The sequence below is a fragment of the Notothenia rossii genome, assembly GCF_949606895.1.
Source record: "Notothenia rossii genome assembly, chromosome: 3".
In the NCBI taxonomy this organism is placed as follows: Eukaryota; Metazoa; Chordata; class Actinopteri; order Perciformes; family Nototheniidae; genus Notothenia; species Notothenia rossii.
This window is the reverse complement of record NC_136901.1, coordinates 37,330,598-37,382,656: the sequence shown is the minus strand read 5'-3', so window position 1 is coordinate 37,382,656 and position 52,059 is coordinate 37,330,598. Positions and strand designations below refer to the sequence as shown.

The 52,059-nt window shown below is 40.6% G+C and overlaps 4 protein-coding genes across 6 annotated transcripts; 2 read left to right on the top strand and 2 right to left on the bottom strand.

Annotated features, from left to right (window-relative positions):
* The first annotated feature begins 5,247 nt into the window (after window positions 1-5,247).
* LOC307034202 (L-selectin-like) lies at window positions 5,248-11,758 on the top strand. 3 transcript variants are annotated; one of them, XM_079672974.1, is made up of 5 exons: window positions 5,248-5,325; window positions 9,127-9,510; window positions 9,633-9,965; window positions 10,562-10,644; window positions 10,795-11,758. In XM_079672974.1, exons 2-5 carry the CDS (start codon window positions 9,264-9,266, stop codon window positions 10,864-10,866), a joined length of 735 nt encoding a protein of 244 aa, XP_079529100.1. In that variant the 5' UTR covers window positions 5,248-5,325; window positions 9,127-9,263; the 3' UTR covers window positions 10,867-11,758. The 3 variants fall into 3 exon arrangements, with proteins under 3 accessions (XP_079529100.1, XP_079529099.1, XP_079529098.1); XM_079672973.1 differs by lacking the exon at window positions 5,248-5,325 and adding an exon at window positions 7,989-8,524; XM_079672972.1 differs by lacking the exon at window positions 5,248-5,325 and adding an exon at window positions 8,672-8,927.
* Window positions 11,759-18,557: 6,799 nt separating this feature from the next.
* LOC307034187 (uncharacterized protein) lies at window positions 18,558-21,731 on the top strand. The gene is made up of 5 exons (XM_079672956.1): window positions 18,558-18,893; window positions 19,749-20,081; window positions 20,811-20,902; window positions 20,976-21,076; window positions 21,425-21,731. The coding sequence occupies exons 1-4, from the start codon at window positions 18,617-18,619 to the stop codon at window positions 21,072-21,074; spliced, it is 801 nt and encodes a 266-aa protein (XP_079529082.1). The 5' UTR covers window positions 18,558-18,616; the 3' UTR covers window positions 21,075-21,076; window positions 21,425-21,731.
* Window positions 21,732-30,278: 8,547 nt separating this feature from the next.
* LOC307032884 (trace amine-associated receptor 13c-like) lies at window positions 30,279-31,370 on the bottom strand (the record flags this gene model as incomplete). The annotated part of the gene is made up of 1 exon (XM_079671160.1): window positions 30,279-31,370. One exon carries the CDS (start codon window positions 31,368-31,370, stop codon window positions 30,279-30,281), a length of 1,092 nt encoding a protein of 363 aa, XP_079527286.1.
* Window positions 31,371-33,765: 2,395 nt separating this feature from the next.
* On the bottom strand, window positions 33,766-46,884 carry LOC307032592 (E3 SUMO-protein ligase ZBED1-like). Its single transcript, XM_079670683.1, has 2 exons — window positions 44,600-46,884; window positions 33,766-44,167 (listed from the first exon to the last, which is right to left on the bottom strand). Exons 1-2 carry the CDS (start codon window positions 44,817-44,819, stop codon window positions 42,471-42,473), a joined length of 1,917 nt encoding a protein of 638 aa, XP_079526809.1. The 5' UTR covers window positions 44,820-46,884; the 3' UTR covers window positions 33,766-42,470.
* Between the last annotated feature and the right edge of the window lie 5,175 nt (window positions 46,885-52,059).

Here is a 52,059-nt window from a genome sequence, read left to right as displayed (position 1 = left end):
AGTCTGTGAGTTGGTTATGGCTAGAAAGGATCCGTCTTGTGTAAAACTCTCGCGAGAGTTTGCGAGTCACATGGCTGAATGTTTACGTTTGACAGGCAGCCTTTCAGTTACGATCGTTAACATCAGTGGGCCACAGCAAATGATGGAGAGAAGCTAAACTATCTATTAATTATGTCAATTACAGGGAGTGTGATTGTAACTGTGTGTGTGACTAGCTGGATGCAAACAGGTAAACGCTGTCTTTTGTTTCCCATGCTTGCTCTTCAAACAGCCGTTTGGTGTTCTGCAGTTTGTGTGGGCCTACTGTACTGTTGCACAGTTTACTGTAGAAACTATGTCCAGGACAAGGTGTTTGGAAGTTTTGGAAGATTCATAGCTAACCACACTGAAGATTATGGAGGTATTGATCAGTCTTCTCATATCTCTAACATCACCAGAAGTCATAATTTAAGGGGTCATTTCTCAAAATGTTCCCCGTGTGGTTTATTCACCATTACAATAGCCCCGCCTAAAATAATTTCCACCAGCCGCTACTGCAAAACATGTCTCTGAAGTGTTTGGCTCCAAACACCAAACAGATCATTGCAGCATTACCCATAATCCCCTCTGTTTCAGCCCTGTTTCCAAAGTGCTGATTCTCTGTCTGTTACTTTAGATGAAAACAAGGAGCCACTCCCCACGCCCCTCGGAGAGATATTTGGTTAAAAAGAACACAATGGTGCTCTAGGAGGAGATTCAGGTGATAAGGTGGGGGGGTTAATGGTTACACAAGAGAAAAAAACGTTATGACCAAAATCTGATCAGCTAATTTTCAGACAGATTTTTAAATAAATGGATCAGGACAACAGCAACTCTTTTTTCCTGAAACTTTCAGAATCTCTTTACACAGAGGGGACACATGTTGATGTATCAAAGACATGAAAAAGTGGAATTTGCATAATGGGTGACCTTTAATACCTACCATTCTCCCCTTTAACTTCCTTCTTCTTTCAGGTGTGCCATCATCTCCGTTTCAGAGGGAGAGCAGAAATACAACTACCAATGTGGAACAATGGAAGGACGCTTCGTACATGTTTACCTTCCTGGTCTACAGAAGACTTTGACTGTTTGTGAAGTAGAGGTGTACGGTACTCTGCTTGGTAAGCTCCAAATGATAATGGCTGTTTAGACTTCTCCTTAATCTCTAGACTGCATTGTTTACTTGACATTAAACAGAAGCCTTTGTTATATTTGTTCCTGTAAAGAATGCTTTTCTTGGTTCTGTTCTACCCTCACTAGAAAACGTGGCTTTGAGAGGACTGGCTTTTCATTCTTCCTCAAGTCTGGAAAACAGTGTAGCCAGCAAAGTCATTGATGGCGATCAGTCTTCCACCTGCAGCGTAGCCAATGACATGACAGGTCCGTGGGTAACAGTGGATCTACTGGTTCCTTACAGTGTGACTGCAGTCCAACTCGCCTACAGCTCCGACTGCTGCTTCAGTTACGATGTCCGTGTAGACGACACAAGGTAATATATAGTTGGACAATGTTGGACGAATGCATAGCTCGACCATTTTTTCATAATTTGTCTCGTGGGTAGAGCATTCTTTGATATTATATATATGAAGTTAAAGGTAAATCAAGCAGAGTTTCATATACTTCTTCTCCTTTATCTTTTTCAGCTGTGAGGTCATCCCATTCTCCAGTACTTCATATTCTTTGGTGACCCTAGATTGCGGTGGGATTGTGGGTCGCTATGTGACTGTGATCCATCATGGCGTAGCACCGCCTCTGTGCGAGGTGGAGGTCTATAGCACTTTGGAAAATCTTCAAAACAATTTCCCTCAGCTGCCCCCACCCCATGGTAAACATATAATAATAATAATAATAATGCATTTTATTTATATAGCGCTTTTCACAACTCAAAGACGCTTTACAATATGAGGGAGGGTAGACAAACAAGGACAGGCAAACAAGTAAGTATAGTAAAATAAATAAAAAGGCAGTCAAGAGGAAATTGATTGAGAGGAGGGGGGCTTATGGGTAGGCAGAGTTGAAAAGATGTGTTTTGAGGTGGGACTGAAAGACTGTGAGGGACTCAGAGTCATGGAGATCTTGGGGGAGGGAATTCCAGAGCCTAGGAGCTGCCACTGAGAAGGCTCTGTCCCCAAAGCTGCAGAGTGTGGATGTGGGAATGGATAGGAGTCCAGCTGCGGTGGATCTGAGGGACCGTGGGGGTTGATAAGGAGTGAGAAGGTTTGTGAGATAAGGGGGGGCCAAATGGTGGAGTGCTTTGTAGGTGAGGACCATCATTTTGTAATTGATGCGATGGGAGACAGGAAGCCAGTGGAGCTCTTTGAGGACTGGGCTGATGTGATGCCATGATTTGGTATGTGTGAGGAGACGTGCAGCTGCATTTTGAACCCGTTTGAGTCTGTTGAGGGATGTAGTGCTGATGCCGTAAAGAAGTGAGTTGCAGTAGTCAAGGCGGGAGGAAATTAAGGCATGGATTAGTCGTTCAGCTGCGGGGCAGGTGAGAGAGGGTAGGATTTTTGCAATATTGCGGAGGTGGAAAAATGAGGTTTTGACTGTTTGGCGGATGTGAGGTTCGAGGGAGAGGGTGGGGTCAAAGATTACGCCAAGGTTGCGTGCCTGATTGGAGGGGGAAACAATGGTGCCATCGATGGTGAGTGTTATGTTAGTGACCTTGCTGAGGGTGGATTTGGAGCCGATTAGGAGGAGTTCTGTTTTGTTGCTGTTCAGTTTGAGGAGGTTATGTTGCATCCAAGTTGTAATAGCTGTCAGAAAGGAATCGATGTGGGTAAGGGGTGGGTTATGGAGGGATTTGGTGCTGAGGTAGATCTGAGTGTCATCAGCATAGCAGTGGAAGTCCAGGTTGAAGTGGCGGAGTATCTGACCGAGGGGCAGGATGTAAATGATGAAGAGGAGGGGTCCAAGTACTGATCCTTGAGGAACGCCTTGGGTGACTGAAGCTGTGGCAGAGGAGTGGTTGGGGAGGGAGATGAAGTGGGATCGTTCAGTGAGGTAGGACTGGAGCCATCTGAGTGCAATACCTTCAATACCATTGTCCCTGAGTCGGGTGAGCAGGATGTTGTGGCTCACGGTATCGAAGGCTGCACTCAGGTCGAGGAGGATGAGAATATTGAGGGAACCAGTGTCAGCAGAGGTGAGGAGGTCATTGAGGACTTTGACAAGTGCAGTTTCTGTACTTTGGTGAGGACGAAATCCAGACTGAAGGGGTTCATAAAGCTGGTTGATTTGGAGATGGCAGTGAATTTCATTGGCTACAATGCGTTCAAGATTTTTTGAGAGGAATGGTAGGTTGGAGATGGGGCGGTAATTAGTGAGGGAGGAGGGATCAAGACCAGGTTTTTTGAGGATTGGAGTAACGGCAGCAGTTTTGAAGGCAGAGGGGACGGTTCCATGGGACAGCGAGGAGTTGAAAAGGTTAGCAAGATAGGGGCAGAGGACGGGGAGGCAGGACTTCAGGAGAGGAGTGGGTAGAGGGTCAAGGGAGCAGGTTGTGCGATTTGAGGAACCGATCAGATGGAGTATTTCAAGTGGGGTAACGAGGTTGAACTGGGAAAGGCGGCGCTGGGGAGGAGGAGTCAGGAGGTCAAGGGAGATGGGGGGAGAAATGGTAGCGGTGGAGGTTGGGGGAGATGCTTGTATATCAGATGGAGCTGAGAAGGAGTGGTTAATGGCGTTAATTTTGTCTGCGAAAAACTGGAGGAATGAGCTGCAAGTAGCGGAAGTAGAAGTAGGGAGGTTATCAGCACGAGGTTTGAAGAGCTTGTTAACTGTGGAGAAGAGGGTCCTGGGGTTACGGTAGGGGTCAGTGAAGATGTTGGAGAGGTAGGCAGATTTAGCGGCAATAAGAGCATCTCTGTATGCATTGAGATGGAGTTTGTAGCTTATGTAATGGACTGTGAGGGATGATTTCTTTGAAAGACGTTCAAGTTGGCGGCCTCGCTGCTTCATTTTACGCAGTGCGGGTGTGAACCAGGGTGAGGAGGTCTTGAAAGTAACAGTTTTATTTTTGAGGGGGGCTAAAGTGTTGAGGGAGGTGAGTAGGGTGGAGTTGAGGTGGTTGAGCAGATCATCAGGTGAGCTGAGGGGTGCGTCCAGGGGGAGATTAGACGATAGCAGTTCGGAGAGATGGTTATGGTCAATGGAGTGTAGATTACGGAAGGTGATGTTTCTGGGTGGGCAGGGGTTTCGGGTGGGGGAGGCAATGGTGAATTGTATGAGTTTGTGGTCGGAGAGGGGAAATGGGCAAGGGTGGAGGGCAATCACTGGGAGGTTGGTAGAGCAGACGAGATCAAGAATGTGTCCTTTCTCATGGGTGGGGAAGGTGACATGTTGGGTGATAGTGAAATTGTCCAGTAGGGTTGTGAATTTGGATGCCAGCTTGCAGGTGGGTGAGTTAATGTGAATGTTGAGGTCACCAAGTAGTAACAGACGTTGAGACAGGGATGAGGCAAGTGTGAGGAACTCAGTGAAATCGGAGAGGAAGGAGGGATGATATTTAGGAGGCCGGTAGATGAGGATGACTGTCAGTGAGGGAGGGGCTTTGAAGGCAATGAATTCAAAGGATGATACTGAGGGGAGGGTTAGTTCTGTGATCTGGATGTTCTGATTGTGGATTACAGCAAGGCCGCCACCACGGCGGGAGGGGCGGGGTTTAGTGATGTATTTAAAGCCAGGGGGGATGTTTGGTTTAGGGAGAAGAAGTCATCGGGCTGTTGCCAGGTTTCGGTGAGAAGAAGGAAATCAAGGGATTTTTCCAAGATTAGTTCATGGAGGATGAGGGCTTTCTTGTTGAGTGATCGGATGTTAAGGAGGGCAATATTAGTTGAGTGGGAGGGGCGTGGTATGGTCACAGGCTGAAGAGGTGAGAGATTGTCCAGGTTTACAGTGCGGGGAGGAATGTGAGATGGGGGGGAGGAGCGGAGAGGAGGTGGAAGGAAGTGTGTTATTATCAGTTTTTGGTGGTTGAGGGTGGTGGAATCCACTCCAGGTATTTGGGTCAGCTCTGAGCAGAGGGCAGTGGAATCCACTCCAGGTATTTGGGCCAGCTCTGAGCAGAGGGCAGTGGAATCCACTCCAGGTATTTGGGCCAGCTCTGAGCAGAGGGCAGTGGAATCCACTCCAGGTATTTGGGCCAGCTCTGAGCAGAGGGCAGTGGAATCCACTCCGGGTATTTGTGCCAGCTCTGAGCAGAGGGCAGTGGAATCCACTCCAGGTATTTGGGCCAGCTCTGAGCAGAGGGCAGTGGAATCCACTCCAGGTTTTCGGTACAGCTGGGATTGTAACGGACCAGTGGTGGGTGTATAATATGGAGTAATAAGTGCACTCAGATGACATGACAGTTGTGGGACATGGCGGTTAATCGACCAGATAGATGTTATGGATCAGGGGTGCCCAACCAGTCGATCGCGATCGACCGGTCGATCGCGGGGAGATTCCCAGTCGATCGCGATATTGTCTAAAAATAGAACAACAATATTCTGTTTTATCGTTAATGTCCTATAACATAATCTTCCTGTGCCAGAATAATGCACTTGAACACATTAAAGCTTTGTGATTGGCCGGCATGACCCCATGTGTCGGGGCCTGTCTGGTGGACAGTGGGCACTATTTTGCTAACGTTGTCCGTGTCATCAACAGGAGTGACAGTCCGCACACACACAAGACCGCAATTATGGCAGAAGCTAAAAAGCCCAAAATATATAATTTTCACTCCGAGTGGGAGGATGATTATTTTTGTATCTATTCCAATTCAAAGTCCATCTGTCTCTCATCTGCAATGCGAGCGTGACTTTATCGAAGAAGGGTAATTTAGGAGCGGCATTTCAAAACAGTGCACAAACGCTACGAGACGGAATTCCCTCCTAATTCTGCCCTACGCTCCCAAAAGGGGAGGGACCTGAAAGGAAAGCTAAATGCACAGCAGTCCATTTTCACCATGCCCAACAACAAGAGCAAGGCTGCTACCATAGCATCTTAATCGTGTCAGTCACGTTCTAGCGAAACACATGAAGTATTTCCAGGCCCGGATCCAGGATGAAATGACTGAGGGGGCTGTTCAAAAATCCTAGGGGGGGACTTTTTTTTCACAACAACGAAAAATACTGGCAATGTAAGGAATTGACACACCAAGTTTTTTTCATTCTCACTGCTCTACAATCTCTTTGCTTCTTTATTTGTATTCTGGATTGACCCCTCTCATTCTGTTCTTTTCCTCTGATCTTTAATAATAGATAGTACATTATTAGATGCCTGCACTTAGTTAGTTACGTTAACAGACTAACATTGATTTCCTCAATTTATAAATGGACAGGCTCTGTAATTATACCATAACCTTTTCTCCTCTATCCCTTAACTCGTCTTCCTATACAGATTTATTTACTTACTATCTACTCTAGTCAGGTCAGGATTAAAGAAAAAATGTATCTGGTTGATTTTTTTTATTTTTTATTGAATGTTCAAACCAAGACCTAAAACCTGGCATTCCATAAGAAAGTGATTAATATATAAAACAAATGTAATAATGGATCAAATACTACACCAAAGGGACAGACACAGATTAAAAATCCGTCACTAGATGTCACTCATTGTACCAATACGGTTTATATAATAACATATTATATTATTATAGTAAAAGGGCTCGCTTTGGCAAAAACCTGATCCATACAGGCAGCCCTAAATAATAACAGTTAAGCATCATGTGTGGTGCTATCTGTTGTTGTCTTATTTTTTGTTGATTTCATCTTGTTTTCACAGAGCTGTGGAAATGAATTTCCCCCTGGGGACAATAAATCTAATCTAAACTAATTTAATATTCAATCCCACACTTGGCGATTGAGAACATACATTCGTAATTTACCTCGTTTAAATCACTTTTGTTCTAATACTATGGATTTAGTTGACACTACTAGCAGACTTTCTTTTGTCCAATATTTTGCGGGAAGGTACATTGAATTAGAAGTAGAACAAGAAATAGAAGGAGAAGGAGGAGAAGAAGGAGAAGAAGTAGAGATAGAAGCTTCTTATTATACATCCATGGGTAGAAGAAGAAGAAGAAGTAGAGGTAGAAGGAGAAGAAGTGGAGGTAGAAGAAGTAGAGGTAGAGGTAGGAGAAGAAGTAGAGATAGAAGCTTCTTATTATACATCTATGGGTAGAAGAAGAAGAAGTAGAGGTAGAAGAAGAAGAAGTAGAAGTAGAGGTAGAAGAAGAAGAAGTATTAGAAAAAGAAATACGCTAACGCTACAAACAGGCACAACACTGTTACTGTTTTTACTGACATGTAACATTTTATTTCACCTTGCTCTATGTTTTTTAACGCACATTCCGAAAACGGGCACTTTGCCCGGAAAACAGGGGCGTTTTGGTCCCCCATCCGACTGTGTTTACAGCTAAGCACACATGCTAACATTAATTAAGACTACAAGCTCACTTGGGGTTGAGGCTTGTTTACACGTTGCTTGACTGCCTGCCCACATATCTGATCTAAACATAGTAACGTGTATTGGGGAAAATAATTATTTAAAGTTATTTAATAATTGTGACATTTATTTAACTTTTCGATGGATGAAGGATGCTCAAAGTGAGGGGGCAAATAAGACTACTTAAGGGGCAATGCCCCCTTTTGCCACCTCGTGGTGCCGGGCCCGAGTCTTTCAATGACGGCGAAGTCGTGAAAGAAGCATTCCTGGAGGCTGCCTACGCGCTTTTTGGGGACAGTAAAAATAACAGTAGCATTTCAACAGGTTTTTGATATAATAAAAACTCAAGTTAGATACCGTTATTAATCAGCTATAAGTTTTAGTTTGTTTGAACTTATTCATTATAATTATTGTACAAAATGGTATAAGATAAAGATTATAGTCTATTATCAATTCAGGTTAAGAAACTAGTGTTGCTTGCATCCTATTTTTTAAAAGGCATTTATTTTTATACTCTATTCTACTAAATGTAACAAAAAAAGGGTTTGATTCTATTAATTTTGTCTTTTTTATTGCACTTTGGCAGCAGATTCCTGTGTAGCTTCAGATCTCAGTTGTCTTATATTAGTAAGCCTAATTTATACTTTTTGTAGCAACACTACTCAGTTTTATACAAGTAGAAGTGTGTATTTACCTGGTAGTAGGCTGTCAGTAATGGCTACGCCTCTTTATTTGGACTGGTAGATCTCGGCAGACTGGCAACTTTAAAAGTAGCTCTCGGTTCAAAAAAGGTTGGGCACCCCTGTTATGGATGATTTTCCGGACTGGGAGTAAACAAATCTGCGTTTGGAACCTCTATGGACATACCTCGGTCTGCGTAGAAGCCCGAGGCAATTGATGACAGACAAGCTTTGAGGAAGCGCAGAAAAGTTATTGAGATTAAAAAGTTGGGAGACAGAGTATCGTAACATCGTAGTGCCGCGGTAGGATGCTAGCGTTAGCACAGCGCTGGCTATGGTTGTAGACCAGCGGCGCTGAAAGTGGAGATGTTGGCAGCCGTCAGACAGGATGAGAGGTCAGTTGCAGGCTGTCCTTTACAGCAGATGGGGGGACCGGCAGGAGCGGGAGGTTTAAAGAACCAGAGTCAGGGCCCACGGGGAGGGGCAGGACGAAGAATGGGGCTGGTTATTTGATGGATGGAGCAGCGTTAGCAGGTAGGTGTAGCAGGGTAGAGAACCAAAGCGTCCGTCAAAAATGGTAATCGGGTGTAACAAATATGTCCAGATCAGAACACAAAAGCCACAGAATAGTTAGAAATCTATAGCAGTAAAAGTGGTCAGAAACTCTCAGATTAACACAAAGAAAGACGAGATTTTCGGACAGAGAAGCGGCGAACAGTCAGCGCCAGCGTCCTCTCACGCCGAAGAAAAAAACGCTGTATTACAATCTATTTACAATGCAAACATCCAACCAGGATTGTAAGGCTCATACCATTTGCAGACCATACTGTACATCTTGTTAAAGGCAAAGATCGAATAATCTACTGAATGAAAATTGAAAATGTTCCTCGTTAAATTTTTACTGATTGAATCGAGCATGATAGAAGACATGTGTAACAGGCATTCATACTAGTACTTTCTGGCTACTTCATTCATGCATTTTCTATTCAAATTACAGTTAAAGATTACTGCTACGATGTGTCCTGTGGCCGAGACTACATTCTCATTCCCAATGAACCCAGAACATGGCTTGAAGCCCAGAGCTACTGCAGAGAGAAGTACACTGATCTGGCCACCATCAACGACGTTCAGGACATGTATAGGGTCATGGAAAAGATGGAGAATTATCCCAACGACTTTTGGATTGGGCTATATGAAGGCGTTGCTACCTGGAGGTGGTCTCTGTCAGGTTATTATGGAGCGAGTGAAGCTGAGTTCAGGAACTGGGGTGCTGGTGAACCCAATCTGGAGAGTGCCACCCAGGACTGTGCAGGCATACAACACACGGGAGAATGGAGAGACCTGCAATGTGACTTACTTAACTTCTTCCTATGCTTTGATGGTAATATGAAGGAAAATATTATGCACACATCAACATATACTCAAAGCTTATGTTCTTTTAATCCAGGAACGAGTAGGTTTTCGTTGTGTTTTGGTGCATCATGATTCTTTCTGTGTTCACAGGCAGACCAGGTGCACTCAAAAGCAAGATTCTCGTGGAAACAGCTACGAATTGGGCCGACGCTCAAGGCTACTGCAGGAAACACCACACAGACCTGCTCAGTGTGAGAAACCAGGCGGAGAACCAGGAAGTCCAGAGCATGGTGCCGGAAGGAAAGCAGGCCTGGATCGGCCTCTTTCAAGACTCCTGGAAGTGGTCTGACGGGAGTTACTCCTCGTTCAGATACTTGTCTCAGGAACAACCCCTTTTAGGAGAGGGTCCCAACTGCGCTCATGTTTACGACAGGAAATGGAACGTCAGGTCCTGCAACACCAAATCTATGTTTCTCTGCTACAGTAAGTGCTACAGGGGTCAAACAATAAATCAATTTGTTTTGTTGGTACTTGTGGGTTACCTGTCGCCACTTTTTAATAGCGTGTAGCTGGCTCCTCCATCAGAACAAACATTAATCCTAGGGGTTAGGGTTGTCTAGTGAGTGGGAACAAAACAAAAATAGTAGAACCAATTTTTTCAAATAAAAGGATTTGGTGCATTTCCCTCATTATAAAAATATTTATTCATTTCTGTTGATTAAAAAAATTGTTTTTTGATGAACTGATAATGAAAAATAATAACATAATTGTATCCCCACTCCCATTGTTGACATGCGTTATTTTTACCTTGAGTAGACCAGTGATTATTTATTGCATGTATACAGTATATGTGGAATTGATTGGAAGTGCCAGTTACCCTGTTTTTTGTTGACATTTTGAAAAATACAAGCTTGTTTTGTGATAAACTTGAACCAATGGCTGCCTTCGATTGATACAACTAATCTTAAAGTCACCTTATGATGATAAATGATGGTCCTGTAGTGCATTTACTAGAACAATGAACAAATGCTAGGGCTTCTAAAGTCATCAAATTAAATAACATTACCACTATTTTTCAGCGTTTAAGAAGAAGACGTTTGTGAGGATCAGTGCTGACTTTGACATGAGTGACCCAGCCGTCCAACAACAAATCGTGAGCCAGGTGAGAATAAAACATTTTGTTTCATATTTGCATTTATAACAGTTTACTCCCGTAGTTATTAACAATATATAAGAACTTTAGCGAATGAGTGGCTGGATTTCAAGTTGGGACAAATGTATATTTGTCCTGGTATTTTTGTATGTTTCTTAGCTGGAGGCAAAGATGAGAAACATGGGAATCACTGATTTCAAGATCAAATGGACGATGTCCGGACAACCATGACAACCTCCCATTGAATTAACTTGTGAAGTTGTACACTATGCTTGTTTACTTCTGTATTTGTGTATATGTTTAAGTAACCCTCTCAGAGAGACATTGGTTCAAAACTGACGTCGAACTCAAATGTAAGTTGTGTTTAAGAATATACTATATAATATAAGTCTAAATAGACATTGTCTAAGCAAGGTCTCATAACATTTTACATTTAACCTACTTTTTGATGGCAAATTAAATTGAACCTGTGAACAACATCAGGAGTTTTTAGTTAAAACTGTCAGTTTGACTTGTGCATTTAGTGTTGGTACTGATTTCTGATTTTGATCTGTTATAATTCCTTTTCGTTTTCTGTGTAAGGAGCCTTTGTGAATAGCTCAGTTTAAAAATGTGCTGCAGGAGAGTTTGTCTGGTTACTGGCTTGTAAAAACTCCAATATAAAGCCCAAACATCTTGAAGTCATCCTCAATATAATTGACCTTTACGTTTTTAGTTTTAGGGCCTTGTTTGTCAAGCCTTCTATTGACAGATAACTATGTAAACATCTGTTGCTTCACCTGGAGGAGGTGAAACATGAGTCCTGCTACCTTGAATGGACTTAAGTTGAAACAATGTGGACTAATTTGTGTTCTTGCATAAAAAAATGCAGTATTTTAAACCCATGTGACCGGAAGAAAAGCATTGTATATTAGTTGCTTTTTGCCATCTTGAATTAAGAAGTTAATTGTTACACAGTTAAAGACATAAGTCGTTTTTTGCATTTCAAAATGATGCCATGACTATGGTTAATACTTGATTGATTATTTAAGATGCATTTTGAGATCAGAAATGTGTATCCTTTGCCACTTCAAATGTTTTAATACTTATTGTGAGTACAAATAAACACATAAATTAAAATACCCATTTTGAGCACTGTGTTATTTTTTAATTTTATGTCTACATGTCATCTTTTGTTAAAATAAATCTTTACAGAGTAATGATGATTGGTTAGCTGGCTGGCTCTTTTGTGATTGGTCAACCACTCAGAGATGTCCCGCCCCTTTAGCTTAGGCAATAGAAGTGCTAGTGTTACCTACTGATTTGAATATATTACAGAAGTAAACAAAAGAGTCCAATGGAGGTGTTTGTACAGTCTTCTGTGTGTGGAAGAGAAACTTTGGGATTTTAACCTTTACAGGCGATTTACATGCATACAAAAACCTATATGACACACTACAGGAGCAGGGGCGGTTCTAGGGGGGGGGGGCAGTGCCCCTCTAACACTGCCTTTGGACCCCCCTGAAAATGAAAAAATAAATAAAAAAAGTTTATGATTAAACGATTTCTCGGCTGACGGAATAGGTGGAACTAATGATATTTGTAATTCTAGTAACCTTTATCTATTTCATATAGTTGTACAAAATAAAGTAAGAAATCATTCCAATGTGTACTATAAGGCAGTAACACAAATTAAAAACAGTTTAAAAGGGGAGTGATTCGTAAAATATGCATAAATAAAAAGAAAGAATGCTAACTAGGTAACATAATATAAGCATAAACAAGTTTAAATGATTTGTTATTAGTTGTGATCATATTCCAAAGATTTTTGGATTGTTGAAAAGGATACAGCTCCCTTTCATCAGTGTTCAGAGCTGTATCCATAAAATCATTTTGTGCTCAAAGTGCACCACATGAATTCATTTAACTTCAACATTTAAAAAAAAAATCTTCCCGGGGGTGCATGCCCCCGGACCCCCCTGGAGGATGTGAGGTCTACCCCCCAAATAAAGCAGCTTAAATAATTAGATTGCATACATTTTCTTTTAGTAAGCATTGAAAACGGGTCCCACAGACCCAAACAGAGCACAAAGGTTAAAGGTAAGCATATAATAATGTTAAAATGAGCTAAATATATACACTGCAAAAAAAACTGAACTACATTTATTTGTATTTCTTGGCTGATGTTCAACTAGTTCTCTTTGTTGTATTATTAATCATGTGAGACAACAGCCATAATAGAAATGTGAGGACTGTGTGAAAATAACTTTTAAATATTGGTCTGCTCACTGTAGATGCATTTCTGTGTTTTTTTCAGTGACATAGGTGTTGATTATGCATTACTTCTGACACTATTCTTCTTTTCCCACTTATTTTGTGTTCAGACTGTGACATACAGTAGGTCTTTATTCTGCAGTACTTCTGAACACCCTTGTTCCTCCTTTTTGATATCATTTGTGATCATGTGTATATCAATATTTCTGCTCTTTCTGCACTTGTTAACCACCTAAACCTCTGCCCAAAGCCTCTCATCAGTACCACCTCATAAATGGCTCTCTGACCTGGTATGAAGCTAAGAGCTTCTAAAGGTTATTGTTAACCGACCTGGCCACGAGCGACAAGAACGATCTGGTCAACACTCTTGGCAGTCATGGGACATACAGCTGGATCGGGCTTCGAAGAGGAAACACTCGCAGGTGGATGTGGTCCGATGGCAGGGGCCCAGCTCACTATACCAGGTGGAACGTTGGTGAACCCAGCAGCGGCGGTGTGAGCGAACCGTGTGGAGAGATGACGGTTGGAGGAAAGTGGAATGACGTACCGTGTGGATATGGAAAAGATTGTGCGTGTTATGAAAGTAAGCAAATTGCACAGTGTGATATTTGTAGTAGATGTTAAAGATGTGATAAAATAAGCTTTAATAAGATCTTAAACCAGAAGAGCACCCTGAGAGCTCGGACCTCCAAGAGGGCGTTTCCATAACTGAAAAATAATGGGTATATCAGCCCTGTGATTCTGATCAGATCCGAAATTGTATGTGTTTTCTCTGGTCATGCTGTAACTTCAATCAATACTTTAGCGAGAATTGTTGGGTATTTTTTGTGTAATCCTGCTGATAAATATCAAACACAAACTCCTTGGCTGAGTTAATACAAATCCAGATGTAACAACAGAAGTTATTACTTTTGTTGATGTTGTTAGCAATAGCTTACAGCAGTTTCTCTTAATCCTTTCTTGTTTGACACCTACGGGCCCTAAGGGGACATGGACACAAAAAAATATTATTGTGCTCACAAGAAAGTTACCGGCGGGCAGAGATGGGGTCGTTACTAAAAAAATGTAATATATTACAATACTTCCTTATTCTCTACATAAAGTTACTCGTTACTTTACTCGTTACTTTACTCGCCAAGCACGTACGAACTGCTCATGCGTGAGTGGCAATAACTCTCCTTACCAGCAGGCGGCGGGAGTGTGTATTCGTCATTCAAAACAGGCAACAACCGGAAGACAGAGAAGAAGAACGGACTGTGATATAAACAAACAACAAATAGCGTGTGCGTTAGCTTCACTGGGGCTTGGACTGTGAGCCGTAGGGTCGCCGGTTCAAGTCCCCGACCAGACCTACATTTGGAGTGTGGACTTCTACTTGGAGAGGTTCCAGTTCACCTCCTGCCCTGCCGTGGTGCCCTTGAGCAAGGCACCGGACATCCCCCTTCCCCCCTCACTCCCATTGCTCCCCGGGCGCTGTACAATAGCTGCCCATTGCTCCTAGTGCTAGACTCCTGGTACTAGTATGGGTTAAAAGCAGAGAACACATTTCACTGTGTGTGCTGTGTGCTCTGCATGTGTGACCATTAAAGAGGGTTTCATCCCTCCCAATTCTTCTTCTTCTTCAACACGTCAATATGTGACGTGGATCATAAATATATCAGCAATCAAACAAAATCTTCAATTTCTCTTCACACAATACGTCTCCTGGCAGTATCAATACTAATTTGGCTGACTTTTATGGGGACGGGGTGGACCCGTTCAAATCCAGTTTTGGACAGTCTGCCGTGGTTCCATCCCATTTCAAAGTGTTGTTCGACGCTCGGCGTACTATGGGCGTAACCCTTGGCGCAAACTCAAACATCCAATCACAGAGCTTGAGGACTATCACAGGGTTTGCGAAGCGGAGAGAATACTTACTTCCAGGTGTAAAATTCTCTAAAGCAACTACTATGAGCTGCTCCGACCCTCGGTCCTGACGGACTCCAACTTTTGTTTATTAATCAAACAAATAAATAAACACAAGGATAATTATCTGTTATTGTTGAGTAAATAACAATGTGTTGTTTAGAAAATAATACAAAATTAGAAGGAAAAAACGATGAAACAATACAGATTTCAGTTTTCTGAGCCCCTACTCTCCCCATAACTGACGGCAACAAAAGTCCTATATTATTCAAATAAAATAAAAAGTAAAAATAATAAGTGTGGCTTGATATTGAGTAAGAAAAAGGTTGATAAACGCTGTGAGAATGGATCTGCGGAGAGCATTTTGCCGCGATCCCAACTCCTCTATTACCAACGTTCAGGGAGCTCTATGCAAGTCAATGGGACGCCCTGCCCGTTGAAAACTGACTTCCAAGGGGTACCCTGTACGTAATAGCGTGACGGGGAGGGGCCCTGACAGTCCGTCAATATGTGACGGGTTGGGAGTGAGAACGTGTTGGTGACATAAGTACATATATGTTCAAAGAAAATCAGATTGATCCTTTGGGTGTTGTTTTCAATATAATCTGCTTTTAATTAAGAACATATATGAAAATGTAATCTTGTTAGTCATTTATTTTTCTTCTTCTCAATACAGAAACTGTTAACCAGAGGTGCCACCAATAATTTAACATGACTCTTGGGGTTAAGATGCTCTGCGTGAAGAGAGTTTCCCTCTATTAACTGCCTTGTAAAAACTTTAGTATAAATCCTGAGCAACCTCGGGTCATATTCAATATAATTGACCTTTAAGTTTTAAGGTTTGCGGCTTGTTCTGAAAGCTTTCTCTTGACAGATAAACATGCAAACATCTGTTTTCTCTAAATGTGCATCTACTTAGCTTTTTCACATGTTTACCTGTGGAGGGAGTCGGATTACAGAGTGTGTGTGAGCTGCCATTTCTCCAACAAGTGTATTTGGTGAAAAAGGAGTCCTGCTACTTTGACAGGAATATATGTTGTAGAGGGAATAAACGGGAAATTAGAGTAAGATTGTAAACAGAAACAGTATTTGTAACCTCTTATTTTAAATGTACTCAATGTAACTGGAGGAAAAGTTAGTATTGGACTTGCTTTTTGCCATGTACTGTCAACACACTTGATTATTTAGGATGCACTCTGAGGTCAAGAATGTTTGCCCATTACATTCTTCTAATACTGATTGTGAATAAATATGACTTGATTTAAAAAGTAATGCCTGTTGGGTTTTGTTGTATTTTATGTCCAGTTGTTTGTTGAAACTCAATCTTTACACATGAATGCTTGCACATCGTTAAGAACCTTTTAGTAACAATTAAAACATATCCACAGACGGTCCATCTATACATTATATATTTTTGTAAGAGCTTGGAAATGTCAGGTGCATTGAGTTGCATAACAATTATAAAAGCAATAGGCCAATAGATAGTCACAAATGTTAACGTTTTGAGTATTTTTGTAGGTTTCAAGGTTACGTTAATATCCTAAAACACAGGCTTCTGCATCTACAAATGCAAATTCAATCAATTGTTGTAGAATTTGATTGGTAAGATCCACAAAGCAATACTTCATTAAAACAAAACAAACACGAACAAAAAAGGAGTGCACCCCAAGGTGATAGTTAAAGCACGGGATGCAAAAGGATGACAAATATTCAAATGTGTTCCCTCCGCTCTAATGGAAGTGTTTTTGCATGAAGTGACATTGAAACAGTGACAAAGCTTCCAATACATATTTCTGTCACACAATCTAAACTTTGGAAAGAGTTGGATGTGGAAAGAAGACAGGTAAGCCCTTTGTGTGGAACAATATACAGTATATGCTATTGTACGTCAATTGGTAGAAGGTCATTACTCTGATCTAACTTAATTATTATTAAAGTATTCCACGTTCTCTTTGTGATATAGTTTATGTGATCCGCTGTCTGCTGTCTCACAGATAAAATGGTGTGGCTACAAGGTGTTATCCCCTTCATTGGTAAGCACATTTAATACTAATGTTAACTTGTTTGTTGTTGAATTGTGAGAAAAAACGCTTTGCTTTTTTCATAGGGATTGCCCTTTTGTCACAGAGGATGTCTGCCCAGAGTAAGTACTGAAATAACTTTATTTTTATTTCTTGGCTTATGTGCAACATGTTCTCTTTGTTTTATTATTAATCATGTGAGACAACTGTCATAGAATAGTCTGCAAATTAAATGGAAACTGAACAATCTGGTGCCACTAAATGTTTTCAAAGCTCGGTTGGATGCTACTCAATCGGAAGCTGTTGGTCCCTGTTCATGTGGATAATTATGTAAATGCTGCTGTATAAGTATGATATCCTTTTGTTGTTCTATTTATGTTTTTATGTTTCATGTGGAACTACTTGAGCAGGTCTCCCTTGAAAAAGAGATCAATGATCTCAATGGGATTCATCTGTATAAATAAAGGTTTGAAATGAAATGAAACAACTGGCATAACAGAAATGTGAGGACCGTGCAAACATTTCTTGAGAATTTTGGTCTGCTTGGATTCCTTTTAACTTATTTTTATCGACTGTTTTAATAAAATCGACCGATTTGGCCAAGACAGAAATTAGACCGTCATGGGAGAAGTTTTTGCCTTAGTTAGAAAATGTAAAACGTACCGCCTTATCCACCGCCTGGTGATAGATTAACAACTTTTAGATCACAGTTAATCATTTGTTTGTAATATAAAACCAGACAAGTTAAAGAAGTGAGATGTCCCACAGGAGCCTAAATGGGTTGTTCCCTAGTTCTTATTTGCATCATGATTAAATGCTACAACTTTCAACTATAATGACAGGTTAAACTACCGTAATTTTCGGACTATAAACCGCACCTGAATATAAGCCGCAGCAGCGGCATACCACTCTCGGTTCCACTTTTACTTTTGCGCGCTACCTGTCTCACTCTTTTCCGGCCTCCAGCTTTTCCTGCTGGAACCCGCCGCTTAAAGGTGGGGGTCCGCGGACCGGCCATAGAGCCCATAGAGTTAAAGGTGTTGGCCGTTAGCTGTACAAATCCATAGATTAGCCGCACCGTTATATAAACCGCAGCGTCGAAAAATAGGGGAAAAGGCGCGGCTTCTAGTCCGAAAATTACGGTACATGTATGTTGAAGTCTCAAAAACAATGGTGTACACTTGGTTAAACTGTTTTACTCAACATTTGAACTGTGACTGCAGTAGAAATCTTAATTTAAAGTTGATATTTCAACCTACCTGTACACCAACCTTTCTGACAGTACGTTGCATTGGGATTATTTACCAATGGGGAAAGAATAATGCAACGCAGCATTAGCTGGGGAAAGCTATGGTGAAGCATCCAAGGAAAGTTCCAGATAGGAAGTTTCAACATCAAAACATCAACACTTGTGATTCATCTGGAAACCTATGCCTATATGACAAACTAAAGCAAATTAGCACATTACCAAGTTCCACCCTAACTTTATCCAATAATTCCAGTGCAGGTTTTTCACCATGAATTCCACGGCAGCGAAATGGTAAAGAAAACAGAGGAATTTAATTAAATAACACTTTTTCTCCTCAAGTAAAATGCTAACTGTTTTGTGTTCAGAGTGTGACATACAGTAAGTGTTGATTCTGCTGTAATTCAGGAAATCCCGATTCCCTGTTTGTGACTTTTAATGTTTCTGCTCTTTTTTAACTTGTTAACCACCTAAACCTCTGGCCAAAGCCTCTCATCAGTATCACCTCATCAATGACTCCCTGACCTGGTATGAAGCTCAGAGCTTCTGCAGATTAATGTATACCGACCTGGCCACGGTGAACAACGTGAGCGACAAGAACGATCTGGTCAACACTCTTGGCAGTCATGGGACATACAGCTGGATCGGGCTTCGAAGAGGAAACACTCGCAGGTGGATGTGGTCCGATGGCAGGGGCCCAGCTCACTATACCAGGTGGAACGTTGGTGAACCCAGCAGCGGCGGTGTGAGCGAACCGTGTGGAGAGATGACGGTTGGAGGAAAGTGGAATGACGTACCGTGTGGATATGGAAAAGATTGTGCGTGTTATGAAAGTAAGCAAATTGCACACAGTGTGATATTTGTAGTAGATGTTAAAGATGTGATAAAATAAGCTTTAAAAAGATCTTAAACCAGAAGAGCACCCTGAGAGCTCGGACCTCCAAGAGGGCGTTTCCATAACTGAAAAATAATGGGTATATCAGCCCTGTGATTCTGATCAGATCCAAAATTGTATGTGTTTTCTCTGGTCATGCTGAAACTTCAATCAATATTTTTGCGAGAATTGTTTGCTATTTTTTGTGTAATCCTGCTGATAAATATCAAACACAAACTCCTTGGCTGAGTTAATACAAATCCAGATGTAACAACAGAAGTTATTACTTTTTTTGAAAGTTGTTGTTAGCAATAGCTTACAGCAGTTTTCTTAATCCTTTCTTGTTTGACCCCTACGGGCCCTAAGGGGACATGGACACAAAAAGCGTTATTGTGCTCACAAGAAAGTTACCGGCAGGGATGGCGCACACAAGAGACCATCAGTTAATTGCAGAACCTTGTGTTCATGTGTGGAAATTACATTACAGGAATTATTTGAGTTATAATTCAAACTTGGACATCTTTTTAATGACATTTTAAAAGCATGTATTTGGTTAAAACTGCCTCGTGCCTTGCGCACAGAACAGACTACACATTTTCAATCTATATGTGATGTGGGTAAAGATGTACAATATGATCACTTGATTGACTGATTGATTGTTCACACATAGGTGCACTCCAGTGCCGAAACAAATAGCTCTTGTTTGCACGAAAAGGTTGTTTTTACGTCCATGTCCTTTTAGGAGCTCAGTGCTTCGTTTGCTGATGAACAAAATGTAAGTATTTTTGTGCCCTATCCCTGAATCTCTCTTTAGCCCGGGCAGATGGAACAGAGACATTTGTGTTTTACCCAGGAAGAAGTACCTGGGTGGAGAGTCAAGAGCAGTGCAGAACTAAACACACCGACATGGCCTATATAAGCAGTGCCTTGAATAATACAGCTGTTGCCAATCAAGCTAACTCATGGATAAACAGTATGTGGATCGGTCTCTTCAATGATGCCTGGATGTGGTCTGATGGAGGAGAAACCTCCTTCAGGAACTGGCTGAGTGGTTCAGATTCAGGGGGAGACTGTGCTTCTGTTGCAGAGCAGGGACGCTGGGTTGGAGCCGATTGCAACAAGAAGTCCACATTTGTCTGTCATGGCGGTGAGTTACTGAAACGCTAATTAAATACATGACTCTGAGACATGCTTCCTAAGTTATTCAGGTTAGTAAGTTGAGAGAAGTTGGCTAAGAACCCATACATTTGGATTTCCCTTCACATTTAGAAGAGTTTCACAGCTAAAGAGCCAGACTTTCAGTAGCTGGTGGAGACCAAAACAGAGCAAAAAGGAGAGGGAATATTAGACTTAGTCTTATTAATATTGGCATAATGGAAATATAACTGTATTATAATCCTCATGTTTTATATGATCAACAACATAAGCATTACTTGTAGTGGTTTGGTAGCAAATTCACCACGTCATTTTATTAAGAAGAAAATGTTTCTTTACAACTTCATTCAAATTTCTGAGTGGCCAAACCAGACCTGATACTTTACGATAGTTTATGTATTATATTATCTTAATTAAAAAGAACAAGCAGAACCGTTCAAAGGTATTTGTCTGCAGATAGCAATGCCTTCCTCCTATACTGCACCTAGGACAACTTCTTTTTCCATTTTTTGATTTTGGCTGCTGGATGGTATGCTTCTAGAGGTTGTTATGAGTATTTCAAACTAAAACTGTAAAAAAGGGATGTTTAAAATTAAGATTTTTAATATGTGACGGGACATACATTTTTTGTTAAATAACCTACACTCCATTACTGTTTTCCACTAAATCATTGCACTTTGCCTGACATTGATCACTAACATTATTCTGTGTTGTAATGCAGATCTTAAAGTAAAGAAGACTGTTATAAGAATGACGGTGCGCTCCGATCTCGACCTCACTGACTCCACAATCAGCGATGCTCTTCTGGAAAAGGTAAAAGGTTTTACAAATAACAAAAGTAAGAACAAAGGATTCTGTTATTTCTAACACTTTCTTTTACTTTCAGTTGAAAGTGAGCCTGGCACAACAGGGCATTACTGATTTCAATCTCAGCTGGCGAAGGGACAGCAGTGGACTCGCCTTTCAACGTCATAAGGTCCCTTAGGGGTGAGTTTAGCTTCCTAATCTTAAAATACATGATTGTTGTAGTCCAACGACTGACATATAAACAAACCTAGCCTCCAGTGTTTACAGAACATATAGATGTTATTTTGGATTTGTGTTATATCGAACCTTTTAGAATTAAAACGACATATACAAATATAAAGCAGATGTTTAACCTGCAATAAATCAACACTTTACCATTGGGGCCAGTATCTCAAAATAATGCGATGTGCTTTTTAACATGTGACATAAGTACATACGTGCAAAGGGAATCAGAATGATCCTTTGCGTGTTGTTTTGAAATATAATCTGCTCTTAATCATGTTTTTTTTTATGTTCTTCTCATTACAGAAACTGTTAACCAGAGGTGCCACCATTGATTTGATATGACTGTTGGGATTAAGATGTTTCAAGTTTCAAGGTTTCAAGGCTTTTATTTTCATATATGCATAGCTAATATGTGTGATTTTGGAACATTGAACAATGTAAATATATTCTGGTAGACCTCAACAATGGAATTATGATCAGTCGAAATGGCCATGTCATGGGACCTTTGGTATAAAGCCTGAGCAGCCTTGGGTCATATTCGATATCATTTACCTTTACATTTTAAGATTTGCGTCTCGTTCTGAAAGCTATCTCTTGACAGATAAACATGCAAACATCTGTTTTTATCTTCTTTGCTTTTCAACATGTTTACCTTGTGGAGGGAGTCCGATTACAGAGTGTGTGTGCTACTTTGAAACAAATATATGTTCTATTAGAAATAGATTGAGAAAGTAGAGTACAATTATTAATACAGCAGAAACAATATTTTTACTTCTTCTTTTAAATGTACTAAATGAAATGCCATGAAAAGTTTGTATTTAACTTGCTTTTTGCCATGTACCGTCAACACACTTGATTATTTAGGATGCACTCTGAGGTCAGGAATGTGTATCTGTTTACCCATTAAATTCTAATACCGATTGTGAATAAAAATGAATAGATTTAAAAAGAAATGCCTTTTTTTTTTTTTTTGTATTTTATGTCGTTTGTTGAAACTCAATTTGTACACACTAATGCTTGCACAACATTGATTATGTTTTAGTAACAATTCAAATGTATCCACAGACGGTCCATCTATACATTATATATTTTTGTAAGAGCTTGGAAATGTCAGGTGCATTGAATTGCATAACAATTATAAAAGCAATAGGCCACAGTCACAAATGTTAACGTTTTGAGTATTTTATTATGTTTCAAGATTACTTTAATATCCTAAAACACAGGCTTCTGCATCTACAAATGCAAATTCAATCAATCGTTTTAGAATTTGATTGGTAAGATACACAAAGCAACACTTCAGTGAAACGGAACAAACACAAACAAAAAAGAAGTGCAACCCAAGATGAAGGTTAAAGCACAGGATGCAAAAGGGCGACTCATACTCAAATGTGTTCCCTACGTTCTAATGGAAGTGCTTTGCATGAAATGACATTGAAACAGGTTAAGGTGACATGCTTTTGTGACGTGGAACAACATTTACATTAACATTAACCTTTCAGTAGGTCGCTTGTTAGCAGACCCTTCACGCGATGTGAGCGAACAGGTAGAGGCAGGGCCCTTATAGCCCTATAGTTTAAATCTACTACCCACAAATAAACATATGGACATGGTAAAAGTATTTAGGAACCTATCCATGTGATTTTAAGTGCGGGTGGACCTCAAATCCTCTAGGTGGGTCCGGGGTAAGATTTTTTTTTTATTTTGGAGTGAAATGCATCAATCTGGTGCATTTTGAGGGGAACATATGAGACTAGATCTATGGGAACACCTATATGAAACAGAACTGTATACATTTCAATAATCATAAAATCATGGCCACAACCAATAACATACCATTTCCAATATGAAAAAACACTGAAACTTGTTTATTTTTTTGTTAATTCATAGTTTGTAGTTGTGAGTGTGTCTGTGCTCCTGAATCAGCCTCTCCTTCCTTTCCTCTTCGAGGCAGCAGCAAAGACTAGTTTTAGCTCTCAACAAGTTTTAAAAGTGTATCTTAACTTTTTTCACCTAGTTAACTTTTCTTTTTTTTAATTCATGCATATTTTACTAATCACTCCCCCCTCAAATGGAAATATGTGTTTACATAAATGGTGACCAAACCGTCTGAGACCCACTGAGAACTTAGACTAAGTTAACTATCAACACTCAGAGTCCTTTACCTCACCTCAGCTGAGGTTATCCCGAGCTTGAATGACACACAGAGACCAATCAAGGGCTTTGATTTATGATCTGTATGACAGTGGCCATGTCGGCAAGCCACATCATGTAGACAGCCAGTCACCCTGTATGAGGCAGGCCACTTACGGCCCGTACACACGGCGGTGTGCGTTGAAGCTTCAACGCTTCTGTTCACTTTGAAAGGGGTGACGCCACGCTTCGCCGAACTGCATTGTGCTACGCGTCGATACACGTTGCTACGCATCCCTCGCTGCAAAAGTTGAGCAATGTTCAACTTTTGAAGCTTCGACGGAAGTTTCAGCCAATCGAATCATATGCCAGTACAAGCTCTAGCCAATCAAACCGTGTGCTTGTGTGTCCGGGGCAGGAGATTCATGTGATTGGTTATTGGTCGAGTTTCAGACACGCCCGCCAGCAAGCTTCAACACACGCCGCCATGTGGACGCTGCGTAACAGGCCAGGTGGACATATTATTGTCCACCTGATATGATTTTTATATCATTTGTGATGTGTATATCAATGTTTCTGCTCTTTTTCCACTTGTTAACCACCTAAACCTCTGCCCAAAGCCTCTGAGCAGTACCACCTCATCAATGACTCCCTGACCTGGTATGAAGCTCAGAGCTTCTGCAGATTAATGTATACCGACCTGGCCACGGTGAACAACGTGAGGGACAAGAACGATCTAGTCAACACTCTTGGCAGTCATGGGACATACAGCTGGATCGGGCTTCGAAGAGGAAACACTCGCAGGTGGATGTGGTCCGATGGCAGGGGCCCAGCTCACTATACCAGGTGGAACGTTGGTGAACCCAGCAGCGGCGGAGCAAGCGAACCGTGTGGAGAGATGACGGTTGGAGGAAGGTGGAATGACGTAACGTGTGGATATGGAAAAGATTGTGCGTGTTATGAAAGTAAGCAAATTGCACACAGTGTGATATTTGTAGTAGATGTTAAAGATGTGATAAAATAAGCTTTAAAAATATCTTAAACCAGAAGAGCACCCTGAGAGCTCGGACCTCCAAGAGGGCGTTTCCATAACTGAAAAATAATGGGTATATCAGCCCTGTGATTCTGATCAGATCCAAAATTGTATGTGTTTTTTCTGTCATGTTTTAATTTTAATCAATATTTTAGCGAAACTTGTTGGCTACTTTTTATGTAATCCTGCTGACAAATATCAAACACAAACTCCTTGGCTGAGTTAATACAAATCCAGATGTAACAACAGAAGTTATTACTTTTTTTGAAAGTTGTTGTTAGCAATAGCTTACAGCAGTTTTCTTAATCCTTTCTTGTTTGACCCCTACGGGCCCCTAAGGGAACATGGACACAAAAAGCGTTATTGTGCTCACAAGAAAGTTACCGGCAGGGATGCCGCACACAAGAGACCATCAGTTAATTGCAGAACCTTGTGTTCATGTGTGGAAATTACATTACAGGAATTATTTGAGTTATAATTCAAACTTGGACATTATTTTAATGACATTTTAAAAGCATTTATTTGGTTAAAACTGCCTCGCGCACAGAACAGACTACTAGATTTCAATCTAATTATATGTGATGTGGGAAGAGATGTACAATATGATCGATTGATTGATTGAATGATTGATTGTTCACACGTGTGTCGTTTGCACTCCAGTGCCGAAACAAACAAGCTCATGTTTGCAGGAGAAGGTTGTTGGTTTTTACGTCCATGTCCCTAGGAGCTGAAAAACGTATTCATTTGTACTTGTTTTGATCAAAATCGTCATTTTACTAAGAAGAAAATGTGTCTTTACTGTACAATTTATTTAACCTGTTAAGCCAGAGAGATCCCGGTACCGGGGCCCTCCCGCAACATCTTGCAGGAAACAGTGTCTGAGTGCATGTTCATTTAATTTAACTATGAATGTTTTATATCCATGTAACGGGAACAAACTCATCTAACTGATCTTTTTTTTTATTTTATTTTTTTAAACCCCACAATGCTAACGCTGAGCCTCTGAATTAGCAACGAGCGAAAAATGCTAATAGATTTACTGCAACGGAACTCACTCATAAAACCTTATTATTTATCCATTCTGCACATCCAACCAATCGATCTGATCGTGAGATGACACAGAATCGATGGGTAGAGACATTATCACTCAATGATGCGAACTCGCGACTTTATAAACAAAAACAGACATCAAAACATGTGGCGCTAGGTAGCTAAAAACGCTAACATGGCTAACCTGTGTCGTCGTCTGGTCAAAAGTGGTCTGCAATGGCATTACAACGATAAAAATGCTGCTGAAGTTAATCCATAGGTTAATCCAATGTGTCTGTGTCCCTTTGAAAGGATTTCTGATAATCCATACGCAATAAACCTGCTTTTCCGTTTCCAGATGTCAGAGCTAGAGATAGCTTCACTCTGGTGCAAAACTGCGTGTGTGAAGCCCCCACCTTTTTGTTTTACCATGTGTGTGTGTGGGGAAATCCCCCTTTGATTCTATTGGCTCTCGTGGTCAGAAAGAGATGTCAATCAGCAAAATCGACAAAGGGGTTCCAGAGATATGGAAAATGCACCCAAATGACCCCAGAAGTGTTTTTTTTTTGCTAAATCTCTCTAAAAAAGGTCAAATGTCCCTTGTTTTTCATTGATCTTGATACAGGGTACTTATTATATGTTGTACTTGGGATTCCTAAAGCTTTTAGTCTACTAACCCATCATCCAAGGGTAGTTTTCAATATAAGTACACAATATATTTGGGACGGACACTATAATTTACAGTTTTTTACTATGTTCAAATCCTTCACTGTTTACACTAAATGTTTCTCGATTGCCTGACATTGGTCACTGACAGTATTCTGTGTTGAAATGCAGGTCTCAAAGTAAAGAATATTGTAATAAGAATGACGGTGCGCTCTGATGTCGACCTCACCAAATCCACAATCAGCGATGCTCTTCTGGAAAAGGTCAAAAGTAATATAAATAATGCTAAACATGGGCAGGTAAAGCTCTTTCTGACGGGTTGTGAAGAGAAGGTCAAACGATTGTGTTTTTTCGGATGCTTTTTTTGTCTTCAGTTAGAAATGGGTCTCAGGCAACAGTCGATAACTGATATCAACATCAGCTGGAAGAGGGACAGCAATGAAAAACTCGTTTTTCGACGACAGTTGAAGATCGAAGAAAAGAAAGGTGAGTTACGCTTCCTCGTCTTAAAGGTCCCCTATACTGTTTTTTATTACTTTATTACAGGTCTCAGATATATACAAAACATGTCTCTGAAGTGTTTGGCTCCAAACACCAAACAGATCATTGCAGCATTACCCATAATCCCCTCTGTTTCAGCCCTGTTTCAAAAGTGCTGATTCTCTGTCTGTTACTTTAGATGAAAATAAGGAGCCCCTCCCCACGCCCCTCTGAGAGAAATTTGGTTAAAAAGAACTCAATGGTGCTCTAGGAGGAGATTCAGGTGATAAGGTGGGGAGGAGGGGGGTTACCTTGGTTGCTGATTGGCTAATGGTTACACAAGCCAAAACATCGTTATGACATCATAAAGTGGCCAAAATCTGATCAGCTCATTTTCAGACAGGTTTTTATATAAATGGATCAGGACAAAAAGAGTAAGAATCTTTTTTCACAGAGGGGACACATGTTGATGTAGAAAAGACATGAAAAAGTGGATTTTGCATAATAGGTGACCTTTAAAATAAATGCTCTGCGTATTCCAGCGACTGACATACTGTATAAACAAATCCTCCAGTCATATCATGAAAATACAGCATAGGTATATTTGTTCTTTACATTTTAAAGATATACAAATATACCTATGTTGTATTTTCATTATATCAAACCTTGTAGAGTACAAATGTCAAATATATTTTTAGAAGGAATGTTTAATGCCTCCAAGAAAGCAACTATGGCATGATATCTCAAAATAATGAGTCAAAATAATAAGTCCATATTTGGATGAAATCAGTATTATCCTTTGTATTGCTTTAAAATCCAACCTGCTTTCACTATAAATGTTTTTGTGAACCTTTTAATATTTTAGTAATGTTGTTCTCAAACTTGGTTTTTTCTCATTACAGGATGTTAACAATTAAGAAAGGCGCCCAATAATTATATACAGCAGACGGGAATAAAGTGGGTTGAAGAGTTGAGAGGGATCACTTCACTGTCTCTCTTGTTGTTGTTTTTATGTTATTAACTTGAGGAATGTATCGTCTTAAAACTCACTAATATTCTCTTACGATGTCAACATTTACACTTTGATTCTAGGCATGTGTGTTGTATCATGGTGCACACTTGTAAACTTTCAATGGTTTTGTGGATTTTAATAATGTATTTTACTCTTTTATCGTCACATATTGTCATAACTTGTGTTTGATGCCAGAATGTCAATCAAAAACCATTTGTTGATATAAATATGCTTAAACTATATGTCTGCTTGTTTGTTTCACCATGCTTTAAACGTGTGTATTGAAAGCTATACAGTAGTATTAAACATTTCGATCTTTCCTTGTGTACAAACATATTTTGAGATTGACAATAAAGTTGACTTTGATTTTGACTTTTGAAAAGGACTTAAATCCCTTTCTAAAGTAATTTATTAGACAGCAGTTTGACTAAGAAATGTTGTCTACCATTTTAATCCTGCCAGGAATTGTGTTAATCCTTTTCAGTACATTTGTAGTCAAATACATGTTGATGACGTCATCGAAGTACACTTTAGGTTTGCATACAGTATGGAGGATTTAACCCTCAAGTGAAGTGCAGGGTGAGAGCTGAGAGCCTTCAGAGAAGATGAGACATTATTTATTAAATGGCTGTAACTTTTACTGCTTGTTGCTAGTGGATAGAATACTAAAATAGAAAACAACTAAATATTATATAATATTATTTAGTTATTGTTGTTTGAAATCAAGGTCAACTTACCAAATATCTTTAGAAGTGGCAGTTGTGAGAGTGAAGTGGTATTGTTGAATGAAAGATTTTTGTAAAAGATAAAACAAATACATATAGCAAGATAGAAACACATGACCAAATAAACTCGAGGCTTTTCTTTTAGAACTACAACTTTACTCATAATGACATTTACAGGTATATTGCATTACAGTACGATTATTAATTGTGATTGAAGGGCCCTATGCTTTTTGGCCTTTTCCCTTTCCTGTGTTATATACCTTTTTGAACGCTGATGAGACTGAATAATCTGCAAGGAACAAACTAGCGGCAGAGAAATAATTATATATTAAAAGACAGCAACATCATACAGTAAGAGGCCAACCAGAGTGACAGAGTGTGTCACTTTGCTGAAGGATATTTGTGACCAGCTATCCAGGCCAGTCTCTTAAGACTTTCCAAGGTGTGAAAATGCTGCTGCCGGATTACTGACAGGAAGTATTGCTGATAATATGTCCACCATATCCTCTCAAAATACTCTGTCCAACAATATAAGTGTCATGAAGAAAGGTGTTTTCATGCTTATTAAAAATAGCAGAAAAACATGCATTATTGTATACAGTAAAAGTACTTCATAGTTCTTGTGGGAGTATTTTCACTAGTACTGAGTCCAACAGGGTCAATCTCACGAATAACTAATGTCAAACATCATTTTTCCCCTCATCAAACTTAACAGAAGTGGCTTGATTTTGTTCTCAGGAGGGGACATTGACAGAGGATTTTATTTAAAACAACACACTAGAAGTACTTCCTTGTATTGTGGTAGTACGTGTAAGACTACTGAGTCCAGCAGTATCAATATCATTAAGAACTAATGGTACAATTGTCTTTTTATCACTCATCAAAGATAGCAGAAAACATGCATTATGTAGTTGGCTACTATGGAGGGGACTCTGACAGAGGATTACTCACAAAGTACACCGTAAAATAACTTCAATGTATTGTTAGTAGTAGGCTTACTAATACAAAGTCAAACAGTATCAATATTTTAAGAACTAATGGTAACATTTTATTTTTATCATTCATCAAAGATAGCAGAAAACATGCATTATGTAGGCCTACTATGGAGGGGACTCTGACAGAGGATTACTCACAAAGTAGCTACATCGTAAAAGTACTTCATTTTATTTCTGGTAGCAGTCAAGCTAGTACAGAGTCCAACAGTATTAGTTTTATTAAGAACTTATGGTAACAAATATTTGTATCGATCATCAAATATAGCAGGAATAATGAAGAGCAGCTGATTTGAAAAAAAAAATGCGAGAGGCGGCTGAGGTGACCGCAGTGCAGAATCGCTGTATGGTCTAAATCTCCTCACAATGTTGTCCATTTTAGACACAGGCTTATTATATTTAAAGCCCTTAATAACATACATTTTCTGGGCTCAATATGTGTCTGGGGCGTTTTCGTTGTGATCACCAAATTCACCTTGTTTCCCCTTGTTTATAATATTATCCCCATACCAAGCAAACGGGTGCTTTTGTTTTGAAATCACTTCCGTGAGTTCCGCCCCGCACCTCGCTCCAATAACCATTAGAACATTTAGTAAGGCAAAAAGCAAAAAGGCTTCTCGAACGCTCTTCCGTTTACGTTTTTAATAAAGAAAAACAAATGGACGGTAGATACACGGATTGTTAACCTACTCTAGTTTCAATGACAAAAAATAAACAATTGTTCGCATTTATTCATAGTAACACCTTTAGTTATTCAAATTTCCATAAAAACAATAAAGTTCCTTATGTTGTAAATGTACGTTCGTTTAGATAGTGGTATTTACAGATTGAAATATTTTGACTTAATTGTAATTTTTACAATCATAATGACAATAAACTGGAATGCTCACCAAAAATCTGTCACAGGAAAATAAGGCATTAGTGGTGTAGTACATTTCACACTTTCATTGGCTGAGCAAGAGAGATCAGCGGCACGAAAAAAAGCATAAGCGTCCATGCATCTTTCATCTAGGTTTTGTTTTATCTGTAACACATGCATTCAAAACGGCTCTTAATGCAATAATTTCCATACAAATACTCACCACTACTTTCATAAATTTGTAAGCACATTTATGGTTGAAGAATGGGGGTTAAGTATTTTCAGATTGACAATAAGATAAAAGCATTTCTTAAACCAAGTGTAAAAGAAGGCATAGATTATTGGATTTAAGGTTGAGTTGAAGTAACCCAACCAAAGAAAAGCCTCAAAGACGGCAGCAGGTGTGTTAAAGCCAATGAAGGCATCGATTATTGAGTTAATAAAAAACGGCATCCAACAAAAGATAAAGGCACCAAGCACAATACCCAGAGTCTTTGCAGCCTTATGCTCAGACTGTTTAACCAACCCTTTGTCGTTTGAACAATTGCCCATATCTCCAATCTTTCTGACATGCTCTTTTGCCACGATAAATATTTTAGTGTACAGACAAACCATAACAGTGCAGGGAAAGAAAAAGGCAATTACACCGTCCAGGATGCTCCAAAGGGGGTTAAAGAGAAGGTTACAACTACCAAGGCACTTTATCGATTCCATATACTCCTCTAACCCTACTACGTTAGCCTTTGAGTAAAGTACACCATAAGCGAAGACGGCAGCCAACGCCCAGCTTGCACATACCATAATCCACGCCACTGACATGGTGATATTCCTAGAGTAATGCAGAGGATTACAGATTGCTTGTTGCCTGTCCACCGCAATACACACTAGGTGGAATATAGAGACAGAGGTAAGAAACATATCAACACTTGAGTGAAGCATACAGAAATCATCCCCGTAAAACCAGCAGCCATGAATGGTCCGACTGGTGCTGAAGGGCATCACAGCGAGACCCACAAGAAGGTCCGAAAGAGCAAGAGATAAAACAAGCACATTGGTGGGATTATGCAACTGCTTGAAATGAGCTATTGATACCATGACAATAAAGTTCCCTAAAATGGTAACCAGCATACATGAAACAAACAACAAGTAAAGTGCGACTTTGCTCCCCGCATTGAACTGATCCGTAACACACGAGGCATTAGAGCCCGGAAAACAGAACTGCTGCTGAGAAAGGCCAAACGTCATGATGGAGCCAAAGTTATAATGCAGAGCCTCAGCAGAGACACACAGATCTGGGTTAGGGTTGATGGTTGTCTTAGCCATGCAAATAAACAACATGCATACACAACGCTTTCCAGTATGACGTCCTGGGCCATCCAATCAGAGAGGGTTTCATCAATGTATGAGAAACAGCCTATCACACAATATTTTGTGTTTTAGCAAGACTGACAAACAAACAGTTATGTCATTTTTATAACTGAGTAAAGAACATTTTGTAAAGACTTACGCTGCAGTTGACATTTCCTTGTGTTGAAAAGTGATGGGGTCATCAGAGGTCAGAAGATTTGAACTGGTCTTCAACATATACACTTTTAGGCAGTGTAATTTGGGGATCAAAGTCAGGTTGGAGTAGAAGATATATACCAAAACGGGGCTATAAAACTGATGCGTACATGCGCAATCATTATTTTGGTGCGCAGGCTTTTTAAAAAACCTTTTACAAATTGTACTTTTGGACCAAATCAGCCTTCTCAAAAGGTGTAGGGGACATCCCCAGTTTAAATGACACATATGGAACATTTGCAAATATTGCAGTCAAAATATATTAAGTACAAAACTAAATGAATGAATACATGTTTTGAGCCATATTACTTGAGCTTTAGACCAAACAATTACAATGGGGGGCAATAGCAATATACTATTAGCTCTTGAGTTTGAGTTTTTAAGCATTTGTTGCTACAATTGAAGCACCAGGCTTCCTGGAGTATACCATGAATAGTGGTTAAACAAGTGGTTTAACACATGTACACTTTTTAAGGTTATCTCTATTATGTTAATTAAAAAAGTTGTTTTTCAACATCAGAGTCATTTCTTGCATTTAAATAACTGTTTTGATGTGTTCCAGTCAGGCTTTCGACCGCACCACAGCACTTAAACTGCTCTTGTTAAGGTCTTCAATGACATCCACTTAAACACAGACAGTGGCAGACCTTCGGTGTTAGTATTATTAGATCTTAGTGCTGCATTTGACAATGTTGACCACAACATATTACTAGACCGACTGGAAAACTTGGTCGGACTTTGGGAAACAGTTCTGAATAGGTTTGAATCCTACGTAAGGGACAGAAAAAACATTGTTTCCAAATGTAACTCTAAATCTGAGTTGACAAATATGACATGTGGGATTCCTCAAGTCTCCATCTTAGGGCCTCTTTTCTTTGACATCTACATGCTACCAGCTATGCATATGACACACAAATGTACATAACCATTTCACCAGGAGACTATGCTCCGATTCAAACACTGAGTAAATGCATTGAAAAAATAAATGACTGGATTTCAATCAGGAGAGACGTGATGTATGGAATACATGTTTATTATCGGGTCACATTATATAAATGAAACATAATGATGACAGTTTATAACAAGTGAATGAAATGGTGTTTGGCGATTAGGCCCAGGTTTTGTAGGATGTCATTCGGGAAGGGAAGAACCGTTTCAGATGAACCCCCCCGGGTCTAGACACTGGTGGTGGTGATAAGTGGTTAGGTCCGGTTGGAAGGGAGAAGGTTGGGCTTGGCCCTGAGTTGGAAGCAGGAGGCGAAGGGGTGGAGGAGGGTTGTGCGTTGACACCTGGAAGACAGCTGATGGAAAAGGGGAGAGCATATATAGAGGGATTAACAGGTGCGATGATTAGGCTTGTGAACGGAGGGAAGTGATAGGTTAGCTGAGGAGTGGCGCTCCCTATCATTTAGTGAAGGGAGCGAGTATTGCCATGACGCGCAATACAAAGTGATAGGTCTTCCTGCCTGAACTTGCGCTGAGCTTCATTTCAATCAGGAGAGACGTGATGTATGGAATACATGTTTATTATCGGGTCACATTATATAAATGAAACATAATGATGACAGTTTATAACAAGTGAATGAAATGGTGTTTGGCGATTAGGCCCAGGTTTTGTAGGATGTCATTCAGGAAGGGAAGAACCGTTTCCGATGAACCCCCAAAAGAAGTGAAAGTATGAAGTACTGAACGTGATGAAATCTTACCTTATGGGATGCAGTGGAAATCTATGGATGAAATGAGAGGTTAATACATGTGGGGATTTAGACATACTGATGCCTCCTAGGCATCCTCCCTGGACGTACAGGGCTTCCTGGACATACAGGGCGTCCTGGACATACAGGGCGTCCTGGACATACAGGGCTTCCCGGACGTACGGGGCATCCCGGACGTACGGGGCATCCCGGACATACGGGGCGTCCCGGACATACGGGGCTTCCCGGACGTACGGGGCATCCCGGACGTACGGGGCATCCCGGACGTACAGGGCGTCCTGGAAATACAGGGCTTCCCGGACGAACGGGGCATCCTGGACGTACAGGGCATCCCGGACGTACGGGGCATCCCGGACGAACGGGGCATCCCGGACGTACAGGGCATCCCGGACGTACAGGGCATCCCGGACGTACGGGGCAACCTGACTTCGCAGGGACACATTTTATATAGACCCGAAGGTTACAACCTGGACGTACAGGGTTAGACATGCAAGGATAAACATGAGCCGCGGGGCGAATATACGTGCTGACATGCTAAGAACCAACACCAGTTATATGCATACGTACCAATTTGAAGGTTGGAGAGACCTTTGGATAGCCAGCACGGCACTGGGGTTCGGACGAATGTAGGATGAGAAGCGGTTGTTGTAGGGAAGAGGAACAATTACCTTGATTGCGGCAGGTTTGCTGCACCTATCCTGAACGAGCCCTGAAATGCTCTTAAGACACCACCACCAGTTATATGCATGTTTACCAGAGGTAAGCTGGAGAGATCTTGGATAGCCGGCACGAGCCGATGCCCGGCGAAGAGGGAGATGTAGACAATGTAATGCGGCTGTTAGCTTGAGTACAATGATGCATGAATATCGTACCCTGCTTAACATAAGCCATGTGAGCATGAAACCAAATATATGAGTGCAATATGAGCAGCATGAAATAATATTTGCTTAGGTAAATGCTGAGACATGACCCATGATATAGGCAGGGCTCAACGCTAACTTTTAAAAGTGGTTGCCAGGCTGGCAACCAGGCATCCGCTTTTGGTTGCCAACTGGAAATACGGTTGCCCTTTTTTTTTTATACCTTATATTTTAAATAATTAAGATGCTATACAGTTATACATCAACTTAATAATGAACATGTGACACAAGAATGTTCAAATGCTTTACAATAAGTAATTAACGCACTTATTTGAACCTAAGTGGTAGTAAACTTGTCCACCCTCAATTGCTGGTATACAAAATACCAGTAGTGCTGCTGTTGTCCTGTTCTTCATAGATCCCTCACAAATGAATTGAGCAAGTCACCAGTTTCTTGATCATCCGTTGTCTCCCTTTCAAATGTGGGTTTTCTTGACCTTTGTGCTGACCCCCACCATAGACCCATTGCCCCTTCAGCATTGAAGTCTTGGATTGGCCAGACTAATACATTTCTAATGTTAAATAAATGAAAACCATTCATAGTTAAACATTTGATATTAATTATTGATGCTGTAAATTACCTTTAATATGTCTAACTATATTTAAAATGTGTTACCTTTTTATAGAAGTGATTATAATTTAATGCAACCATTTTCTATGGTAAAGTTTCGTTTTGCACTTTTATTTTGGTAGTAATAAGATCGGGACTCTTATTTTGAAGGAACTTTTACCGGAAGTGAATGGAAAACATTCCTCTTTGTTTTTCGTTCGGGTTTTACCTTACGCTCCATCAGTTGAATCACTTTGAACATTCATTGGAGAAGTTGAGGTGTTGGCTGAGCTTTTTATCACGCAGTCAAGCACTTATTTTTGCTTCGCCATTTTGTTGTAAAACAAACACACAGCGCACCGCGCACGCGAGTAAACGTGCATCGCTTTCTGGCTCCGTAATCACGCCAATGCACGTGCAATTTAAGTATCAGGTTCCGACTGGTCACAACAATTAAATATCACTCTTAAAAACGAATATGAACATTTATCTATTTTGGGGTGCACGTTTTGCTGTCCTTATTTCTTATGTTAAAAACTGGTTGCCACTGATGGCAACCAAAGTCCAAGAAGTGGTTGACATTTTCCGAATGGTTGCCAATGGCAACCTGGCAACCGTTACTGTCGAGCCCTGGTATAGGACTAGCTTAATTAGCAGTTGAATTACGCCACAGTGAGACGTAGATGCTGATGTGCTGGTTGGGTGATTAGACTGTCTTCTATCATCTTACATGAGCTTCTCTTTCTCCCTGAAAGAAACCCCCCAAAACGGATGGGCAGCATCCGTGGCTGTGTTGAAGCTTGAAACAGCGGTACTTACTGAGCATTGTGACAGGTAGTAGTTACCCGAACTGCATTACTCCATGCTGTAAGGCGTTACACCCGTTACGGATTGCGCCGAGGCTTCGGAGCGTGTGTCGAGTAATCCCCGAATCTTTTTGTGAAGCATGTATCGAGGCTTGTATCGTTTTGGGCCAGTGACGTCATCGATGACGAACGAACCTCGCTGCCTGTCGATACCACGTGACTGCTTCGGGGAGCGATTCGGATCATTTGAACCGTTGAGCCACAACGCTCATAATACCCATGGATGTATAACAAGAACCATATTACCCCTCCTGTACCCGGGTCCGCTGGTGACACGATGGAATTAAAAGCGCTCAGACCCTCACTTATATAGAGGTCGGAAAATGTCATAAGCATAAATAAATGTCGGAATAAACCATGAATAAATAAATGAATAAATGCAGATTAGATATATCCAGTGTTTTTGGGTAGATTCAGCGTGTGGGCTGTGGCTCAGCTGGAAAGCAGCCGACCCACGACCGCAGGGTTTGCTTATAGAAGCTACAGCTAAATGAGATAATGCAGTTAATAAATGTATTCCTGATATGGTTTAGCCTTCTCAAGCTACAACGTGGTTAAGTTTATGAATAATATTAAGGAATACGAATCCCTCTTTGCAATGTTGACCAGCCTCCTATAGGCTTTTCAATCACAATCGTTCAACTGGAATGAAAACAATATTGTTAACATGAAAATAGGATTTTATGTTCGTTGTTTAGAGTTATTCTAAGGCTTTACTCATTGGGAACCTGGTATGAGATAGAGCACAACTGTTGAGATTTCCAATTTGCCTGTTTTACACGCTTTGACCAACAGGGGGTTTATGTTCAAATGAAGCCCATGATGAAGCCTTATGAGATGAACCCTTTGCGAACTAATTGGCTGGAAAGCTTCAAAGCTTCATAAGGCTTCATCTCGCCATCACTACCTGCTTGCCACCTAAGACGCACTTAGAGACCAGTACTGCTACTGAGCCGGAAGGAGAAGTAGCTTCGATGAGATGTAGCTTGAGCCCTGCCTGCCTGCGAGAGGGGTTGTGGTTGAAGCCGGAAGTGAGTGAAGCTTCGCAAGCGATGAGGGCCCGTTCCGCGTGAAGGCCGGAAGCGTGCATTTGAGCGGCCCTGATGCCAGTGATGCCCTCTCGAGAGACTGAAGGCGTGTGTCAATTGTTTGCCTGAAGTAGCCCATTTCCATTAAGCCGGAGGAACTTCCGTGGAGCTCAGTATCCTTGTCTTTTTCTTCCGCGTCCGGGTTTGCGGGGTGGCCGGCTAGAACCGCTAGCCAACTGGGGAACGCCGCCTGTAGCTTAATCCGCAAGACTGCGGAGCTGATGAATATATACCCGGAGCTGGGACGAAGCCCTGCTGCTGCTTGCGCGTTGACACCTGGAAGACAGCTGATGGAAAAGGGGAGAGCATATATAGAGGGATTAACAGGTGCGATGATTAGGCTTGTGAACGGAGGGAAGTGATAGGTTAGCTGAGGAGTGGCGCTCCCTATCATTTAGTGAAGGGAGCGAGTATTGCCATGACGCGCAATACAAATTGATAGGTCTTCCTGCCTGAACTTGCGCTGAGCTTCATGTGTTAGAACTTTCGTCAAATAAACAAAGATAAAACTGAGGTAATTGTTTTGGAGCCTTGGAGGAACTAATAAAAGTCAGCGCTGAGCTTCAGTCAGCAATGTTCAAAACAACAGATAAAGACAGAAATGTGGGTGTAGTCATGGACTCTGACCTTAATTTTAACAGTCACATTAAAACAAAAGTCAGCCTAATATCAATTTAAGAATATATCGAGGATGAAAGATTTATGTCACAGCTGATTAGGAAAACTTGTCCATGCTTTTATCTTCAGTAGAATCAACTGTAATGGTGTCTTTACAGGTCTCACTAAAAAATCTATTAGAAAGCTGCAGCTAATTCATAACGCTGCTGCTCAAGTCCTCACAAACACTAATAAAGTGGATCACATCAGTCCAGTTCTGAAGTCTTTACACTGGCTTCCTGTGTGTCAAATAATTAATTTTAATAAAGCATTGAATGGTTTAGGCCCAAAATACATTTCTGATCACCTGCTAAATTATGAACCATCCAGAACTCTCAGGTTTTCTGGGACAGGTCAGCTTTCTGTCCCCAGAGTCAGAACTAAACATGGAGGAGTTCAGTTATTATGCTCCAAATATTTGGAACAAACTACCAGAAACATGCACGTCTGCTGCAACTCTTACTACTTTTAAATCCAGGCTGAAGACTTTTCTTTTTGTCGCTGCTTTTAATTGAACTATGCATATCTTACTGTACATTGCACTGTAACCTTTTTTTCATGTATTTTATACCTGTGTTATTATGTTTATTTTATTATCTTTGCTTTTTAATGAATGTTTTTAAATGCCATTTTATAATGTGTTTCCGATGCACTATTTCTTAATGCTCTTAATGTCTTCCAATTTTTAAAAGCACTTTGAATTGCCTAGTGTTGAAAGGTGTTATGTAAAATAAACTTGCCTTGGCTTGTTTCGTGAAATTAATTTTCTTTAAATCGTTCCTTTCTCAAACATCAAAGATGCTTCTGGTCTCCTTGTTTTGAGATGAACATTAAACATCAATGGCCTCTATGATTATCTTATTCTACTCTCAGAGTGGTATTGGGCATACAATGTATAAAGTTAATTTTTATAGTCACTGAGACGCCATTGGTTTATACTCTGTTCAAACAGATCAGAGTATAGAAAAGTAGTCGTTTTTAATATGATGTCTTTATCCTGTGAGAAAAAGTCAAATCAAATATGGAGAAAACATGCTGCTCTACAAAGAAAAAAGCCTAGAGTTGTGAAAACAACTTTGACACACAAACAAGTACAACTTTTACTGTGTGTCTGGAGTAACAATTAACACAACGTAAACACCAATTAGAAGTGTGAAAGATGGTCTGGTGGGGATGCAGGCAGCCGTCAGCCTTCTCTCCCGGCTTATCCCACCTTTAAGAACTAGGATCCCTTTAACACTGTGTGGATTCTGGCACCTCCTCAACTAGGGAGCTCATTATTTTCAGGTGTTTTGGAGTGACTTATTATGGCAGATTAATGTATGACCTGTCACATGAAACAAAAACATCAACACTCTTGACAAGCCAAGCAATCGTAGTTTAGTTTGAATGATTAGGATTTTAGCTAGACATGTGATTTTCATTTTTTAGCAGAAAGTTGTCATTTTTCTGTCCATTTTCTCAACTAGTTCAAATTCAAAGACTGGAGATAGGAAAATTAGGATAACAATAGAGGTTTACATTATAGGACTCAATAACAGAGTGTTGAATGCTGGACACTGCTCACACTCAACAACCGCCATTTTAAGTACGTTACTTTTTTTCCGTACTTCATGAAAGTACCACTTTACTGGTGTTGGCAACAAGCCACCAGTTTACTCCTGATCGTGCAAAAATAACGTCAAAGTAATTCTGATTCAACTAACAATTAACAAGCTGTAAAAAATAAACAGCAGACACAGACACTAACCTTTTATTACAAATGTTGTTGTTTTTTCAAAGAAGACAGCTCATGCTGCTAACTAGATTAGCATAAACACAGTCTGCGGTTGCTTTAGCTAAAAGTTAATACTGCTAACAGACTATCCTAGCTAGCTAGCAGCTAGTTAGCATGTCTATGCTTGTTGAGCTGAACAGATAAAAGGTTAGTTATTGCAGGGTTGCCAACTTTGGGTACCTGGCTGGAGTGAGATTTTGATATCATGGGTTTGATTACACATATGCGCACTAAATGACTGCTATCGTGTCAGTAGCGGGACTTTAGCATATATATAGGATATATGTACAATATATACAAATACACAATATTGGACACAGACTATAAAGGGCACAACGTTTCATTCACTAATGAAAGTCAAACACATGTTTGTTTCCACTGTTTTATTGTGTGCATAGGTCTGTCGCGATAAGCAATTAATTGACTTATTGTACGATAAATAAAAATTAGCTCAATAACTTTTCTGACCTCGATAAATTGCCATTTACACATGAGGATTTGACTAGCAGTTTAAAAGGATGTACTTGAATTATTATTATATATTATCATTATGTCAGTGGTCTAAAATGGTCATACAACGGTGTCGACAATATTATCGTTTATCGCAATAATTTCTGGGAAGATTTATCCAACAAAATTAATTATCGTGAGAGGCCTATACACACACAAATCTACAGACTTACTCCACTCTCACTCTCATATACTCTGACTCTATTTTGGCCTAGTAGAACAATAAGCAGCAAACTTTTACTTTTTTATAATTTCTACTGGATCTTAGATCATGCGCAATACGGGTCGGATTGACCCACCGGCTCCCACTGCTCTGCTGTCTGTTAACGTTGTTAAGAGTGGTTGGGGCGTATCGACAGCTTGAGCAGCTTTCAACTCAACATTGTAAATAACCAGCCAAAGACGATCGCCGGTTCATCTTGTTTTTGGCGCGAGAATAGTTTGGGCAGCGTGAGAGCGTGAGATTGAGAGTGAAAGCATGTGTCACACGCCAGATGCGTGAGAGTTGGCAACCCTGAGTTATTGTCTCTTTGCTATTAGTTGGATGAATTGGAATTACTACTGTGTTGTTTTTGCTCAAGCTAACACAAGCTAAGTGTGAAGTTGGTAGCATTTGTTGAGCTTCCTAGTTTAAAACGGGCTAAAAGGGCATTGTGGATTTAATATATTTAATGAAATCAAATGAACATTTGTTTAAATGTAAGAATGGTCAAGTAACATTTATTAATGGCCTAATGAAGTTGAGCCTTTTAGAAAAAAAGGTATATTTCTTTATATATTTTACACAATGTTTTCATGCTATTTTGTTTCATAGTGTAGTCCAGGGGTCGGCAACCTTTTTGATATGAAGTGCCATTAAAAAAAATAATTGTTATCAGCGTGCCAACGATCGAGAATTATCAACGCGGGGGGGGGGGGTTGAGGAGCTTGACGCTCGTCAACTATCAGCAGGAGGGCGGGGGAGCCTCGCTTCGGTGAAGCAGTGTGTGTGGACCTGTCAGCGCAACTCACATGATGCCGAATTTAACAAACACAGTTAAATAATTGGTTTAAACGGCATCATAATAAAGACGATCGTCCGTTCTGTGATTCTCCAGAGCACACATACTATGATATTAGGGTCATGCAGAGTGAGATGAGATCGCTGTCCCTTTAAGAGAGAGAGAGAGAGGGGGGTGTGGCTTGTGCATGTGTGTTTATGGATGGTAGAGCGACAGTGAGAGAACCTATGGAGAGAACGTGTGTATGTTTCTGGAAGTGAAGCGAGGAAGCAGAAAAACAGTTGTCTGTGATGTATTTTGTGAAACAGAAGAACAGCTAAATAAATGCAACGGCCTCCCAAGAAGGGCTCGCCTCTCTCTAAAGTGGGTTATTGAACCTGAAGCTTGTTGCTTCTGCCCTCCTCGACTACGGTCTGGGAGTCGACAGGAAAGTTCAACACACAGATGGCCAGTCCGCTCCTTTGTAGCATATTACGTCGATGAGAGATGAGCAGATCGCCACTGGGCTTTCAACTAAATACACAGCCACGCAAAAACTGCGGCATTTGTATAGCTCCTTATGGGTACTGCAATTAGTGAAGTGCTTTCCTCCGTGGTGAAACGATCAGCACTGCACCACGGAGGAAAGCGGCAGAATGTCACCTGGAGATAAAGAGAGCGGGGCTGCATTGCGTGCATGGCTTCCTTCCGCAGGTAACGGGGAGACGCGCTCTGGCTGCGGTCTCGTTCAGGATCCGAAAATACAATTTCAATATTTTTGCACACTTATTCCACTTATTCCTAGTGTGCCACTGGTTACGGTGCCGCGTGCCAATGCTGGCAAGCGTGCCAGGGGTTGCCGACCCCTGGTGTAGTCCGTTTCTGTTCAACATTGAACCCATTGAACACATGAGGCTCCATAGTTTCATTTGCTATTTTTATTTTAAGTGGGTGTCGTTGAATGTTTAATGGACACATGTATGAAGTTATAAAGTGAAGTAGCAACTACATGCTAAGTGCTAAGAGTAGTTTGGGTTGTAGGTGATTGAAGTGATAGCAGAGAAAAAATAAAGGCTCGTACTTTGATACATATCTGAATTTATCTCTGCCTCGAGTAAGTTGCATTTTGTATGTTGCAGGTGTTGCACAAGGCTGCTGTGCTGTACATTCCCATGGGAGGGGATGTAGGGCAAGGGACAGAAACATCAGACAGGATTAAAAAGTCTAATAATACTTTATTCCGAGTGTTCTTGCTTTTCTCTTTGGAAGTCATCACATAACGGCATTGTAATACACAGTTTGGTTGCATTAAATATTATTCATCTGCCGTAGTTCTCTATTTATAGAGCCCTGATGAGAAGACTTCTGGACAAACTGGAAGAAATGCAGCCAAAACAGAATATGTGACATTAGTGCTGTGTACCTGGACTCACATTCAGGTTCAGGTCCGGACTCAAGTCCAGAGGTTCAGGTTCAGGTCCGGACTTATAAGTCCGGACTTGTGTCAAGTTGTGTGAGTAACTAAAGTGAACTTATTGTCAGCTAATTATCAATTGAAAATAAACTCATAATCAACTCAAATTCAAACTTGTCAGGTTTATTGTGCCCCCTTCCAACTTGTGTCTACACCATGTATTTTCTAGAACTCTACATGTGTTACTAACTACACAACACAACTACATACATAGTGATGTATATACAAGACTCAATATGCAAGAGTACAAGTCTATGTGTTCTTGTTCAAGAACAACAGCATATTGACATTGTCTGGGTGAAGTGTTGCTCTTTCGGCAGACACTATATCACCAGCAGTGCTAAAGACACGCTCGCTTGGTACACTCGTACCAGGATCAGGTACTTCCTTGCCAATGTACTGAGCAATGGTAGCTCATCAGATTTCCCCCCCCAGAAAGCAATAATATCATCTGTTGATTTCAGCTTTGGCATGCATTTGAACTTCAGGATTTCTTGTTGAATACGTAGTCGGACAGGCAGGGGTGGCTCAATGTGGGTCACTATGAAATCGTCTTCATCTTGGAATATTTCCTCCATGGCTGTTAGCTTTGCCTTCTTAGCGGGAGGAGGTGTGTCAGTGTCACGAAGACCATCCTGTTTGACCTTTAGTGGCAACTGTGGCATAGCTCCCCCCTCCTCAGCTTCCTTCTTCACCTGTACTTGGGCCTGGGCAACTTCGATTTTGTTTGTTATCCGATCCCACACATCCACGGTCACAACAGGGGAACCCTTGAACCTGGGGTCTAGGGCGGTAGCCTCTTGAAGGAATTCTCTCCTTGCATCATCCTGGTACCGGGTAGATAGATCATTCCTGATTGCTGATTTGATGTCTTTGATGAACTTCTCATCTTCTTCTTTTTCAGCCAGATGGACTTCCAGTTTGTCGATCATGGGGAGCACCTGTCCTGATGTTGGGCGTTTCTCAGATGACATGGCCACAGTTATCATGTAAGGGAGCTTCATCGCCTCCAAGAAGTGTTCCATCCTCTCAATGTCCTTGTCTGTGCATTGTTGCAGCTTCTTAAAGCTGTCTTTCTTCTTAAGTCTCTTATCGAATGATGCAGCCACTATTGCTGGGTACTGTTCCACAAATCTCTCGACCATCATGTAAGAGCTGTTCCAGCGGGTTTTGCAATCCAGGATTAGGTTGTGTGATGGTCTGTCCAGCGCTTTCTGTTTCTCCTTTAGCACAATCTTGCCAAGATATGAGTTGCGGAAAAATATGATGGGAGGTCTGATGACAGCTAGCATTGTGCCTACAGTTGGCACATTCATGGCCTTCTGTGTGGAAAGATTCAGAGTGTGGGCAAAACATCCTAGAGACAGTGGAAACCCTGCACTAGTAGTAGCATTGACCATGGCTTTTGCATTGTCAGTGGTCATTACCTCTACTTTGCCCTTGAGGCTGAAGTCTTCCAAACACTGTCCAATCTCGGCCGCGATGTTGTCCCCTGTCTGGGAAACTTCTGCCTTCAACGTTTGTAGGACTCTTACTTTCATCTCCCAGTCTTTCATGTAGTGGACAGTCAGTGTTAAGTAATGGTCAGCCACCCTAGATGTCCAACCATCTCCAGTCAAGGCCGCGTACTCCACCTCTTGTAGCTCAGTCTTGAGATTGAGAAGGGCTACTTCGTACATCTTGGGGAGGAACTTCTCTGATACTTCTCCACGACTTGGGACTTTGTAGGATGTGTTCAGCTCGCTTAGGAATGCCCGAAAGTATGTGTCTTCCACGATGGAGAATGGGCGCAGTGATTTTACAATGTAATGACACAATCTGCCGGTTATCTTATGCTGTTTCTCTGCAGGCATCTTGGTAAGCTTTGCCAAGGTGAAAGGCGTTACAGTAGTGCTGGCCACAGTGGAAGTGGAACTTGACGTTGACGGTAATGAATCTAGTGATGGTAAGGCAGGTGTCCCAGTAGTGGCAGTGTGGGACACAGGTGGGGGCTGTGGGGCACGTGGAGGTTGGGCCTTGGCTGAAAGCAAAATAAAATTGATTAACCAATTAACCAAAGCATAGTCCTACTTTCTCAGGGTTACTGTGTAAATAATAAAGGAAATAAGAAATCTTTAATATATTATTACTTGTTTATTAGTTATCTTGCCAGGTGATCATGCAAAATAAATAAGACTATCATAGATTTCATAATACCTACCGTTGCAAACTTGCCATGATTTAAAAAAAAATGTAGTATTTAAGAATCAGTTGATAATACTAATATATAATATATATATATAATAATATAATAATAATAATAATAATAAAAGATGACGCTGAATAAACGCCCTAGTCGGCTAGTCGGACCGATGCTACTACTAGTATATCTTGCTATAATGCTAAGAATGCCAATTTTTTTACAAGCCTATTTCCTGAACTGAAAATCCTCCAAAAGTATTGTTCAGCTTACCTTGATCGTTGTTATTTTGGTCGCCAAACATCGCCGCCAATGTGGCTGAGGCCGCATGTGGAGTTGTTTCTATTTTGTGGTTTCTCCTCAAATGCCTCGCTATGTTCGATGTTCCCCCAGCGCACTTGATCACGTTCCCGCACAGGTTACACTTCGCAGTATCTAGCGGCAGTTTCGTCACATGGTCCCACACCTTACTGGATTTAAAGCACCGCGGCATTGTGTTTACATACAAAGGAGTTAGCTTAGCTACACTACCATATATGGCAACCAGTATCCCATGCTGTCAGTAAGCTACACTACCAAATATGGCAACCAGCATCCCACGCTGTCAGTGTCCACTATGTCTAAGCCAGCTTCCCTTGACGTCACACAAATCTCGCGAGCAGTTGCGATATTTTGCGAGACTTCGTGAGTTCAGTAATGGCCGCCATATCAGAAGCCAAAACAATGTTTTTCGTCTTTTCTTAGCGCAAATTTCTCGATCTATGGAAGGTTTTAGATGGTTTAGAACAAAAAGGAGAATATACGTAAGTACCGGTTCCCGACGTTCCGGTTTTAACCGGACTTGAACCGAAACTTTTTACAAGTCCAGTACCGGTTCGGCGTACCGGTACGCAGCACTATGTGACGTGGATCATAAATATATCAGAAATTAAACAACATCTTCCATTTCTTTTCACACAATACGTCTCCTTGCAGTATCAATACTAATTCGGCTGACTTTCATATTTGATCGAATTGGTAAATAGGCTGTATTTACCCCATAATGGTGCACAGCTGATAGAAAGGGACTTGTAGTTTTTAAAGATATTACTGATTTTCCGAACTACCTTTCCAACTCCTCACGCAGTTTACTGTTACAGGTCTATACAGGTTCATGGTACAATGCATAAGCTTCCAATCGAGAGACTGAAACTGTATTTTCCTTTACCGTTCTGTTTTAATTCACAATAAAGTTAATAGTAATATTATGTTTGATATTATTATGTTTTATTAACTACACCACTGTTTTTTAACCCGCACTGCCAAGTGATTAAAACATGTTATTGAATTTAGTTGTTGAATAAGTTATATTTGATGAAAACATTTAAATATTAAGAGTGGCCTACATACAAAATAGGGGTCAATGATAGAAATATAGAATAGAAAATATCAAGAAGATCAGGGCCGGTTCTACGGGGGTGCATAAGGGTGCATCGCACCCTCAGTTGAGTCGTCATGCACCCTCATTTGAAAAATTAAAAGTGAAAATAAAAGAAATATTAAAAGCGAAAAATATTACATATGTAATAACAATAACAAGAAGATGAAGAAGAAGAAGAAGAAGAATATAGTAAATAAATTGTAATTGTGGTTAAATAATATTGTCTGCTGCATTTATCTGGTCAATTTAAACGGTAACGTTATTATGTCAGCTGCGCGTGACCTGTGCCGCAGCATGTTCGTCATTTGCAAAGTGCTTACACAGCAGTCAATGATGGAAATCAGATGGTTAAAACAACCAGCCCTTATCGCCAGCAGGAACACTGCATCTACTGCAGGTAATAACAGTTCTGATCATGGGGACATTACGTTACCCGCAGCCACTGTCGTGGAGAGTCCACAGCCTCTTTAGAGAAGAGATTGAAGGGCCATCTATGACCGTGTACCCTTGTGAGCTGTGAACCCTAATTTAATTTGATCTCATGATTTGTACTGGTGGGTGTCTTGTGCACTCATCCTTGGCTGAGATTGATATTGAAAGTGGATGAGATCGGCAGGAGGCCCTTCAACCTCTGGAGGAGAGGTGGGTGGCTCAGTAAATATCGCAGTGATTTATGACATTAACTGCACCAATGTTAAGGTCATCAATAAATGAAACTGCCTATTGTTACTATATTTTATTTTTAGGAGAAAGAGAGTGAGTAGAGAAGGAAAAGATCAGGTCAAAAAGCTGCAGAAGGAAATTGACAAAATCAGGAAGACCATTGATGAGTTGGAAGAAAATTCCGACTTGCAGGTAAGACATCCACACTTTTGGCATTTTTCTATCATTAAACGAGTCATTTGGCCTCTATAATGCTAGATGTCAGTATGCGAGGACAATATCCAGATCCAGGGGACACTAAAAGGTTTATACTGAGAATGTGACATTTATCCCACAGGATCTTCCTAAAACAGGCCTGGATGAATCTCGAGATTGGAAACATTTAACTGTTGACACTTCATTCTCCTTTGGGTCACTGAGAGCTACAATATCGAGCATGATGGAACAAATTCACCAGCAACTGGAAAACTCTCTTCTGTTGGTATGTTCTTGACGTTAAACATGAAAACTCAAGCACCATTGCTTTTTCTGTGTTTTGTAAAATAATAAAACAAGACTCATAGGGAATCAATCTGAATGAAGAAGTTTTTCTTATTCTACAGGCGTTCAATTTAAATAAAAAAACCTATCCATTGCCCATTGAATATCACGTAATGTTTTTAAATCTAACACTATTTCTCTTTCCACAGAACTCAAGAGGATTCCCAGATATGCAGGTGTGTGACCCAGAATATTAAGAGGAAATGGTAATTAAACAATGAAACCTGGTTGAGGTTTGAAAGAAAACACCTCCAGGCACTCACGAGAGTGATAATATCATATATAGACATTAAGCAGATCTGTCAAGGTTGAATTCAGTTTCATCAGCATTTGTTTGTTGAGAGCATTTGTTTGTTGAGAGCATTTCATGTCTGACCCACTGAGCATACCCCTCCATTTTTGGAGAGCTGGAGCTTTGATGGCAAACACTGACGGTTTATTTGGAGCTTCGGCCGGAGAATTCACAAGACATTTCACGGGCCACGAGTTGACCACACGGATGAGATGCCTAACCAATTCTGAAGAACTCTACCCCAGACCCATGTATCTAGCTAGTTCTGAGAGAATAATCAACATTGTGCATAACAAGATATAATCATAACACCTCTCTCCGCTGACGCCAACAGGCAGGAACAGGGAGTCAAAACACTGATAGCACAGCAGCCAAGGTTACAGGTGCGTGTGCTCATTCAGGACAGTTTAAAATGGATAAACTGGGTCACAGTTGGTCATTGGAAAATATTTCCCCAACACAAACAATTATATGTTTTTTGTTTATTTACTTTCTTTAATTGGGTGGAGAGGGGGTTATTTTACTGGGCAGGAAATGTCATGTTTGTGTCTTCATACAATTTACCCTGAATATTTACAACATATACTTTAATAACATATTTTTGAGTTATTAAATAAACACAAAATCAACTATTTATAACAAATCAAGTTTCTCTTTTCCTTTTTTGTGAGATTTCCTGTTTCGCAAAAAAGGAACTCTTTTTGTGAAACAGGAAATCTCATGATTCATTTTTCAAATTAACCTTTTATTTGTTGTACTTTAAAGGTGGGGTAGGTCATTTTGGAGAAACCGGCTTGAGTGCGCTAGAATTTGAAAATACACAACGGGAAAAAATCTGCCACTTCCTTACAGAGCCCTTCCTCCAACACACACGAATGCGCACATGACCAATGAGGGCACGAGATATCCAGTTATTTTAGCCGGGCCGGCTCAGATGATTGGTCGTGCTTTTTACAGCGCCACGGCTTCCACAGGTGACATTTTTGTATGGATTTATTGTCAAAGCATTTAATATATTCATTGCTATCGGGATGTTAAGAGCATTCCATGGAATATAACAAGTGTTTCTGAAATAAATTACATACCCCATCTTTAAGTGACATTTTCAATGCAAGTAGGCCTACTGTACTTAAGTAAAACATGTAGTTACTTTTACATAACTTGATTATTTTCATTTTATGCTACTTGACACTTTGAATCCATTTAGCAGTTTTTACTTTTTACTCCACTACATTTGTTTTACATATTTAGTTACTATTACCATTGCAGATTGACTATTACCATTGCAGATTGAGGTTATTTTTTGTGTCAGAAACGAAACTGAAACAATTCAGAATGAACAAATAGGAGGAGAGACTGAGAGCCAGATCACTCAGAGGATCGCGAGGAGAGAGAGACAAGGTAAGATGCAGCTTGCCAGCCAATCTGAAGTAAAAGTACTCATAATGCAGATTTCATTTCAGAATAATACATATGATATGTTTTGATTATAATTATTGATGCATTAAAGTGTTGTGAAAGCTGGTAAAGGTGCAGCTAGTTTTAATGACTTTGTATACTGCAGTGTTGTGAATTTACTCCAGGTGTAACTAAAGTCTGATTTAAGTGTATATTATATTTCACATCATTAATCCAAATCTGTAAAGAAGCTAAAGGTATTCAAAAATGTTTAGTAAAGTTAAAGTACACCATTTACCTCTAAATTGTAGAGGAATAGAATTACAATTTAAAAACTCAAGTGCAACCTCAAAATCTTACTTAAGTAGCCTACAGTGCTTAAGTAAATTCTTCGTTACTTCCACCACTGATCTTTTCGCCTAGGGCGCCATATCTGGGGGGCGCTGCGCTTGCAGCTCTGGGAGGGAAAAACCCCTGTGATTGTCGCCGCTCTGCCCGCTCATCCTAATTTTCGGCCTTGATGTAACAATATTCATAATTAAGTAAATCTAACACCCTTTTCACCCCGGTTACACTTTTAATTTGCCCTAGACCAGGGGTCTGCAACCTTTTTGACCAAAAGAGCCATTTTGCTCCTTTTTCCCCCAATTTGTTTTGTCTGGAGCCGCAAAACATATTTCATAGCTAATAAAGTTGTATTTATTGTTATATCAGACAAAAACTACAGTTTCTTTGCATTTATTAGGCTATTTATTACATTATATACAACTGTTAACCTCTAATAAGAAACAAAGAACTCCTATAAGGAGAATTACAAATAATACACAGGCCCACTTTAAAATAAATTAAAAACAGCACTTGGGGAGTCCTCTGAACATTTGAAGGAAAAAAAAATATTATTCAAATGGGCCCACTTTGAAATAAATAAAACATATAGCTGCACCCTAAAAAGAGTTAAAGGTAGGGTAGGTAAGAATGGAGAAACCAGCTCTAGTGCGCTAGAATTTGAAAATACACAACCGGAAAAAATAGGCCTCTTCCTTCAGACTTTCTTACAGAGTCCCTCCTCCAACACATACGAACGCGCATCATCAATGAGGCCACGAGATAAGTTTGTGCACAGATGGAAGGCTGACAGGCTGACAGGCTGACAGGCAGGTAGGCCATCCAGTTATTTTAGCCGGGTCGGCTAAAATGATTGTTCGTGCTTTTTACAGCGCTACGGCTTCCAGAGATGAATTTTTGTATGTATTTATTGTCAAAGCATTTCATATATTCATTGCTATCGGGACGTTAAGAGCATTCCATGGAATATAACAAAAAGTGTTTTCTGAAATAAATTACATACCCCATTGAATTATGACTGAAGATCGTCAGCTGTCTTCCTCTCCCGTGTTGTTCCTCGACACGTAAAGGCTGCAGCACCTTTGACAACTTCTCTCTACATATCAAACATACCGGTAAACCAGCATCGTTTGCTGTGAAAGCATATAACTCTGTCCACACAGAATTAAATCCTGTGTTCCTCCGGTACTTTTCTTTGATTTATCCATAGTTCGCTCATCGAGCAGGGGGTCCCCGCGCCAGTGCCTCCAAGAAAAGGCGCTCGCGCGGGACCGTAGCAGGATGTGACGCATATTTTAGTTGACCTAATTAAAACCGTTTTGTTTTTTATTTATGTGTCACAGTATCACCTCAAAATACAAGATACGAAACATTTTCAACCATGCAACAAAATATAAATAGTCCTACAAGTACTTCTATTTTATTTCCTTCTTATTTTTGTCTAAGCTCAAGGGAGCCAGAGCAGAGGGCTTAAAGGGCCGCATGCGGCCCGTGGGCCGCGGGTTGCCAACCCTTGCCCTAGACGATGGGCGCTGTAAGTGATGAAAGTGGGGTGGGTTGGCCCCCACTTTCATCACTTACAGCCAACACTGTGGCTAATCAGGCGTCCGCGGCCAACACCCCCCACCTTCATCACTTACAGCGCCCATCGCCTGATAAGCCAACACTGCTGGCTTATCAGGCGTCCGCAGCTCACAGCCAAAGTGGGCGTGGGAGCGAGCGAGAGAGATAAATGCAATTTATGAAAACAAATATTTTCAATGCACATCTTTATAATTATTGGGATAAACTCAAAATAGCAGTGCTCTGTGACCGGATATAGTTTTTTTCGGCTTAGTGAACGTGTTGCAACATCTATAGAGTACCACAGTGACGCGTCCAAAAACCCGGAAGTAAGTTTATACCTTTATACAGTCTATGGTTGCAACACAGGCCGTTTCTCAATGTCGAGTAGAGCTGCTGCAGAGCCACTACATTTTCAAGTATACTAAGTCATCGAGTGGCGCCGAAGGACTGTTTAAATGCTGTTTAAATGCCCAGCATTCGTTGGCAAAGTCCCTCCCTTTCCGGGGGAGCTTCATGGGACCTTATTTCGGAAAAATTATGTATTGAACTCAATGGGGAGAGAAAGATTATCTTTCGATTCCGTTTGAATCGTGCCACAAATTACACATATGATTTTTTTCAATTTAAAAGATAATTTTGTGTCGTAAAACTGTGAAGTAACACTTTTTTTGGATGAAACCGCTCAATGAACTACATCTCCCGTCTCGCACCACACAGCAAGACGCCCGTCACGTTAAAACATTTCACTTCTTTCGTTTAAAGTATTAAACGAGGTGAAAATCACTATGTATGTTGAGAGCTGTACATACACAAAAGGAGTTAGTCGGTTCCGTAAGAGCCAGCATGCGGGACCGGGATTCAGGGATTTTTAGTCTTTCTAGTTGCATATTTTTCATCGTCTTATATTTCAACAGTTTTACGACAAATTGTGACTTTTTTTACATGGAAATTATTATTTAAGATTGACAAACATCATATGTGTGTGTAGCCGGTCTGGGCCTACTTCTCAGCAGACCCTTGCTACGACTCTGCGTTGTGTTGTGCGTGTTTGATGGACAAGGAGATTCGGTTGTTGTCTTTAACCGAAACTGTGGCGTATTTATTCCTCTGCATGAAGTAAACACAATAATGCAGCAGCATTAATAAACATGGACGTCTGCAACACACCAGTCTCAGTCTGCCATACAAACAACTGAGAGACTAGTCCTTATAAAACATTCAGATATCAAATCTGTCACAATAGATCACAATACACTGTACAATTACAGTTACACTGGAAATGTATACACCACCGGCTAATTAGTATTTTTAGACATGTAAATAAAACAATAAAATAAACACATAGTACAAAACACAATAGACCAAAACATGGGAGCAACAAACATACCTGCATGAAGTAAACACAATAATGCAGCAGCATTAATAAACATGGACGTCTGCAACACACCAGTCTGTGGTGGGGAAAAGACGCCATTAAACATGCTGCAGGTGCTGTGTGTGAGTCCTCAC

Coding starts and splice junctions, on each gene's coding strand:
- LOC307034187 (XM_079672956.1), top strand. CDS start 18,617: ATGTATACCGACCTGGCCACGGTGAACAACGTGAGCGACAAGAACGAT. Junction 18,894..19,748: donor AGATTGTGCGTGTTATGAAA/GTAAGCAAATTG, acceptor ATCTCTCTTTAG/CCCGGGCAGATGGAACAGAG. Junction 20,082..20,810: donor CACATTTGTCTGTCATGGCG/GTGAGTTACTGA, acceptor GTTGTAATGCAG/ATCTTAAAGTAAAGAAGACT.
- LOC307034202 (XM_079672972.1), top strand. CDS start 8,906: ATGCAAACATCCAACCAGGATT. Junction 8,928..9,126: donor GCAAACATCCAACCAGGATT/GTAAGGCTCATA, acceptor TTCAAATTACAG/TTAAAGATTACTGCTACGAT. Junction 10,645..10,794: donor AACAACAAATCGTGAGCCAG/GTGAGAATAAAA, acceptor TATGTTTCTTAG/CTGGAGGCAAAGATGAGAAA.
- LOC307032592 (XM_079670683.1), bottom strand. CDS start 44,819: ATGCCGCGGTGCTTTAAATCCAGTAAGGTGTGGGACCATGTGACGAAA. Junction 44,168..44,599: donor CCAAAATAACAACGATCAAG/GTAAGCTGAACA, acceptor TTTTGCTTTCAG/CCAAGGCCCAACCTCCACGT.